General features: G+C 34.5%; 1 protein-coding gene across 1 annotated transcript; it reads right to left on the bottom strand.

Moving 5' to 3' along the window:
• Nucleotides 1-12,425: 12,425 nt before the first annotated feature.
• LOC129257258 (glutamate receptor-interacting protein 2-like) lies at nt 12,426-58,056 on the bottom strand. Its single transcript, XM_064095972.1, has 18 exons — nt 57,963-58,056; nt 49,708-49,782; nt 48,640-48,711; nt 39,463-39,672; nt 38,636-38,798; nt 37,726-37,871; nt 27,825-27,972; nt 26,790-26,974; nt 26,023-26,175; nt 25,121-25,307; nt 24,388-24,527; nt 23,937-24,014; nt 23,482-23,551; nt 22,544-22,689; nt 21,824-21,968; nt 21,025-21,181; nt 19,382-20,329; nt 12,426-13,350 (listed from the first exon to the last, which is right to left on the bottom strand). Exons 1-18 carry the CDS (start codon nt 58,054-58,056, stop codon nt 13,153-13,155), a joined length of 3,315 nt encoding a protein of 1,104 aa, XP_063952042.1. The 3' UTR covers nt 12,426-13,152.
• Between the last annotated feature and the right edge of the window lie 5,065 nt (nt 58,057-63,121).

The following is a 63,121-nucleotide window of genomic DNA, read 5'->3' as shown; positions in this document are numbered from 1 at the left end:
TACTTCCTTAATGACTGTTATATGCTAAAAATGACCATATTGTTATTAATATTGTTGTTTGAGCCTATGCTAGAGGCCCATTTGACAGAATTGCATTGCAATACATGTTACAATCTTCGGATATCTATTTTAAGCATTTTAGATATATTGTGAAATTATAGGATCCATACAAGTCCTTGTAAAAAAAAATACTGAGAGTACTGCAGTATTTCTGCAGTAAATCTGTTTGATTGACTACAGTTTTACTGCAGTATATTTTGTTAAAATTCTGTAAGAGATTATTAACATTTTACTCACTTAAAGTTTAAAGTTGCTCACTTCAAGGTTGCTCTGTTCCTCCTCAATCATTTCTTGAAATAGTAAAAATGTATTTTAGGAATTCTAGAAATTAAGACAAAGCTGTTTGGAATACTGAGAATGTCAAAATTGCAAAAAAAGGAGAGAGAATTCACTCCGTATATCCATATTTGGAATGGTTCAATGTTATAAACATTATCCATTGACAGGATAATGCTGTCCACACTTGCCACCAGGAATAGCTTGAATTCATCATAACATGTTGAGATGCAACATAATGACTTTCATGTGTCTAACAAACTCTCATGAGAGGTCCCATTGCCAGTTCCTGAATCAGTGGACAAAAAAAAGAGACAAAACCCCCATCCACATATAGAGGGCAGACTGATTTATTGTGGGATTCATCTCTGGCGTCATTCCTCACATAATTCTCCATGTTGGTTTACATCTATCACAATTCCTTGATTCAAGGGAGAGGATCGGTGTTGACATGCAATGTATTTCAGGAATCCTTTCCCATTTCCTCCAAGCAATCTGAAATTGGCTGATATTGCTTTAAGGGAATGATCAAGTTCATGAAAATCTTGAAATCTTAAATTCAACCATTCATTTGTTATCAGGATTTCCACTGTAAGATTTGGGTGTAATGGAGGAAAATTTTGATGGTCTTGATTATTTTGTCTTGTGGTATCTTTGTACAATGGTCACTCCCCCTTCTTTTCCCACTTGGTGCTCTACAATTTTGCTTACCATTGTTTTCTTTTTGCTTTTTTTTGTCCAAAAATTTCTATTTTTAAATTGAGAAATGTGAGAGTAACACTATCCCCAAATACATTGTACATGTAGGAGGTAATTTCTAAATCACAAGAAAATGAGAAAGGTCATAATTTCATGTTCTGAAAAAGGGTTTCGCTAGATTATAAGCATGAGTAAGCATGAATGGTTAACTCTTTATCCATCATGTTTGATATTTTGCATATCTTGACAAAAAAAAAATATGTGACTCATTTTGAGTAACCATATAGGAGAGGTCAGAGCAAAGAATTGATATGGTCAAATTACATTTGCCAAAATGTACGGGGGAGGTAAGCTTGAAAGTACTCTGTCATAATCCTACCGCAATCCAATCACTTATTCTACAAGATTGAATTTTCTAATACGTGTCCATCTTGAATGGATGAGAGTTTGTGAGTCTTTGAAGGGTTAATTAAAGGAGGGGAAGGGTGGTATGTTGTCTATTTGGGGCATGCACCTGTCTTGCACATGACAACAGCTATGTTTTGACCAACTTGTCACCAGGCAACCAAATTTAATATCACCGTCTTGAAATGCATACATGCCTCCCGTCCATGTTCTTGGTTTCAATTGTCACTCTCCTATTCCCATGCCTACAGTCCATCTTGTGATTTGATCTCAATGACATGCAGTGAACTCTGATGACATTCCGTTCAAACCTCATTCATATGTGTAGAAGAGTGACAAAAATGTGATAAATGTCCAAAGAGTTGATCATCTTGTGTTTCACAATTACATGATAATTGACACTAATTGATTCATGCAATCTTACAATGGATATGCAATATGTTATGACCTTCATGTAACCTTTGTGTTCCTTTACAATATAAGAGACAAAGCAGAAGAATTCTCTTTAAATGTATTTCAGTAATATCTTGGTCACATTTGCTTTACGGCGACCGTACAGCGAGTCAAAAACAGCCGTTTTATTAATTTCAATTCAAACCACCTACATGAAGTTGGTACAAAATATGTTAAAACGGCTGTTTTCGACTCGCCATACGGCCGCCGTAGAGCAAATGTGACCAAGGTATAAATCTATAACTTTTGACTGATGATTATATTTGTTTTTAATCTTTCCTGTTGTGATAGGCTAAAAATGCAATTCTTTCCCAGTCTCCCAAATTGACCTTTAATTCACTTAATATGTAAATCTTTTGGCAATTCTTGAGTATTTCTTGTTTTTAAATCATTCTATGGGTGATTTCAAGCTGTGAATTTCCCACTCAGGTTTTCTGACTTTCATAACTCAAGGTTTCTTGTAAGCAACAGTTTTTAAAGTCACTGATTCTCAAGGCATGTGCACTCTACTATGAGCTGATTCTCCAATTATAGGGTGAATTATGAGGAGCAAGAATGCGTGGTATCACCATGGTCCTGTGTGTAAAAGCAATCATTCATCATCGATGATGCATATGATAGGTGTCCTAAGATATGTATACCTGTTGGCCTTCTGACTGTCAAGAAATGGCAAACATCTAAGATCTAAAAGATCAGATCTCCTTCACCCAATGGTTTCCAGTCACTCACTAAATGGCAAGGGCCAATCTAGATCCATTGTTGATTGTACATTTTAGTCAAAATACTGACCAGGATCAAATCAGAATTGTTCTTTTTTTGTAATCTATTACAAACTTTTGTGTTTGGGACCAAGAAGATGCTTTTATTGCGTTCATGGACATATGCAGTAGAACTGCTGTATGCAAAAACTATGAATTACAGAAATTAGTTTAGATTTGCAAAGTGAATTCAAAGTCGTATCAGTGCAAGTGGTGATGTGGAGATCAATATAGATCAGAATGTTGAGGACCTTGATAAACATTCCCCAGGGAGTGAAGAATGTGTGTATATATATATTGTATACAGGCAACACAAAATTCAGCTTGTGACTGAAAAGAAACAGCGTAGAGACATGTGTGATGTACTAAGCAGTAATGAAAATGGATACAATGATTGATATTATTAATCTGTGTTCGCATATTAAGCAAACCATGACAGTTTTAGTTTTGTGCTCCTTTCCAGGTCAGATGAGGTATCCTGTATGAAATAGTCCACTCCTAGCTGATGCTTGCTTGCATTTCACAGGTCACAAGTATCATTCTACTTGACCTCAAGCAAAAAAAGAAATTCTTAGCAGTAGAAAGAGTAAACCCAGCTGCATCACCATGAGTCACTGTGAGTTTCATCAGAACATGTTGGCCAGAGAATATTCAATCTCCATAAAAAAAGACTACTTTTGATATCATTTCAAAGTTTGAAGTATGGCATTCTTTGGAGAATTGATTGTATAGCTTTGTCAAAAAATATTTTTAAAGACTTTTGGGGATGTGAAGGGTCCCATTAATGATGAGAGCTAGATTTAAGTCACTTGTATATTTTACACATACCTGGGGAGAATTGTATCAACATGTTTGTCCGACAAGTTGACAGATCTGATTGCTTTTCTTGATTTTGATTGGCTGAGAAGCATGGTTACTATGGAAATTGTCAGATAAAATGGGACTTGTCAGATAAAACGTCTGACAAGTCCTTTCATAAACCGCTCCCCTGCATCTTTAAAGTTTAGTGAATTCTTTCAGATTCATATATAAAGTTGTGAGACAGTCCATGCAAAGTCACTGATATGCCTATTTGTAATTTTAAAAGATGGTTACACTAAAATAAGGAGAATGAACTTTAACTTTATTCCCATGAAACTTTGTAATTTCACTCTATTCTGTGATTCTAACAACTATTTTGATAGCCCTTTGCTAAGCACAATTATTTTAAATTGTGTTGAATGTTTTCATTTTGTAGAGTTATATGACTTTGACTTTATTTCAGTATTATTCAGATTAAAAAGAGAAGGTGATTGGTTGCCATTTATTCCATTGATTGATGCAGAATGTAGCACAATTTCAATCATAATTCAAAGACATGGCTAACAAGAGGTTGAAAGTACCTGAGGAAAACCTAATCCTCCATATAGCCATTCTTAACAAACTCACTTCAACAGAGCAACACAAAATCTAGGATTACAGGGAAACGTGATTGAACCCTCGAAACCAGGGGTGGAATGGGGAGTGTGTCGGACAAAGAAGTCTTGTGGATTTAGTAGTGACCTACATGCAAGAGTCAAAACATTGCCCAAAGCTCGTCCAGAATGGCAGGGAATATATCCTGCCTGCTTTATTTTCTTGAATTGCTGCTTGTAATAAAAGCCAAACATGTCGCAATTGTAAGGAATTTCTTCTTTTATTTCCCTGCTGCCAACAAAACTTAGCCTGTGTGGAGTTTATTGACTCCAGAGTTCATGTACTTCTATTGACCCTTTAGCATCTTTGTTCATCCTTTCAGATTCATTTCTTTTCTACCTACCAGTACCTGATTTTAATAAACTTTATAGTATGCAAGTAGATTAATTGAGGCAGTTTGAGAGTTTGGGTTATTTCATCCTGAAAGTATTAATGTTCTTTTAAAAGATGATAAATCATATGGCAGGCTTCTGTATGCAAAGGGAATATTATTTAGTAACTTTACTGCTTTTACAACCAGTGTTGTACGTATTATAACGATACTTAATTACGACCTACCTCATACTATTTAAAAGAAGTATGAAATTATTTTAAGTATAACTCGTTTGCCTCATTTTACATTAATAATATCTGAACAGGATGCTTGTTCTTGCTTGGCCTTTTTAAACAATGTTCTTTAGTTTGGTTAGGCATATTGCTCTCATTCCAGAGTCTTATGCATTGAATTAATCCCTGTTTATATTCTTTTTTCAAAGAAACTACAAATTATTGCAATCGCCTTGCTGGAAATTGCTTGAGAGTACCGTGTTTACCTTATTGAATTGAACTAGGATTAGACATGAATTAATATGTATTTGAGGGTACTAGAAGCCCCTATTCATACAGGTGCTATATTTCTAAGGGGCCAAATTCAAACTGAAGTGAATTCTTAGTTATATTGTTGCAGTATTTAGATTATGAATTCCACAACATATACCAGTATAGAGAATAGATATCATGAATAAATGGTGTTGTTACAGTATTAAAGTAGTGGAGCAGTGCAATATCCCTTTGATAACTCAACTATTTATAGCTACATGAAATGATGTAATGTATATACATGTTATGTACTGTGGATTTCGCTCCAATGAAAGCCACAGGGCAATGTTGAATGTACTTAATGTCCATTAGAATTCAAACAAATGTTCATTTTTCATCAATTTTTGTGTTATGTAGGTGTAGAAGAAAATACAATATATTGTATGGTGAATTCACGATGTTGTAAATGTTTATTCTGATTTCTATTTTATTATTGTATTTTGTATCACATCAATATACCCCTTGCCCTTTCTCTGGACTCACAAATTATGTGATTTCAGGTATTCTACTTTGTTATGATTTATTTTTTAGAAAATTATTGAAAATTTGTATTTTATGCTTGTAATAACTAAGATCTTTCTAAAATTTAAATAAAGATGTTCTTTCTTGATTTGCATTTCATCATGCTCATATTTCAGTATTTCAGAATATAAAATCTAATTGATTGAATATATTTATTGATTTTTGAAGTATATTGTAAATTATAACAATTTTGTGCCACAAGTTCAGAACATAATATTTGTACAGGTGAAATTTTGTAAGTTCAATATTTAAGAACCACAGAAATCTGGTCAACTTAAAGAAGGTCTACTTTTGCTAGATCCTGAATTAATTTTTACTAAAATATGTTTCCCAAAGTGGCTAGAGGAGTATGCATTTGTTGCTTCTGTACAAATTTGATAATTGATGTCAAATATGAGCAAAACAGGGAATAAATTGAAGGAGTCATATTTGGAAAGGAAAGTTGCAAGTAGGGGACTGTATGTCATGCACATTTTCTGGTTCTTGTCATTTGTGTAATGTATCGATATATCTTGCAAACTTTCAGAACACTGCCTTTTTCATATTTGTATATGACAAACATACATCTATGTTAGCTCTGTTCATATTTTGAGATTTTGTTAAGTAGTAATTATAAAGTATTGTAACAAATTTTGTTGTATGCTTTCATTTTTTAAATGATTATATCACCTCTTTAGTGAAGTGTGTATAGATATGTGATTTGTAAATGAGTTGGTAATTGTGTACAGTGGTGATATCATTTTCATGGTAGATACTGAATAATGTTGAAAATATTAGCATTTTTATATGTGTCTGAAGAGATTATAGTTTTGATCATAATGATGGTATTTTTAAAGAAACGTGATAAAATTCAATGATTATTGTTGATCTTGAAAATTTGTTGTTTGATAGAAACATTGATTGCTATGTTGACTATTAGGTAGTAATCAAATAGAGGGTCATTGTTTGAAAGTAACATTGTTTTTATCATTTCTTGTAAGATTCCTTTGTGGTGAAATATTGTGATTTAGAGAATAAAACAAGATTTTGTATAAATGATAAAGGTGGCAGTGTTGTATGTAAAGGATTTTGATTTGTCAACATCATTTCTTCTCCACCCAAAATAGACATCCATTTGACAATGACTTCTGAATGAAAACAAGACTAACTCACGTGCGTCCACACTGGACAGATTGTGCAACCATTTCAGAGAAAATTCAGGAAAATAGCTGTTTAGAACTTATTACCCATAACACAAAATCTAATGGAATGGTACCTGAAGGTTTATCCCATTGAGCAATGCATTCTTGCGATTGTATTCACAATATTTGTACCTCTGAGAAACTTATGTTTGTGATCATAAAAACAAATATTTGTGACTTTTGAATTTGTTTTGTGAACTGTTTTGAAATCTTTTATGAACCCTTACCAACCTGGATGAGACTCAAACTCAAAGTATGCTGTTTGCAATGCTCAGAGATAATTCGTTTTAATACCAAGTACTACTATAACCTTAACTTCGACACTATCACACAGGAACTGTGATATGGCAATAGAGTACCGAAGTGTGACGTCACAATGTCATGACAACGAACCGGCTGGTTCTAAACAGTCGCAGCCGACAATCGTCTATACACATTTGTATTTGCAAAAATGGTGATGTGCAATAGAAACGCGCTACAGAGCGATATGAGCGAGTTGCAATACTTCCGGATGGGTGTTTTGTAAAGCTGCTCATAAGTTAGGAACGACTGGTGATCTTTTCTTGTGCTAAATGGTATAACAAATTGGCGATGATATAGCACATAAGAAAGGATCACCAGTCGAAAAAAGTTGCTCCCAACTTCCGAACAGCTTTATGAAACTGCCCCCGGATTCATTTGTTTAGAACCAGGCCGCCATGACACCATGGAAACTGACATCATATTGCTCCGATACTCTATTACAAAAAGTCAGATCCACATCTTTACATAAAGAACCTTGCAAGTTACTTACAAAACTAATTCATTACAACATTCATTACAGACAAAACAATAGGCAATGTGGAAAGCCACCCTGAATGATATATCGATCATTTTCACTGGATTTAATGGTGCTTTTTGTCTTATGGAGCAGTTTTCCTCCTTTCCCCATCGTTTTTGTCTATCATAAATAAAAGAATCCCTAAATGAAAGATGAGCATTTGGTAAAGTGCCTATTAGAAAAGTTTAGATGAGAGTAATGGTTACTGGAGCAGGGATTTACACACCTTTACACATTTACACATCTGAGAGTATACTGAGTGTGTTTTAAAGGAACTGTTTCTTTTATCACATTAAGAATTTATAACACACTTTTCTGTGTTTCGTGTACTTCTTTGTGATGTCAAACTGTACCCTTCTTCTCTTAAGCCCATCTCACACTGCAATTCGTTGCAATCCGAATTTCATATTGTGATAACCTTTGATATTTACATTCCAACTAATAAAATATTATGGATCAGAGCTCAGAATATTGGTAGGACTACTGAAATCGAAATTTAGTCCATTTAGGGCCTCCCTGAATGAATAAAAACAAATTTAATTCCAAATCATAATGACATCATTATCGACTCCGACTTGAAGCCGATTTAGACTTTTCTCTGACCATAGGGCTTGCCGCAAAGTAAAGATATGATTTTAGTTTTCCTAACAATATGCCAAACTTTAAATGAAATAATTTTACTTCTTGGAACTTTCATATTTAATGCAAAATGCGATTTCTTGAAAAAATGTGTCGCACCAGATCGCATAGTGTGAGACGGGCTTTACTCTCTAGTCCCCGCCGCTCCTGAATAACACACGCATCCCATACACTCGCTCCTCCATCCCTCTCTTTCCCCTTCTATCCCTCCTCACACTCTCTCCCCCCTTCCCTCTCATTCATCACCTTCTCCCTGTAGATCTCAATACAACTTAAATGAGAAACAGGTAACAAACCATGTTAATGAATTCTATACTCTTTATTTACTTTTTCATTCACTTTTGGACTAAACCATCAAATAATATAATATTTACAAAAATAACCAAACAATAATGTTTATAAACATGACTTTACATTTCAGCACCAATAAGAAATAATGCATACAAAAGAGTGCATACCAGATTAATTAATACAAAATGTTTCATTTACATGGTACAAAAAAAAACAATACAAATTGTGTACAGATCATTTAAACATGTTCATAAATATGAAAATACAATCATATCATATCATATAATGTATTTCTGTTTAATAAGAAAATAACAAAATCATTATTTACATTACATGTGATCAATGAGTTGTTGCAAGATTAAATTCCTTGTATCATAATAACTGCGATCAGAAACTATTATAATTCTTACAATTATATGAAGATGAATTTTCCCAAATTCTGTAATTATATACAGGTATATTTCAATATCTATTCAAAAATATTCCCAATTGATGTGTATGATGTGATATTTCCCCTAAACTTCAATTGAATGTAAATTTTTTACACAGCCTCATCTTGACAACTGCTTGGTATTCATAAAAGTCATGATTTAATTTAATATCAACTTTATATTTATTTTGATACCTTTATATTTAATTTGATGATACACATGGTTGGTATTCAAGAAGACAGATATATTAAGATTACTACATATATCAAACTTTTGTCATATTGCATATATTTTTAATAAACACAGCCTCATTCTACAATTGAATAATACTCTAGACAATGGTTTGAGCCACTGAATATACACATTATGTGGATGACATTGGGAAATTATGGTTAGAATGATGAAACAATTGATAAGATGCAAAATCTGGTGTATTTAGTAACCAGAAGAAATAGCAAAAACCACATGTGAAGCTTGGCCTTTACAGAAAATATAATGAGCATCATGTAATGCATGCAATTCATTTGAATGAATTGTAAAAGAGTTGATAGTTTCATGCCTGTCAAAAAGCTTTCACAATGTCAATAGAATCTTACAATATCCCAATGTCATGCAGGCTAATAAAATGAGATCAGAACAATTATTCTCTACTGGCAATCAGTTCAGAAAGGGAAATTTGATTAATTGCTTGTCAATTGCATTTAGAATTTAGATAATATTCTCAAATTCATATTCGTTCAACATTTACATTAGGATATGCATTTATTACTACTTTTTGTTTTGATTGCATATCTAATTATGATATCAACCAACAAGATCAATTATACTAATCCAGAACTAATTCAAACTTTTGTTTAACAAGGCACCCTTTTTTCAGTTTTCCTCCATGAAAATCACATTCATTCACCTCCATGAAAGACTTGTTAAAATATCTTGTTAAAATGAATATTCATGAGGTTTGACAATATTTATTGCATAAAAATGTCAAAGACATTTTTTTTTCTCAAAATAATGTATATAACAATCAAGACAAAAGGCAAATTTCTGCAAATCTAATCAACAGATTCTTTGGTTTTCACTTAAACTTATAATCAGTTATGATAACATGATAATCAACTGCATATTTCAATGAATTTCCCCTAAAATAGACATAAAAATTATTCCTACATGATTTGTAAAACAAAGAAAAGAAAATGGTTAGATCTTTAAACCTTGCCTTACCTTAAAAAAAAAAATCTGAAATTCAATTTTTCATTTGATCACAAAATTTTGTTTAAAAAACCCACTAAGATGTTCAAAATGTTAAACAGCAACTCTTGGCATGTGACCAAGTAAAACTAAATTTCAGTCGGATCTTTCTGTCTGGATTATAGTACAAAATATTATGATTCCTTATGACGTTGAAAAATGAAAAGTATTATAGAATGATATTTTTAACAGAATAATTTGACAGGGATTTTCCCCACACCTGGTGGCTAACTGATGTTTGTAAATATGATAAATTTGTCAAGTTGTACATGGTATATTATAAGGTGTGGGGGGGCAATATATTTGTGAGTTTTTATAAACAATCTGTTATCCTTTGAATATCTAGTCTTAATACAATCTACGATACTGATAGTTCTAGTTTCAATTTTTAAACATGAAGACATATAAAAAGAGGAGGCTGTATTAACAAGAAAAAAAGTAAAATGAACAAAATTGTAATCAATTCTGGACAAAATTTTTGAATGCTTCAATAATAGTAATATTAATGTTGACAAGATAATTTAGTTAGCACCATGTTGTTTATTGAACATTTCATTACATTAACACAAACACAATTTTTAGCGACTAGCAATTGATAATGCTCTGTAACAAGGCTAATATTATGACTAATTAATTTTATCTGAACTTATTCCCCTTTCTATTAGGACATTGTATATTATTTTTTTTTTAAACCCTATACATGTGTCACACAAACAAATTACAAGGTGTGACAGAAATGCTTATTTCTTCAAATAGTTTGGGCAAAAAAGCCCGGGGACCACTTCCATTGACGAGTGGATACCAGGCGCGACCAAAGAAAAGCGTAAAAAGGATCTCTTATTCAAGATAAGGGTGTCAAAAACACAAATACTGAAAAAAGGGTATATATATCTAAAGGAAAGCTACATGTTTATGGTCACATTTGCGAGGGTATAAAAAAGTATGTACTTATTACCCCATCACTACGTGTTTAGAGTCCTATTTGAACAAGGTGTGGGAGGTGGGGCGATACTAAACCCAATTAATGTACGTAAAGGTAAACCCGATGTTTGTGATCACATCCGTGACTTAAAATCAAAATATCGCTGTACTTGTTTAGGGGGTCAATTCGGGAAACACTTGCCAAGGGTATTGTTTTGTTTCCAATACTTGTTACGGGTAGGATTTCACACGCCAATACTTTTTAAGGGGTGCATTTTCAGAATACAGAAAATACTTGTTTAGGATCCTTTTCGAAACCCCATGGTCGCGCATGGCATCCACTCGTCAATGGAAGTGCCCTCTCCTCCATCCCCCCCCCCCCCTGGCAAAAAAGTAAAAAACTGGGGTTGATCAAGGACTTAATGCCACTTTGATTACAACTTGGAAAGATATAAGAATGTCTCTCTACCCTAAGGGCAAAGGAATTAGGTCAAATACAGTATCAAACTAGCCTTTAGGAGTTGAAGACCTTATTCAATTTGGATTTCAATCTTGGACAAAGAGAGGGAGAGAGAGAGAGTAATTATAATTTCCTTGTCTAAACTTAATCAAACTATGTATCTTTAATATCAACCACAAAATTTGGCAGTTATGGTGTAGCAGAAATAAAAATCAGTTCACTCAAACTTATGCTTGATTAGACTTCCCAATATTTTGCATCTCCACAAAATATACAATGCATTTTAGGTAAACAGTTTATACATCAATATACAGATCCAGACGTAGCTGACGAGAAAATCATAAATAATTATATACATATACTGAGATATAAAATGTAATGCACGCATAACTGGTTTCCTGCACTATATAATCACCTGCAGCAATCGTCAGATATAGATATTAAAGTAGAGATAACTTCAATACAATTCATAATTATCATAGCAAAAATATTCCTTTTAATAGGATGAGATTAAGTGAGGCAAGATGCATTTATACACCAAATCCTTTTTTATTCAATATGACGATTTGACATATATTTCAATATATTCTGTTATACTTCCCCTGTTGAATGATTAATATATCAAAGTATGGAGCATTAATCAAAATATATCTGAGATGAATATTATAAAATACATAAAAACATATATATCATTGAACATTTAATACCAGAATATTGATTATGATCAAATCTTTTTAATACAAACCCACTTCATCTATCTAGACTCTTCATTGAAAACAATCTGATGCAAATTCTTCCCGTCAGATTCATTATTGTATAGAAAAAATTCAAATCAGTGTGTCTGGTCACGCAAAGTTTGGCAATTAATCATATAGTTGATGTGCATGACTGACTGCACATAACGATAACTGCAATCATTCGTAAAAATCCACCTTGTGATCATTTAAAAAAAAGTTTTTCTAGAGTGACCAGGTGTCAAATGTAAAGTGATTCACATATAAAAGGAAACACATTGCAATTTCAGCAGAATGTCATGTCATGTGAAACAACTATTTAGGCAGATATGACACGCAAACCATTTGAGTAACCAGTTACGATAAGTCATTTTAAAAGCAAGTCTCCAGTAATTCTGTCATGATTGCCTATTTTGGAAAATGTTATCTTACCTCAAAATCCAGTTTGTTTTTGGTTGGCCTATATTCAGCCATGATACAAATATTTTTATTCAATCCAATGTGTTCTTTAAAAAAAAAAAATCATACAAGGATTTTGTATTACTAATAAAAATAGCAATAATCCCTGTTTTTATATATAATGTCAATGAATATATGGATGAAAAACAATTTTTTAGAAATTTGATGCAAGTAATCACTTAAGCACATTTTTTCAAATTTTCCAATGACGTTTTTTCCTTGATCGCAAGCTTAACTATAAAAACTAGTATGAACCACCAATTTTTATTTGGTAAAGTATAACACTTTTTTAAAAACACAGATAACAACATGCTTGGTTAGGTTAGATTAGTCAATTATCAGGCCTGCTAACCAATGTTTGGTCCCAATTCCACCTGAAATGATTTCTTTATATCCTTAACTTTTTCTTGATACCCTTAATAGTGTAGTTTCTACAGCAAGTCAGTGATGCATGGTTTAGAAATGTGACTACCCCGGGTAGTTTAGAATTGTGCAGCAGCAGCAGGTTGCATCTGAACAAAATGACCATTCTCTACACCAGACCATGACCCTTCATCTTCACCATTCTGTTGCTTGGCCAGCGGATTACGACTAACAACCAACTCTAGTTTGTTACCGGAGTCTGTGATGAGTGGTACGACCATGCAACAATCAAAGTCATGGGTTCTTGTCTGGTTGATCTGGAGCAATAGAAAAGAAAACATTTACAAATTTACTAATCATTTTAACAAGAATCCTACAGGATTGCATGAAATTCAACCACATTTTTTTAGATAAAAAGTAGAGAGGTATTCTAATAATATTCATAATAAACAATGCTTTAAATTCTGCCTTTATTATTACATGTACTTGCTATGTATACAAAACCTCTGGATAGCTTAAAAGTTGTCAAGAACAACCTTGGTTTAAAATCTAAGTCTGAAAATGAGACAATATTACAAATAATAGTCACATAACCTCATTTTGCATTCTGTTTATGGCACACCATGTACTATGGACAACACGTCAAGCAATTTCAAGCCCGATTACAGCCTCCAGGGAATACCTTGCCATTCATACCGTCCAATTTCTAGCCACTTTCAATGTTGACATTCCCTATTGATTGGTGTGAGTGGGGTGTGAGTGTGTGTCATGATTGGACAATCTCTCTTTCTACACCCATTCTATACCATCTCATGATAGTAGAGTCAAATGTGTCTAAAGCATTATTATGTTGCATTCTGCATAGTCACAGAGATCCAACCTTTCATAACATGAAGTATATTTGATATTTTTCATTGAGAATTTGTATCAAAATTTGATACCGTAAATATTATAGAATTCATTGCTAGGTCAAAGAAAGAATCCTAAAATTATTATTACTTATTATTTATACTGCTATTCCCATTAAGCCGAATGCGCTTAAAATCAATAAATTGAAATAATAAATAATTATAAATTAATAGAGCTCATTTGTGTGAGAGATGCAAAATTTTATATTCATTGGTAAAATTCACAAAAGAAATGTCTAAAGTTTTATTATTTATGATTATTAGCAAAAGAAAATATGACAAAGTATAAATCAAATGTCAAGGACTATGGTACTCCCAAACATTATGTTTTGTTTCAGAGGAATCAAGGTGATAATTTATCTTACTTTGACTATTGATGGTTTTTACGAATTTAACGAAATTGTTGTATTCCATTGTTTTTACTGGACACTCTGTATGCTACGCATCCCACACACACACACACGGTACATGTCATGGGGGAACACCCATACTTGAATTCAGGGTAATGCACAACCACTAGCTCTCTGTTGATGCTTTCAATCAAGAAACGGGGCAAGAGCGTGAGAGGCTTCAAGCAATTTACTCACTGAATTCATTCACCTCCTATCCATCTCCTCTATCGCTTTCTCCGCTTTTCTTCCTTCTTTCTTTTCTCCCCACCCTTCCTTACAATCTCTCACTCTCTCACTATCTCCCAGTCTATATATCATCTCTTTTTTTCTCTCCCAATCTTCCACTTTCTTTTCTTTTTACTTTACGCAACATCTTGCATTAACCATCTCTCACTCTTAGGGCTGGCCAATCACTTGTTTTTCTCTTTCCTCTTTCAGTCTCTCAGTCTATATACTAGTACTATCGCCATCCCCCTCCCCCCCCCCCCCTCTCTCTCAAACTCTCTCCATTCCTCTATTTTCACATCTTTCCTCTCCTATACCATTTTCATTTCCTCCTCATTCTTCCTCACTGTCTCTCCCTCTTGTTGCCTACCAGTTGTTCATCCTTTTCTCATCTTTCCTCTATCACTGCCTCCAAGGCTCTCTACCCCCCCCCCTCTCTCTCTCTCTCAAGGTGTCTCTACACCCCCTCACTCTCTATCTTCTTCTCTCCTCATCTTTCTTCTACCTCTATCACTGCCTCTAGTGCGTTTCAAGATGTGTATGTAAAAGCATGAGCACCGCTTTGTCTATCTGTTGCTCTGTTCCCTTGCACTCTTCCTCTATCAACCCCCCCCCCTGTATATTTGCTAATGGTCAACAACCTTTCCAGCTCTCCCTCTACATCCAGTGTCCATTAGTATCTATCCCATCAATTTTCATATTTCTTTCTCAACCTCCTGTCCCACTGCTCCAATACAAAATTTACTTACAAACCTACCTACAAACTATGAAGACAAACGTACATTCCCAAATGTATTTCATTTCCTCTAATCAAATTGTAAATAAATCAACAATTGGAATATGGAGCATACATACATGCATCATTTGACTGTTGGTAGATTTGAAAATTCTATTGCAAAAAAAAAAAAATGATTACAAACTTTCCATTTGCTGTACATTATTGCCTGTGGGCATCAGTGACTTGCATTCATAATTTACTCATGATTTTCAGAGGACCAAGATTTAATTATATTTTACAAACTGATTCTTGTTGCTCTGAAATATCTTACATGTATATTCCACATCTTACTGTTTTCTTTATTCACATAATTTGATCATTAATCCTGATTTTGTGTAACTTGGGGTTTGTTTGTACTCCCATCCTAATACATTAAAAAGTGTACATGCCTCCTCACACCTTTCCTTTTCCCCATTATTCACATTTTCTACACCCACTTTCCTCTATTGATCTGTCTGTCTTCATTCATCATTCCATCTTGCTTCTTAACGTCTTTGCGGTTTATGAAATTTTGCACAAATCTCCCAGCAGCGATTGTTAACAAACAAGAGCTGCACAGATCTAACTGACAGTTTTTAAGCTGCTGTGTGAATGTCGAAGTTCGATGAGACTCATGTTTGGCCATACCTGGCTTAGTAAATGTCAATCATTATGTCATGAGAGGATTTAATATACAAACAATTTTGACAACTTGATCAAAATCTGATTGCATTATTATGCTATCAACCTATCATATCCATAACAAAGCCACAAGACAAGTTTTACTCACACTCTTCATTCACTTTGTCTCACTGTAGCCTATAATATATATCTCTTACAACTAAATCACTTTGCATTATGTATCTCTATCCTGTACTTACTGAACTTCATTATCTTCTTCAAATTTTTTTACGAGGGCATAACATCCAGACAATATATTAAGCAACTCACCTGTGGCAAAGGTGCTATCACTAACGAGGTGAGCCGGATGTAGCTATCCAGAAGTAAAGCTGATATCAGCTCACCAAGGTAGTGATTGTTTGTCTCATTTTCACCTAACATCAAGAGGTGATTAATTGCTTTATATTCCACATCTGAAACCATTAACTATATATATATATATATATATATATATATATATATATGCCTACATCCTACGGAAGGGCGAAGTCTATGAATGGGTTTATTCTGTCATAATACACATATAGACGTAAAGGCGAAGGTAGAGGGCGTTAAGGCGCATTACGAACATTGAAAGACCAAAAAAATTAGCAGGCTCGACATTAGCGGTAGCCCGGGGCCACCAGAAATTCACCTCGGGCAACCATTATTGAAAAAATATTAAGTTTTGGTGGCCCGAATATCGAATCGGGCAACCAATAATTTTCAGAATAGCGCAATTTTTCTCCCCATTTTGCACGCATTTATCAACTTTTACAGTTCAAATTGCAAGCCAGTTCGTCATGCGCCCTTTTTGTTGATCTACACACAAACACACACACAAAATTGGCCTACCGCTATAGCATTAAGTAGCTTTTATCCAGCCGGCCGCGCCGGCCGGCTGGCGTGAGCTTTGCATGCTTCAAGCAGCTGTGAGTCAGCAGCCTATATATTCAGACTCAGGGAGCTGCAATACGAAATGTTGCAGCTAAGAAATCTTCCACAGAACTGTGAAAATCCAAGTCAAAGTCACATTTTACACCAATGAAAAGCCCTTCTACAGACCTTTTTGCCAAAATCTGGTGTATCCTGATTATTTTCAAGCATTTAAAAGAGGAATCATGACCTCTCTTTTGACTCAAAAAGACCGATTTCCAAATGAAAATAATGCACATAAAAACACATAGGTGAGTACATCACAGTCCCACGTGTGCATTTGTATGTATGTTGTTACTTGGTTTCTTTCGAAGCTGTGTCTTTTCCGGTCTTTTCTAGCCAAAAACAAACAGACAGTTACTTTTCTTTCTTGTTTATAAATGACTTCTTAAACAACTCTTGAGAAAGTACATACTTTGGGAAGGCATTTCATTAATATGAAATGTGAATTTTTCCAACATTTTGGCAAATATAGGGAAGGAATTTTCTCACACTTTTTTTTGCCGTTTTATTATTTTCTTTCATTTTTTTGACAGTGGTTAAAAAACCATTTATACCCATTTAATAATTTTCAATGTTTTTCTTTATATTTTTCGGGCCACCAAAAAAAATTATTTGAAGGTTTTGGTGGCCCGAACGGGCCACCACCAAAAAAAGTTAATGTGGAGCCTTGCTTAAACACAGATGTAGAGAAATATATATATACATATATATATATAATTCTCTACAAGAAAGGATTTTTATATCAAATACATGTAGTTGAGACAACACTTGGTTTAACTGATGGAAGGTGCACAAATCAAGTTCTTGGAAGATTATTGTGTTTTTTCACAATGAAATTTAATATCCATGCATGTCATGAAACAAAATGGATAAAAAAATAAGGGGCAGTTCCCTTTTATTTGTCAAATGCTTAAATTCATATAACGAATTATAATTACATGTGGTTAGCTTTGACCAATCTTATAGCAAGATTCCCAGTACGTAGAACATAGAATAAGATAGTCTTCATTGATGCATGTAGTTCCCATTCTTTCCCATAATCCAACTTTATAACACTGGATCAGTTACACTTTTCCTACACTAATCAAATGAAGAATTATTTTGTATTTGAAACCACTGAAGGAGAAGTAATAACAAGGGTTTACTCTCACAGTACATGTAAGCAACGCAGTCCCAATGGGTTACTTTACATGGAGTCTACGAGGCTGTTCTCACTACGTTCCTAAAACTAGTTTACTGGAAACTAGTTTAGTGGAAACTAGTTTAACGCGTAGTGAGAACGGTCAAAGCGGTCTTGGAAGCGATCTTCCAAACCAGTTTGGAAAACCAACTCGCGATGTAGATTTCAAGATCGCTTTGCCTCGTTAAAGTGGTTTTAGCGTAAGTGAGGACACAACCGTTCTTCGGGAAGCGATCTTCGCACATTTTGAGCGCGCTACTCCACACGACAGGTGTAGAATGCTTATGCTGCGGTTTCGAATTTCGCGCGAAACGTGTCACCCCACTGAGAGCGTTTCCATAGCAACAAGAGCGCTTTACGTGAAGTGATTTTGAAAACCACTTTCGTGTGATCAAGTGAGAACGCTAGCAAAGCGATCTTCCAAAGTGGTTTCCTGAATCGGTTTCCAGTAAACTAGTTTTAGAAAGCGTAATGAGAACGGCCTCTACAACTAAAGTGATGTGGTTGCTAAGAGCAATGGTTGTCATGGAGATGAGTGATGAAATGCTGATAACCGACCATTCATAATTTGTTTACAACAAAGGAAGGTCATTCATATATGTGTGAGGATGAATTGCTACAAATGTCAACAGAGCAGCATAACCTGTATGCATTTTTGTGTGTAAAGCTCAAATATGAGCAACCCTGTCATTATCGCTATCAATTTCAACTGAGCACAATCCACTTTAAAAGCATATGCGAATCTAGAATCATTACAAAAAACATTCCGGCTTTTATTTTAATCAATGTCATTTATTATATTTTTGCAGCGATAACAATATTACTAGGTCATGGCCTAAGTAATCAAATCAATCATCATCTAATATGATCCTCATCTTTTTTTCAACACCATCTTCTACATTGCCACCACCACCATCATCATATCATATCATCCCATCATCATCATCATCATCATCATCATCATCATCACCATCATCATCATCATTACCATCACAATCATCATCATCAGTACAATCACAATCATCATTATCATCATCATCATCGTCATCGTCGTTGTCACAATCCTCATCATCCTCCTCCTCACCATCATCATTACTGGCATCAAGTCATCTATATCATCATCATTGCCAACCATCTTCATTATCATCACTGTCATCATCTACACAGTCCAAGATTTCCTGCAATAAATAAATGAAGAATGAAAAAAAAGCTCAAGGAAATAAAGAAAAGCGTTCCTTTTTTAATTTAAATCATCCACAACAATGATAAAAAGAAATATGAACTCACCTGCAGTATCCTATCAAAGGGTTTGACATTGCCACTACGTGAAGCAGGTCCACCTGGTCTTACAGTATTCACAAACACACCCTTGTCTGAAATACCATCAGATACACTGAATCCAAAGTCCTCTACATCACTGTCCTTCATCAGAGATACCTTGTGAAGCTCTACTGGTGCAGCATTCGGTGGATCAGATACCGTTGACTCATCCCCCAAGTGTGAGGCATCGTTCTGATTTAATGCATTCTGGTGCGTTGTGTTCACACTCTCACTCTTGGAACTAAAACTCTCAAACTGGTTGTACCCACCCCCACTGGTAGGGGCATGGGGTGGAAGGGTGTAGCTATGGGAAGAATCACTGTACATCTGAAGTGAGCTGGTGCTTGGTTTACGTCCTCCTATGGTGCTTGGTTGGTTGGGGTAGTAGCCATGACCAACGCTACCAGCACGTCGCATCTCACTCGATGTGAACTGATCGGTGTTGAGGAAACTAGCTTCAAGCTGACGAAGGAACTCTCTGTGTTTGGCGATCTGCGCTTCATGTGGATGGTAGCTGTGCTGGGAGTGGGCATAACTGTCATCTTGATCCGAGCTTAGGATATCGACTGGATACGAACCATTGCCGCCATTTACGAAAGCCCTCCGCCGCTCATCAAGCTCATCCTCACTTGCATCATTGGGGGATGTGGAGTGTGATGAATTGTGCACCCTCCTCGGGCGATTGCTTCTTCTTGACGGTGACATGCTGCTACGTCGGGAACGGCTAGTCTTTGGTGAGTGAGAGCGAGAGTGATGTGTGTGGTTACTATGGTAACCAGTGTCCATACCTGATCCTTCCCATGAGTCTCCATTGGTCTGTATCATGACAGGTGTAGCGATGTGGTCTGCATCATAGTGCGTAGTTCCTCTACCAAACCTACTAGGACTCTGGCTTCTTGATGATGGTTTGTTTCCCTGAAGGTAAATTAAAAGATTCAAGCACCATAAAGTACAATATGATAGAATTGAAATTAAAACATTGGTATGACAAACATTAACAAAAATCTGAATATAGAAATAATTGAATACATCTTTTAATATACCAATACAAAATAAAGCATTTCCCTGTAAAAATATAACAACTACAACTAACTCTAACTTTACCAAGCCTAGCAATTTCACTGAAGCTGATTATGATCCCTGCCTATGGGAGGTACTAGTAGTTCAAGCCACAGCCATATGCTGATTTCTATAAACCCCTTTTTGGTGTGGAAACGATAAGAAGTGCAATGGTCTTTTACTACACTCTTCAACATTTTTCACAATGTAAATCATCATTCATTCTATTCTTGATATCTTCATATGAAAGCTTTAACCTTCTTACACAAAAAAACATATGTCTCTTATACCGTATATGTTACATTTCCATGATCTTTTATTTCATGTTTGTTTTCTTCAAGAGCTGTTCATCATCAATTTACTTTTTTTTTCATAAGTAAAAAGTATACAGAAGAAAAATTTTGACAATACTTGACAATTTTGTTTTTTAATCCCTAAAACTAGTTTATGTAGTATTCTTCTTACTTTCAGCTACATACAAGTAGATGTAGATGTAGATGTATTTTACATGCATACAGATAAAACCTGAGTAATCAATGAGATTCTCTTACCTGATCATGGCCACGATGCTTTTCCTTCTTACTGATCTTGAGGACCACTGTATCCCCTGCAGACTGTAGAAGACGTATTGCTTCAGACAGAGTCTTACCCTTCAATGATACACCATTGATGGCTAGCAAACGGTCACCCAAATGAATAGCACCAGTCCTGAAAACATAATAAATTATGTCAATCAGACATGTTTAAAAGCGTACTTCCTGCCCGTTGAAATCTTGCTTCTTTTTCTTACTTTTCACATGAAAAATTGAATCAAAATATAACCACACTATTACAAAAAAAACATATCAATGTACAATTTTGTTACAATTTTTGGTTTGCTTCTAATTATTAAACTTCTTTGTTTAAACTGAGATGATATTTCTGTAACCTCAATAAGTGATTATAGAAATATAAAAATGTTGTATACAAATGGATACTTGTTTCAAACTGACTATATGATTCAGCGGGAATATGACAACTAAATTTATTGACCAAACCTATAGTATCCAAGCAGTCACTGCAAGTAGTATGAATATTCCATTAAGTATTAGTTCAAACTATGGTGAAGCAATAGCAATAACAACATCCCAACCCAGCATCAATAATCTTTCAGAAGCATCTATATTTTGTTGAATTCCAGGTTTATCTTGATTCTAGGAAAATTATCAAAATAAACACAAAACTTTACAACTCTCAGCTTAAAAATGCTATGTGAGCAAAGAGATTCAAACAGGATAAGACGATTCTTCAGTTTCTGAGATTACAATACCAAGTGGACCACCGTATCTTACAAGCTCCTCTACAACTTACCTTTCAGCAAGACCATTCTCTGTGAGCCCTGAGATAATGACAGGATCAAAAGGTTCTTCTGTTCCTGAGATTGTAATACCCAACGGACCACCGTGTCTAACAAGCTCCACTGAGTAAGATATTGCACCACTTACATCAGGCTCATCTGGAAAAAACAATCAATTAAAACCTAGAACCATATACATTTGCTTTTATGTTCAGAGGTCTCATTTTATGTAGAATCAAACACAGTTGGAGTACTAAACATCCAACCAAACCAAGACTGCCAAAAGTACATGTAACTTATTGTAGATCTTTATTATAGGGGACTCAGATTAACATTCAGGCAATAACAGAGACATAAGCTCTCAATTTATCTTTCAGGATACTGAAAAGGAAGACCTCAATAGAAATTTCTTACTTTCACATTGAGATAAACCTAATACTCATCTAGTAATAGAGCCAGCTGACCAATCAACGATGATAGATTTTATCAGTATCTGATATGATTTACAGGCTTTATAACTTTTGATATTAAGACTCCTAGAAATCAATCTCTAGAAAATATAATGTAACATACTCAGACAAAATTTCTTCATTTCCACACAGAAAATTTGAAATTTTGCAATGAAGAAATTACTTTTTAAAAATAAAATCAATGCAAAAGATTTCAGCCGTAGTATGAATCAGAAATCAGATACTATCTAATGTTTTGAGAAGATATTATGCACGGTAACTAACCTGAATAAGCCTCATTCTTCTTGACTTTGAGTTTGACGATTTCATCTGCTTGAGCCAATAGATGCATGGCTTCTTCTACTGTAATACTGTCTAAATGGATATCATCTATGGCAAGGACTTGATCTCCAGGTTCTAATGTACCACTCCTAGATAGCCAAAAGAGATTTAAAAAAAATATATTTACTTCATGTTCATATAATTATTCACTGCATAGCAGAGATGCATTAAGACCACAAATCACTCATTCTAAAGCTAAAATCAGTAATTTGATTTCAAAATCAGTAATTTTATGATGATAATAACAAATATAACAAGAATCTCCCACGTGCAAGCGCAGTAGCAAAGTATCTCAACATAAAGCTTCTTACTTCATTACTATGCCATGAAGGCGCTCTCCTCATGCTAATTCTAATGAAAGTATTCTTGTCTATACTTGGACAAATGATTGTATTCAAATATTTACAAAGGAAATGTTATTCTAAGGCCAAAGTTTTGTTTAATCACTGATGAACCCTTGGAAACAAGGAAAAGGAATAGATTAATAAATATCTAGTTTGTCAATAAGTACCTTTAAAAACAGCAAAATTTGTCTTATTCCTGCAAATCATAATTTTCAAACTAGTTTCTGTGTCTCTGGTATTTCCACTCAATTTTGACTTACAGAAGCCAAAAGATGACCTAAATTTCAGCTAAGAAGCTAGAGCAGCCAGAAATGTCATCACATTAAAGGGTAAGTAGTTATGGTGGAGATGTCTGCAGTTCATGACCGCATTAATTTTAAAAGACCTCAGTCAAACCATATGCAGTGAGTCAGCAGTCAAGTTGAGCACAGTGTACGTGTATGAGAGTGCCATCTAGTGCTGATGATTAACAAAGGGGGTGAAAAGAGCTCAAAACAGGAGTAAATTTAGTGAGAGAGAGAAGTTGAATAACATTACCTGTTGGCTACACTGCCCTTCTTTACTGTTGATATAAGAAGCCCATCACCTAACTTTCTGTGTTTAAGACCTGAAATAAATAAAATAAACAAGACATTCAATACTTGGTAATATACACATGCAAAACTCAATTTTTCCTTTTAAACTACCAAAATTGTTTCACATGTATCTTGGTTCATTATTGATCATCAATGAAACAGAATATTCTGAAAAGTTCTACACTGGTGACAGAGGAAGTGATATATTATCGATTTCCATTTGACATAGTGCTACATGTTTTGCAAGTTGAGCATGCCTGTGAAGTTGTCTATGTATCCCACTTGCATACGGATATGTACAGTGCTGCTAATAAAAAACAAAATGCTCATACTTTCTCCAATATTCTATTTCAATTTCATTGTTGCAACATAATAAAAATGATCAGATCTACCAAACAAAGTGAAGGAGTGACTTACTTGTAAGTGTTATACCAAGACCCATTTCGCTAACAGGCAACTTGACATTAAAGACACCACTGCTAGGAACGACAGACTCTGAAAAAATACAAAAGGAAAGTAATTAAGTCATAAATTATAAGTGATGTTTATACAGCTTCAAATTAATGTGATTATATATTGAAAAATTTACAGCCAGACTAAAAAATCATGAGAATAATTTTTTAAAACTCAGGAAAAAACTGCAAAAAGCTTGCCCCACCAACAAGTAATCCAAGAAGAAACTAGATAAAGTCTGTAAAGTTTATTCAATAAGCTTGTCATTAGATTTCAAAGAAACATCAATTAATATTAATCTACAGTGTATATAAGCTGGTCAAGACAACAATGTTATTGCTTCATAATCTACAGGGGAAAATCCCATTGAACTTGGACAGAAGTGAGCTTTACTGAAGCCAGATTTAGCTCTTACCTGCAATATCAAACTCTATTTCTAAGGTGACCTGTGGTGCACTTTCCCTCAGGATATGGTTAGCTTCATCTGCTGTCATATCTTCAGTATAACTACCATTGATTGCAATCAAACGATCACCGGCCTGCATGACACCACTCCTAAAAGTCACAAAAGGGAAGAGATGTACTACTTTGTCAAATGAATCTAACTTTGTCATACCCCATAATTGCTAATATATCACAGCGAATAATGTATGTATAATTCACACTGAGATTGTTTACATTTGCATCACCAAAATTATTGGTATAGTGCATGAGTGTGTACTATAGCATTGTGGCTAAGCTATGCATTTATGATGGAGCAAAAATTGTAAATGTAATTGAGAAAGAAAGACTTTTTAAATTACACATCAGCACCCCATGTCATAAAGAGTTACTACTATGGTAACTTTGTCAGTATTGCAACTTCCATTATAACAGTGCAAAGAAGCCATTTACAATCAAGGTTTCCATCATAGTTACAAAGTAAACATAGTTGTAACTCTTTTTGAAATGGACCCACATCTGATATCATGAGTCTAATGATGTATTAATACTGGACCATATACAGGGTTTACAGCCTCCCTCACCCAGTTAAACTTCCCATTAATGAAGGAATCTTCCTTTCTCAGACAAATGTGATATGAGCCAATCGGATGGCACCTGCCATTGATACCAAGCCTCATGAAATGAGCCCCAACAAATGTACTTACTTTTCAGCCTTTCCACCTGGTTCTACAAAGCCAACGACAGCAGGAGAGCCTAGGATCTCTGTAGCAAAGACACCACTCTGTAGCTGAATTCCATAGTCACCTGTCCTAGAGTATAAGGTTACTTCTACAGTGTCTGTATGGCATACTTGAGGTGATGAAAGGCCGTTGATGGTTGATGCTAGAGATACTGTGGACAGGAAAGGAAAAAAAAATTAGGATGAATGTGGAATTAATGAAAAATTCATGGAAAAAACAGTTTTCAGACCCCCAAAACATGAAAATCAAAGCAAATCCAATCCAATAGAACAAGACAACATTAGTGTAAATTTAATGGAATACAACATTTTTCAGACCTAAAATTTGAAATATGAAAAATAGAGTGAAAAATTGTGAAAATCAAAGCAAACAAAACTGCAACAGTGAAAAAATGTCCATCAAACCGGTTTATTGTGTTTAACATATGTTTGTCAAGCTTTATCTGTATTGTCCATGTTTATAAAATTTTCACTCATAACAATTGCTTTATCATGTGCTTGTACATATCAACAAAGAACAAGGAATTGGCATTCTATGAAATGAAAAAGTGGGGTCTTTAGTTTATGTAATAGGCTCTCGTTTTGAGAGACCCATGTACATTGTGTATTTTTTCTTGTCAATTTGTTCAATTTCTGTGTATTTACTTAATTTTATTTTCTGTATTATATAAGTAGTTTGTGCGCCTTGAGAGTCATCCACAGATATGTGCACTATACAAATCTTTAATTATTATTACATTTAACTTTTACTCTCATATTGACATTTGCGCTCTATTAATTAAATAAAACCTAATGGAATTTACCCAGATTGCTAATGGTGTATTTATTTTGATTATTTTCTTAACAACCCTACCATGAATAACTTACACATTGATCCTGTCTTATGTCCTTTTGATCTGAGTTTCCGTGCCAGCGTACTGCTCTGCTGCCTTGTGTTTTGTGAGTTCATTGTTCCTATCCTTGATAGGCTACTGTGGCTATAACCTGGCATCAATGGGGTTGTAGATCGGGATGCTTGACCTAAGATTATAAGAAAAGGTTGAATTTACTTGTACTGTTGAAAGACATAATTGATCCAAAAATGCTCAACCACTTCAATTAATGTATGTTGCTTCAATAGTAGAAAAAAGGAATGACTCCCTAGTGTCTTTTAGAAGAGATCTATAAAGAATCCCACTGAAAGTGTATTTTCCTGTGTTCCCATGTTAGCTCACTTGGGGAAATAAGGTTTTAAATATATATTATTCTTTATTGTGAAATCAATCATATTATAACTACTACCAATGGCTCATTGGTAGAGCAGTATACTTGTCATCAGGTGACTAAGATTCAAATTTTCACAAAAAATACCTTTCTCCTTATTCGTTCTATTCACAATAAAATGTAAACAGGCATCCACATCACCATCCTCCTCCTCCTCATCGCCATCGTCGTCGTCATCGTCATCATCATCATCATCAACAATAACAATCTCCTGCTTACTGCATTCCCCTATGTCTGTTTCATGAAATTACCATAAGTCTGAATTATTGGACGAACGATAGTGTCCTGTTTCATGCAATCAAAATGTGCTTCTGTAGAATTTCTATGAACTTGGACTTCTAACAGTATCATGACAGTCTGAAGTAACATACCTCCCATTTTCTGCATATCTCGATGATAGGTCAATCTAGGGGTCATTTGGCTGACCGGTAGTATCTCAAGCTTGACCTGCTCTGTGCCAGATGCTAATAGCTTCATAGCTTCAGCTACACCCATATGAGTAGTGGTCAATCCATCTATGGTCAAGATCTCATCACCAACATGAAGAGCACCACATCTGATAATCAAACATATTGAGATACAATTATGAACTTGTATATTCTATTAGATTCATTTTTAATGAGGTGCTATTAAAATCTAACTTGGTCCTTTTTTTTAAGTATTGCTGATAACAAATATATAGTGAAGTGTAAAAAAATACTAATATTCATACCTTGAATCATGGATCTATTTATAGATGGACATATAGATGCGATTCTTCTTTGATCAGATGAGATTAACAAGCAAGAGATTAACCAGATAATTTTGGTTTGTGAAACATTTTATTACAGATACAGAGCTTAGCAAGCCCCATGAATTCTAAATCTAGCAAAAATACTGATAAAGAACCAACACATGGGCCTGTATTCTGAATTAGGGTTTAATTCAAACTATGGTTTAAAGTTGTGGTTTAACTATGGATAGCCAGTAGTGGCATAAATTTTTAACTGTAGAATTTTAATTCATCAGCTCATTTTTCTCTCAAATCATTCTTAACTGCTTCAGAAAGATAAATAAGATAGCTTTCTTCACCGTTCACAAGTTTGGAAAGAGCACAGTAAACATAAGAAACATAAAACATTAGGAAAACTTTTGACATTTTTGGCTTTCCATAATTTTAGCACAGAGTTAGACCATGGTCTAAATAAACCTGACTTCAAAATATGTGCCATGGTGTCTACAGACATTTACAATTGGCCTTTGGTATACTTTTGCTAACCTTAACCTTTGACATACTTGCCTACCTGTCCGCAATACTGGCCAGCCAAGGTTGAAAATTGATAAACTTTTTGTTGTTCCTTCAAACATAACCAAGTCCTACATCAAGACATATATTGATAGAATTTTTTCCACTCTCTCTCTCTTACCTATCTGCTATACTAGCAGGTTTGAGGTTATCTATGATTATTACAGACTTTCCATTTCTTGGAATGGAGCTCAGTCCCACACCTAGATGTGCACCAGGAGTTTTGGAGACTTCAACCAGAAGTGGACCTGTAGCATTCTTTACTGCCTCTGTAAGTATGAATAAACAGACAAAATGAATTACAACGTAAAGAGAGATGATACTGTACATGTAGCTTCAGTAAAATTTCAAAAAGGAGATAGAGAAGTGATGGATGTTTTGCAGCTGTCTTCTAGTAATAAAGAGGTCTAAGTTTTGAGACTAAGTCCATGTGCTAGTCCCCTGTAGTGAGGCATTCACTTCTTATCATGTCTCTCAGAGAGGAGTTAGAGCCATAAGTCCTAGTTGAAAATTAAGTCAGAATGGCCCGAATTCACAAAGGTGGTTTTGAAAACCCACGGTTGAGTCCATGGTTTATTCAGATTTCCTGTATAAATTACGCTTGATTTAGCGTGTATCGGGCGCGTATATAAAAAATGTCCAATGCTGATGCGCGCTTTTGTCACAGTGCGCCAAATTGACGCCTGTTGCCGTGGTTATCCACGCTATTTTATTCATGAGTCCACTCTTCAAACAGTGGACTCATGAATAAAATAGCGTATCTAACCATGGTAACACTAACAGGTGTCAATTTGGCGCAATGTGACAAAAGCGTGCATCAGCATTGGTCATTTTTTATACACGCGCCCGATACGCGCTAAATTAAGCGTAATTTATACAGGAAATCTGCATAAACCATGGATTCAACCGTGGGTTTTCAAAACCACCTTTGTGAATTCGGGCCAATATGTTTCATTACCAGCTAAAGAACAAAAGCAGATACAGCATACACTGTATGACCAATATTAAAAGATGGAGCTTAAAAGAAAAACAATGTAGATGATAGCATATGTAGAGATGCAGCTATTACCGAAGTAATGGAGAAGAAGAATTGATTTTAAAGCTAATATACAAAATTTATATAAAAGCTACAGATGAACTTCACCACAAAAAAAAAGCAATCCCAACAGAATCCCTTATAAAGCACTTAAGGACGTTCCACAGTTAAAGTGAAATCCATGTCATTTTCACCACACTTTGCACATAGATACTTTAGAACCTTAATATTCGAAATATACAAAAATTAACATAGGTCCATGTGCTTGATTTTTTGCTATAGAACTTCAAAGTTCACCCAAATTGATGTTCTTAAGAATTGCGCATTCAAAAGAATTTGACATTTTTAGACCGCCCAAGATTACTACAATGAGTTTAGACCTCTATTACTCTGTCAAAATACATGAAAAAGTCATCAAATTTCGCAAGAGAGTTAATAATTGTATCGTTAGAATGGAGAATATGTTTATAGTGCTATTCGTTTGCAATTTTAAGTTTAACAGCACTGTCAGTTCTTAAAAATGGCGTAAAAGATAACAAAATCCCAATCTAAAAAATGTGAAATTTCAGTAACAAACTACAAAAGTACAATAAATGCTGCACTTTATTCAAAATCCATGTCATTTTCACCAAAATTTGTAGAGTTGTAGAGGAAGGTAAACCTAAGAGGAACAAACATTAAAAATTAGGGGTTCATGTGCTTGTTTTTAAACTATCAGTATTTTTATTAGAGCAAATGTGCTTTTTAAAACACCAAAAATGCGCCGAATGCTTTGTATCTATGTGAAGAAAAAATCAAAACCACTCTACCATTTATTCAAACTCGGGGTAATATTCGTGATTCTTGGCAGCACTGCAGAGTAAAGTATTTTTAAATTGGAGAGAATCTTTTTTTGAATGGTCCATGGAATAATTCAATTTTTAGCTTCATGAAATAACGCATCGAATCTGCAGTTAAAGAGCAGAAGATGAGAAAAATCAGCACATACCCGCAGCTAATTAATCACCTGTTCATCCATTGTGACGTCAGCGCGCAGTGTAAACTATGCGCAGATCATAATGCGCACAAACATAACTGTGGAACGTCCTTAATTAAACAACAAGATATAAGAGACTTTCATTAAAAATATTTTCTGAAAAATGACAATACAATGCACAAAAATAAAAGAATGTTCAAATCATTTCAGCACAAAACTCAAAACAAAATAACATTAATGAAGAGACAATTCACAAAGAAAAAATATGAAAATATGAAAATACACAGATATTAAAGTAAATATTTTATTCTCTTTGAAAACATAATAAAATAAGCAGAAACATAATATAAATAAGGGAAAATGACCCACATAACCTGACAAGGAACAATGGACTAACCTTGACTATCAGTTATCTTACAAGAGAAGGATAATTTCAGCAAAGTGATTTTATAATCACTTTAGTCTTGACCTGCTGTCGGTTACTGCTACTTGAATAACTTAATACTATCATTAATCCCTGAATTAATCCTTTATTATGAAGTATTTCCCTTGCTTCAATCACTATTATCCCTATCCTGTGACCATTACTAATTTCTCACAAATATAGTTATCTAGAAAATATGATAGTATGATACTTAAAGAGAAATTCCAGTATTTGCAGTAAACACTGATTTCATGAGAAAGTCTGTTAAACAAGGCTTAATTGTCAGTATATCATCGAGGATCTAGATCTGGTACAGTTACATAAACTGAACTTTGTGAAATCTTGAAATCTACGCTGAAAAATGTTCACACTGAAGATCACCAACACAGATAGGCACACGTGGGACACTGTATTATTATTGCTAAAATAAAGACCCGACGGAAGTGACCGAATCCGCGCTTATTTTGCTTATTTCTCAGCAATTACACAATTTCTTCCAGAATCCTTTGGCACATATTTTTTATTCATACAAACAGACATTTAGGTGGTCATTATATTAGATTCTGTAAAAAGTCATTTTTAGATCGTTACCAAAACTGGAATTTATCTTTAATTGACGATTGTATAATATTAGCATGAGATAATAGTGATTGGTGATATGACAATCAGATCTATATCAATAGTTAAATTGCAGTACATGCAAGTACATGATCAATACAAGCACTAGAATGCTGATTTTCTCAATACAACTGATATTAGAATACAGATCTACTGTATGCTTTTAAATGCAATTTACCTTCAGGTGAAAGTTTTAACAACAGTAAATCCATGTTTACAAACATGTCCTTTAGAGTACATGTTTGCTTTTCAAAGAAAAGAAAGCATATTTAATTAATTTTAAAAAAGAGACCTTTACCAAAAACAACACTGACACATGCTTCATATAAAACTCATTTTACTATTAATAATATTTGAAATAAACAATTTTAAAACTTTTTAATTTCAAACTAATGTACAGCGTACCGAATCATAACAATATGAAATGCAAATACATTTTCCTCTACATATGGAAGTAAATGTAATCTTAAAGTGAGGTGACCAAAGTGAGTATTGATTACTCAAGGCCAATTCCAAATTCATATAGAGGCTGTTCCTCTCTATGTCACAAGGGTTTATTGAGTAACAAGCCACAAGCCACAGAGAGATCAGTTAAGAAGTTCATATCCACAAATCTTTCTTCCTTTGCCATTAGCCAGGTATTATATTATAGTCTTTAATCAAGATGAAGTCCCCTGAATGATCTTTATCACAGACCAGAAATAGTACATAGTTTCTACAATGTTAGGATTAAAGATTTCTAGACAAGCTGCTGATAAACTATCACTAAAAAAATGGAAGTCACAATTTCCTCTAATCAATTTTCAGTGACCCTGACTCATCAATAGTTTACGCTAAATTCAATTTAGTTTCAATTAGGACTCTGTTCAAGATATTAGTGTACATATTCAGTCTTTTAAGAAGCCATGTGTAATAAATTTCTTTTCATTTGAAATCAAATCATAAAATTAACCCTTTTTTTCAAGGTCGGAAGTAGTCCTGAATTATTGCACATAATTAGAGACATCATATTGCAAATCGTGCAGAAGTGAAGATTTATTTGTCTCATACTTAATATAACTTAAGTAGGTTTCAAAAGTTCTGTCTGATCTGGAGCTACCATTTTATCATAAATCTCACTAAATAAAGATTTTAAGAGAAGTTTTTTTTTTTTACTTTTTAAAACATCTTTCATTACTGCTAAATTAATAGCTTGCACTTGAATATTTTCAATTTTTCCAATTTCAAAAAAGGGAAGACGATTGGGATACAGAAACATGATACACTGATGATCTTGTTCTAGACTGGATGAAAGTATGATGAATGATTGGTCAATTTATACCTATTTCCACTAATTATAATGACGAGGAAGAGCCAGAAGTTTGACAGATGTCTAAATTTGGAAGTGACCAATATATGACATAATGCTAACAAATCTAATTTATATTACAGAGAGACTGAGTCAATTATGAAGCTGAGTTTCTATTATCTTTAAATATTGCTCAAATTATGGAGAGATAGCGGGAAAGAGAGAGAGAGCAGAAGATAAAAATTTGATAATAAACACATTTCAAAGGGAAAATAGCAGAAAACAGGGGAAAGTAACAAATGTAACTATCATTTAATCCATGAAGGATCTATTCATGAGTGCCTTTATATTCTTTTACTAGGGATATCTAAATTTTATTTTCTATTATTAGCTACAAGCTGTGAATCACAACAAATTACTGGTTGACTGCCAAGTGTTCATTCACAGACAGAACAGGGTTTGCTCTAATTAGTTCTTACCAGCACGCAACCATTCACATCTAGGATGCTTTCAATTGACACTTTTTTACCAAACAGGAATCAGCTTTCTTTCAAAGACATTAGTTCAAACCATGGTTGCATTCAAGCAAATATATTTGGTCATAAAAACATACACGTCTGTGCATTTTGAAAGGTAATTTCACTAAATCAGTTATTACAAATTGATTAAACGCAATGGATTTCTTAATTATGATTCTGCTACAGGAATATGTGCCTTCTTCTGGTTTAGATTGCTTTATACCCCAAGACAAGTTGATCTGTACTTCCAAGGTCAAACTCAATGTGATGCGCAGTAATATTAATAATAATAACATGTCCATTTATATAGCGCAGTTACTATGTGCATATACTCAACTGCGCTTTGATACTTGGTATCATAATAATACCCCGGCTGTAGCTGAGCCGCCATATTAATAGGCGCTAAAGCGTTCAAGGAATAAATCCTACCGGGTACCCATTCACCTCACTTGGGTCGAGTGCGGCACAATGTGGATAAATTTCTTGCCGAAGGAAATTACGCCATGGCTGGGATTCAAACCCACGACCCTCTGTTTCAAAGTCCGAAGACTAATCCACTGGGCCACAACGCTCCAGTAGGTGAAGGGGTGTCAATGAAAAACTTAATGAACGCTAACCAACATTTTTGCACTTAGATTTGTGATTCATTAGCGTCAGAAAGCATTTTAACGCATCCCTATAGCTTAGGGTCCAGTGACCTATTGGCTTACAACCTCACAAAATCCCATCACATCCAAACAAGGGGGTGTGGTCAGAACTCTAAAATAGCCACATCATATTGTAAGCTTGGATAGCGTGTAAAGCCCCAACCTTGGAACATCAGTTCTCTATAATCATCAAAAACTTCCCACTTGTCATTTGGGAAGGATTATAGAGACTTACTCAACCATGATTCACAAGCGTTCTGTCTCAATTCCATACTTTACTTTGAAAATAGTATAAAGAAATGGGGCATTACAGACCAGTCAAAACAGTTATGTCAAAAGTCAAAAAATGGAACAGGCTCTACAGGAAAGAGATTGTATCAACGGAAGTGTCATTAATTAGAAGAAGACGATTATGAGTTTAATCAATATAAAGACTTCAATATTAATTCTGTAAAAATTGAAAAAAAAAGATTAATTGATTCTTGTCTGACCAGTACTCCCTGAACAATCTATGTATCATCCCAGATGCAGGGGAATTCTTTATATGTCAATAGGCTCCTGTGATTGTCCATTAGTCTCGACATATACCTTTTGAGAAAATAAATGTGAATTTGTATATTATAATCATGATGGGCTCTTGATCTACTAAACAGAAAATGTTTGGAAGCACACCCTCATCCCAATGTTCCTTTAGAAGCAACTCATATGTGTTATGAAACTTTTGAATGTTATTAAGAGTTAAAATAAATTTGTTATATTTCTATACTATAAGACTTCACGATCATAATGCAGTGCTTTGGGTACAGAATGTGGGACAATCTGAGGAGCTCAAGGCCAGAGCTACGCTATTCAGATGTTGCTTCCAAAAAACCTCCTCCTCAAACTTGAAATTTTCCTACAAAAGAGTATCATTACCTGTTCAGCAAGAATGAGCCTTGGGGAGACAGGCTACAATGTTGGCCAGGGAGTTAAGATTCCAGGGTTGGAAAAAGAGGGATAAAGAAAAATAACTTCCCTCAAACCTCCGTAAGGACTGTTTAAAAGTTTAGTCAACCCAGTGAATCATGCAAAATGAACCATCTACTTCCTGTCTTATCCTTTGATTCTTTATTTGACTCAAGATTTTCTCCGGACCTGGAACCAAACAGGAACATTTGGTACTAATTTACACATTTTTTTCCATTACTTACAATCAACCGGACATGATGGAAGACTGTTAATATCACTCTTGTAAAATAATGAATTTCCTGTATAGTTTTGTATATTTTCCTTTAATACGAAGTTCATAGAGGTAGTATCAAATATTGACCTGGGAACTGTTTCATAAGACTTATGATCATTTTACCATTACAGTTAACTATCATGGAACCTTGATCTTGACATGCCCTGTCACCATAGTAGTTGCCATGATAGCAATTTAGCAAAATTGCAATATTGGTAAGTCCATTCTGGAAGCTGATCCCTGGAAACCTTTGTTTAGTTATAATGAGCCATGTATTACAAATATGTTCCTCAATATATTCCTGGAACAAAGAATATTGCAGGAGTTTTCTTTCCTTTTATGCACATAAGCTTTATGGTTTTTAAGAATTATTTTTAAAGCAGAGGTAATAATAGTTGAATTTAGTATCCTTGGCAAAAAGTGCTCTACAAACCACACCATTGTTATGATTTTAATATCATGCAGGGAATAAGCAACACACTACAGCCTACATTTACCAATCTAGTACCAATATTCATCATCATGAGAGGCTTGTCGGTTGGTGACTCTATGCCAAAACATACAAGATAGTGCAAGGGATAATTGGAAAGTCAAACAAATATTTAACTAAATAACGATAAGTGAGGCCCCAGGAAAACTAGTGTTTAAAAGAAATTTGCAATCAAGTTGAAAGAGAAACACTAATTGATTGATGTTGAGTACACTTTGGTTGACTAATCTCTCAGGATTAACGTGTATGGGTGACATCACAATAAGGGTGCAACTTGTGCGCATGTATTATGAAACACACAAATTATTTACAATTACCACTCAGGAGGAAGTCATTAGACTCACATGGGGATTTTATTAACAACAATCTATTCCCATGGAGTAGTCTGGGTTATTGGATATTTGCACAGAATCAGCTAAAGTTTACTTGTCTTCATAAGTCTATACATGCAAGATGAGATTCTTGGATTTAGTTTAGTGCATATTGTGGAAGTTTGAAATCTATCCACGTTTGAAAGACTCCCTCTTTTTAGATCTAGGCAGTCCTGTTTCCTTTCTTAGGTAAAAATAAGAAAATCAGAACAAAGATCATGAAATCTGTTTCATTTAAAGGATGCAACTAGATCTTGATTGAAGGGTAACAATCTTTGACCTTTTCATCATACCACCTGACAGAACTAGCCAAGAAACTTGAGCTCCATTACCCATCTCCATTATCTAAGCCTGTATCACAAGACATCCAGTACCGGTAATCACTTTAACCAATATCCACACCATTTCCTATACAAATTACCACAACAGATTCTTGACGCAGGCAACTCTTTTTATACACCATCATTTACTAGATTCGTGCTTTGTCATCTTATCATTCTATCTGCAAACCTATGATCAACTTTACTCTTCCTTTTTAGTTTCCCTTTGGTGTTGATGATGGATGGATGAGAGTTTATAAATCTATTCATGTATCAGTGGCCATTTTAATCTGATTTGCCTTGTTAGGAATAATGTTCTTTACTCACACACGCGAGCAGTAATGGCATTAGGGGAGAGTGATAATGAACGCAAATTATTCTTGGACATTGCATGGAACTTTAAATATAAAAATGGAATAAAAATGAAGCGAGACTTCCCTTTTCATTCTCGAAAAGTCTAATATCATTAGAGGAAGTGATGAAGACTCACGGGTTTGGAAATGAATTGAATTTCATTCCATTTCATAGTAATTCTTGGTTGCTGTACAAGTATCACTTGGCAAGAGTGATCTCATGATTTGACTCTTGTTGCAAGGCTGACACACATAACAAGCCTTTCAGTCATACTTTTCTTGTACCAGAAGAATATAGGAATGATTCCCAAATGATACAAATGAAAAAAAATCAAGAATATCATTTTATAATATATATACAAAAAAGTTTTTGTTCTTTGATGTCATGTGACTTATCTAGCCAGTCAGAGACATGTACCCTGCAAGGCACCGTGCATACATGGTGCAACCCACTACACTCTTCTTTTTTGCCATGGAAACCAATCAGAAGTTACAAAAAAAGTTTGTCTTAATCAGATGCACCCTTCCATTAAACAATTAATGACTCCTATCCTCATCAAGTGAATATTAAGGCATACAAAATAAGAACTATGGATCACATTAATGTTATTGAATGGACCTCCATAAAATTCCTCAAGAGAGCTATTAAATTATATATGCGCTATAAACTAATAAATCACCAATTCAAATTATGAACAAAAAATCAAACACATATGAACGAAGTAATAAGACAAGGTCTCTGAAAAACAACTTCTATAAGCCCTTAGGCAATAGAATATAGCAGACAACCGAATCGCATTAGTTTCATTTTAGAATATGTAAATAAATATAAGAAGTTGGAAAAACACATGCAAATATGAAAAAGAAAAGCAACTTGTGCTTGTATACAAAGCCATTAAGCAAAAAGTAAAAGAGATTCTAACATTGTCTTTGTTTTATTTTACAATACATGAAGCAGGAAAACATATATATGAAAATAATGGAAAAAAGTGGTAAAATGCAATAAAGACAGCAGAAAATGAAAACAAATGAAATAAGAAACAAACAAAAATGAGCAGTATGCTGTTATTACCTTATACTTAGTCACTGTGCACAGGATGGAAAGAAAAGGAACATAGAGGATTTGAAAAGATGAGTGTTAGTGACTTACATATGGGTGGATACATTGTGTTAATCAGATGGAAATGATTTGTGAAGATGCAAATGCATTTTAATTGCAGGATTTTTTGTACTACATTAATTACGTGTTTAAAACATGTAAGTAAGGAGGCCTGTATGGAGATACGGCTTGGATAGTGTTATTTACATTTTTGGAGGGATGGAGTTATCATTTGATACAAGAGGAAAAAAAATGTAAATTTGAATAGAAGATTTCCTTTCACATTTGCACACAATTACATATTATGATAACATCTGGCACAAAAATGTCAAAATAAAGACTAAAATCAATTGCAAACATGACTGATTATAGAAGAATGATAAAATGTTTTCATATCACTGAAAAGATCTATCTTTGTGAGGTTTTTATTACTGTACTTCACATTATCAAATTTGTTTGAATTATTTAACAAAGGCCTTCGAAAATGACAGGTCTTATTTTTTTCAAAGATGTTTTTCATTACTTTGATATAATTGACACCTAATTCTCATTGATTATTGTAGATAAAAGATTCAAATGTGCGATGTATTAGGTATTGAATCCTGAACCTTACATGATAAGGAGCTCATAAGAGTCAAACCACTGAACCATCATACTTACCCATGATGGAGACATCATATTCAAATCTAAGCACAGCGGTATTTCCTCCTTGCCTAATGATGTTGAGTGCTTCCATGTGAGATGCTTGACTTAGGTTCGTTGTCTCCACGGCAACCAATCTATCACCAACCTTCAATGACCCCTCCCTGTACATGTCAAAAGTCAGAGTAGATCAATATGACGGAATGGTATCATCTTCCAATTTATGAAAGACATTACTTATCAACTACAGATAGTGAGTCTATTCAGTAAGTATCTCTTTATTGGTCTCTTTCATGACTTACATCACGCAATCAATCATCACAAGTCTAATCAACATGGTAGTGGAAATACCTGATAAATGAATATAACAGCAAACATTAACTCTATTTCAGGCTGAATTATTAATTCTATTACCTTTAGTCATAAATGCTCCAGTGTTCTACTTTGCGATTTTGCACTAAATGTTTTTAGGACTTTGTAGGTATGACATAAATACTTACTCTAGCATTTCTTAGAATTCTTTTTTTTATAACTTTTTAAAGTGATTTTGTCAGTACACTTTTAAATTCTGGAATTATATAAATTGCACCTAGGTCACTAAAAACATCAATGTTGGCATCCCATTCCCATTCAAGGCTTCCAAAACCAACAACCACAATACATTATTTTCCAACAAGGAAACAAACATTTTGCTCCAGTCTTCTTTGACAATCCTTTAAGGTGATGACAGAACAAGAGAAGCTGGTTCTGTGAAACCAGTTGGATCAACTTTAAGGTCCTGTTTTTTTAAGTTGCATTAGCATTAGTATTTATAATAAGAATCCATTAATCAATTAGTAAACAGGATTTTCCGGTTGAAAATCAGTGCTACTAATTCTGTAGCCCCGACAGATGCTAACCACTGCATGCCACATAGAAATTCATTTACCTATCACTTGGTCCACCTGGTCTGATGTGAGTCACAACGAGTGGGCGTGTCTTGGAATTGGTAGCATTGACTCCGCCCCTGATGGTGAATCCATAGCTACCATCCTCTCTGGTCAATCTAACATCTAAAGTCTTAGAATAGCCCGTTGATGGGCTCATGGGAGCTGAAGGAAAAAGGAAGCAATATAAGCGAGTTACCTGTAGTCTGAAATCTATTCAAGGACTGCACCATATATATAGCTGTCTTTGTACCAATCGATTAAAGTTCCTATTTCTCAATAAAATGTTGATTTATTTCATAAATATAAACTCCTGTCAGATTTTACACACCTAAAATGCTTCCTTCTCTTAATTGATAATTCCTGATTGTCCTTAACTATTAATTTTATTTCTTGCTGTGACTTTTACTTTCTTTCCCAAGACAACAGAAAGCTACCAGCTTTGCTGATCCCTGTAGCAAGTTTTCCATTATACTAAACTATGCAAATCAACATGTCAGTTTTCCCAAACTTAGATATGATCAACAATCCTTCCAAAGATCAGAACAAGTACAGAACTACTACTTTTACACACAAAAAAGAAAAATTAGTACTTTAACAGGCATAATTATGATATTGATTTTTATCTCCAATCATACCACAACCACAAATATATAGCGGAAAAACCAAGAATATCCCATTTCTTTTTATTTTCTTTGAAAATAATTTTCTTCTCCTGCACAAGATATTCTCTCCTTCAATATAGCATAAATAAATTCTTTTGGATTATTATTCCAAGGGCATGAGCCAGTTGTAGTAACAAAAATAAAATGATTTAGTATATTTTTACCATATCCAGGGAGCTCATATTCAATCTCAAGAGAGACCTTGTTTCCAGCATTCTTTAAGAGTGTGATGACCTCGTCATGTCTAAGAGTAACAGTCTTCACATTGTTGACTGCTGTGATAAAATCTCCGCCCTGAAGTACATCACTGCGATGTGCTACGCCTCCTGGACGCATGTTGGTAACTCTGGGGCGGCCATCTTTGTCTATGCCACCTATAAAGACAAAAGGAGATATTTAATATACATTAATTTTGATCTTCATCATAATCTTAATGCAAAGTTGATAATTTGATTAAATGGTAAATAACTGTCAAATGATTGGGATTGAACTGATCAAGTAGCAAACAATCATGAGATTTAGAAACTATCATATATGCCATGGTATCTTTCTCCAAGAACACAAAGAAAAGTACCAGAAATTCTTCAACTTCATATAAGTCAATTGTAAAATAAAGACAATGTAAAAATGAAGTTACATCTTTGAATTCAATTTAACTCCAGTTAGTTTCACATTATTTTTTTCATACAGGTGCAAGGCTTCCCCTTAGTTCTTGCATTCAATTTTCAACCTCTATCTTGGTATTTTGTTCCTGCATTTAATATAATACCCTTAATACTCTCAATGTGCAAGACATTTCCTCCCTTAATCCTTTCCCCCCTCATTTTGGAGTAACATGATGCACATTTGTTGATCATGTTACTACATTTTTGCATCATGCTTTAATTGGATTTCCTCTTGCTAATCTCCTAAAAAATAAGATTACTGATTTTTCTTCCATAAATTACATGACTTTGCGTGTGCCTCGGATCTCTTAAAACTTGGTGCGTCTGTAATTGTCAATTTGCTTCACTATGAGAAATGCACTGAATATACTACAACAATGTTGACAAGACACATCCAACATCCCTTATTTATAATGGAGAAAATTTCAGGAAATTATGGGTAATAAGCATTAAAAAATTCTCTGCAAAAATGGCATAGTAAAACAAAATTTCAATTCAAGGATAGCCATGTTTTGTTCTAACACTCTTTAATATCAAACTTTGTTTCATCATTTCTTTTTCTCCTTTTTTTTTGGGGGGGGGGCAGCGACTGCCCTCACTATCCCCTGGTGCTAAAATGATCGCAATTGTCTATAAGTTTCATATTCATTTAAAGTAATTTTCCTGTGTGTTTCATTCAGTGCCCTATTTCTCCTTTGATATTTCTTTTTACTAGTAACAAAATGTATAGGCTGACTTTTTTTTAAAATTGAATTATTGACTCCAAAGTCACATAAAGCAATTGATAAAACCATAGACAGATGTTGAAAAGTGTATAACTGACCAGGGGCTTGTCAAAGTGCATGACACCTTACAATCTTGCAAATCTCTTCTTAGATCTTGATATAAACCTATATAATCTAAGTTGATCAGAAAGACAGCTCAGAATCAGTATTCATCAATATGTTCTGTCTTATGATGTTTCCACACCCTCTCTTGATCTCATACTAGATCTTACTATCTTGGCCAAGGATCAAGTCATATGTCACGCTTCCAAGATTTAAGAATCCAAAATGGATGCCTCATGCATGGTGACAGTCAAAACCTTTGACGAGTCCATGCATGGTGACAAAAAATTCAGAGGGTAATCCTATTCTCAAAGACAGGCTTTATCTACTATCTACTGAAGATGAAAAATGAAAAATTAAATCTTCAATATCTGAATTCCTTTAATATTTCATCAATGCCATAAAATCAGAAGGTAATTTTGAACAAATTTCATTCAGGAATGGAAGAATATAGTGCACTGTAAGTGGTATCATTATTATTATTTATTTATTCTCTTCTTATCATATTCCATACTTACTAGCCTCAAGGATAAAGAGGAACTGTCGATTCAAATTGACAATGTACCACCTGTGGGTTCACCAATTTGTTTTCAAGAAAGTGTTTTTTGAGGTTTGGGGCCATGGAACCCCCTCCCCCCCAAAAAAAATCAATACTCAGAAAAGGAGAAAGGGTGACATATGATATATTATTTTCTGAATATTATCTCAAATCTATCACAAATTTTTTTTTTTTGATTAAAAAGGTTAAAATTGTACAAGATCGCATTGACAAATTTTGCCTGATACACCATGTCTGACCCCCTTATTTTTTTTTACTTATTACACCATTGAAATGTAGAGCTATACATATGGATAAAAGAACTTGACTTTCTGTCAGGAGTATTAAAATATGGTAGAATCATCAGTGTAAAAGTGCTGAGATGGTGAGTTGTTAGAGACCTTGATCACAAAGGTAATATTTCCTGATGTGATCGCAATGAATTAAAGCTGCATCCTATTGCCTCAAAGCCCTATTACTAACTTATTCAGACACAAATATCTAAAAAAAAAAAAAAAGTATACACACATTGACAGCTTGAATATTATGCATTATAAATATACAAATTACTAAATGCACATTCTCTTCACAACCTAACCCCTGCTTCCTCCCTTATATGGTTGCCATACATTCAGAGACTATACAATAAAGCAAAGATCATGAATCCTACCTTACTTTGTTCTATACATTTAGGCCTGCCTTGTGCAAATTCATTATATAGATCCATGATATCTCACTGGATATGAATATAATTTCAGTATAACTATACAACAACATATGTAGTTATGCAGTGGTATGTTTGTGTGTCTGAACAGGATATGTACCTACATAGTGATTGATGTTTCAAGGTGGTAGTCTATTTACATTGGGTGAACATAATCCATGTAGCATTCATGCTCTTGATCATGCATTTCAGGGTTGGACTGACCCAAAACTGTTCATCTTACAATTACAATACAAGCACAAGTTTGCTACTGCGTGGGAGAGAAATAAGGGCATCTCTCTGTTTGGGTTTCAAAGGACAATTTTCAATATATGTATTTGTCTTCCATTGTGATTTTTCAAAATCTTGATTATCTTAGTAATTTTATTTTATAGTATCATTGCTTTATATTGCAATTAATGTTGTTTTATGTTTTTGTAATATCAAAATTTATGTCCATTTCAACCTGCCTTAAACCAGTGTAGGTTCATGGACCTGGTTTTGATTGTTAATATACTCTTTCACTGTTTGACTTTATCATTAGTAAACTGCTTTTCTTTTGAATAAAGAAATTATTACAATTTATTGACATGCTTTGAAAAGTAGGATTACAAAAGTACATACAGATCTATATATCCTTCAATATTTAAAGCAGAAATTACATAAACTGGTCACATTACATCCACTAACCAAAATAAATGTTTAACCAAACTTTATCATAAGTGCAACATTTTTCTTTCTTTTCTCCTGGTAGAGTCAATACATACTAATTCAAAGTCTTATTTCTTTTTTTTTTTCATTTGCAATATCCTCTGCCCACACACCAAGCAAATACAGTGAAAACTATCAAAACAAGACAAAATAACCAGAATGTCCCGGACATCATCAGGCCCGAAGCAAAAAATGATTTCATCTCTCTTCAACCTTGATAGAACAAGATCAAGTACCTGAAGACATCAACCCATGGTATGAGAAATCAAAATATAAAGTGTCATATAAACTGGCTTCCTGCGATGTAGTTGCATACACAATGGCAGATTGCCAGATCTTGGGTTCTCTCATATTGGCCTATCCTTCCCCTTGTCTTCCTGTCTCAACAAAATTCAAATGTCTAATCTTCTTCATTGACAATTTATTCCTCATATTCTCTTAGAATTACAGGAACATGCAAACTATTTGCTTCCATTCATAAAAGAATCTCTAAATCTATGTCTAAAAACAATCTTTCAAGGTTTTTTTTTTAAACATTAATCTCCTTGTTTTGTGTATCTATTATTTCATTACTTCTTCATTTTTTATGGAATTGTTTCATTGAATCATTCATCTCTTTAATGATGTAGATGTATTGTTGCATATTTTTCATTCATTAGTATTCATATATTTTCATTCATTTATTGATTGATTTATCTATTCATTTCTTGAATCATTTATTTATAAATCTACTGCATCTCCATTTAAACTCTGTCTACAACTTTGGTATTTAAAGCTAGGGTTACATCAGAACTGAATCAGCTTCAAATTCAACCGAATACACGTATTTGGGTGGTGTCGGGAGTATTCTCTTCTCTCTCAGCGAATGCAAGAAAATTCGAGAGGGATTCAGGAACATTCGAATCCACCGAAACCATCCGAATCAGGCCGTATTCGGGCAGAATCAGTCTGAATTTATTCAAGAGAATTTAGTTTTGGTGTAACCCTAGCTTAAGGGATCAGAAAAGTGACTTTAGATTGGACTACCATCTTACATTCCGATTTTACAAAAATGAAGTGAACGCTTTACTTTTACCCAATGATTCATTGAAAAAAGTTGGATTTGAATTGTTTTAGCTCTCAGTATTTTTTTTTTCATTTCTTTTCAAAAAGTCCCTTTGAACATTTATCTAATCAATTCAGTGACTGCATATCAGAAGTTATATACTGAACTTTTCAGACCATTTTATGCTTGAGAAGTGTTTTTATACCAAAAAGAAATAATGCAAAATAGTTTTTGCTTTTAATTTTTATTTTTTTAAATCTCAACTTTTAAGTGTGTTAAATATAAGATAGAAAGTCAAAAAGGGGCCTAAGCTGCTAGGATCGAAAGCTTAGGCCCCTTTTTGACTTTCTAATTTACTCCATTGGCTCTCTTTTATTAGATAAGCAGTTTTCAGCAGCTTCTTTTTGCCATTAAATATAAGATTTTAGATCAAATCTTTCATACAACATGCATTTTATGATACACTCCTTCATTTGTCTTAAAATGAATCAACCTTTGAAAATGAATGAACTTTGGATTTACCAAAAGGTCTAAAATGTAATAAGTCTTTAAGTCAAATACAGTAGATCTTGCAACATTCAACCGCGTAGCCAGGATTTAATTTTGGAGGTGGCGGTAAGTGCACGAGAAGCGTGCCAACGCTTAAAGAGTGCGCGAAGTGCGCTCCCTAGGGGAGAGGGTGCAGGGCGGAGCGCGAAGTTTTTGATATCTCATCAAATTTAAATCAAAAGAAGGTGTCTCTTGCGTGTCTAGAACCCTCAACTCGAATATTGACTTGCTGTGATTTACAAAATAGTTTTCTAAAGAAATTATGAGCACCCAAAAAATGGGAAAAGATTGAAGAATTTGAAATAATTTATCTTACCGCGCGAAGTGCGGGAGCTTAAAACGTTTTATAAAAATAGAGAACAGAAATGATAGGCCTACAATTGTGCCTACCTTGGTCACATCAGATTTGATTGTAAAAAGTTTATCCACATTAAATTTCGTTAACTCAAGTCTCAAAACAGAGTAGAAGACGGGTATATAAAGGAAGGTAGGCCCTATTCCTTCCCGCGAATGGCATTGAACATGTTGAAGCTCTGAATTTGAGAAATTTCTCGGAAACTTTAAGCTGTTCTAATTTTGATATTTCTTAGATTATATATAACTCGATTAAGAAGAAAACAAGCTAAAAATGTGAAAGGGATGGTGCAAGCTAGAAGACTTTTCCTTTTCCATGCTCACGAAGTATGGAAACCACTGTGATTTATTTTTGAAGAAAAAAAAAAATGTGTCATTTCGCTCATATTAAGCGCTTCCTTTTGTTTAAGAAACTTCAGTGATAATCAAAATGTCAAATCAATGGCGCAAAAATAAGACAGGAGATGGATGTGCAGCGATATAGAATAAAGTTTAGTATTAGGGTTAGGGTTAGGGCACGAATTCAGAGCCTCCCCCTTTGAGCAGATGTTTTGCAAAAAATTACTTGCTGAAAAGCAGAAGAAAAATAGCATTTCGGGATTCGGGGAGTGATGGTAATGTTTGCCTGCTCCGAACAGAAGAGCCAAAATTTTGTGTCAATGCAATATAAAAAAAATAAAAAATTTCATACTCTTTGCACCTATGTATACTTTGTAACTTCTGGCAAGAATATACGATTCCCACAGCCGGAAAGGGTAACAAGTGGAATGCCTCTGGCCGTCTCACCTGCATCACGCGATTCAATATAGCAGCAGTGCTGATTTTGAAAACTACTATAACTCGCACAAGATGTTCAGTGATACTTGGTTACTCTTATTTCCACGTTTTATGAACTAGACCAATACACTTACAGAGATATGATGGCAATTCAACAAATACCCCCAACGTGGCCAAAGTTCTTTGACCTTACATGACCTTTGACCTTGATCATGTGACCTGAATCTCGCACAGGATGTTCAGTGATACTTGATTACTATTATGTCCAAGTTTTATGAACTAGACCAACACACTTTCAAATTTATGGCTGTAATTCAACAAATACCCCAATTTGGCCAAAGTTCATTGACCCTAAATGACCTTTGACCTTGATCATGTGACCTGAAACTTGCACAGGATGTTCAGTAATACTTGATTATTATTATGTCCAAGTTTCATGAATCAGATCCATAAACTTTCAAAGTTATGATGGTAATTCAACAGATACCCCCAATTCGGCCAAAGTTCATTGACCCTAAATGACCTTTGACCTTGGTCATGTGATGTGAAACTCAAGCAGGATGTTCAGTGATACTTGATTAACCTTATGTATAAGTTTCATGAACTAGGTCCATATATTTTCTAAGTTATGATGACATTTCAAAAACTTAACCTTAGGTTAAGATTTTGATGTTGATTCCCCCAACATGGTCTAAGTTCATTGACCCTAAATGACCTTTGACCTTGGTCATGTGACATGAAACTCAGGCAGGATGTTCAGTAATACTTGATTAACCTTATGGCCAAGTTTCATGAACTAGGTCCATATACTTTCTAAGTTATGCTGTCATTTCAAAAACTTAACCTCAGGTTAAGATTTGGTGTTGACGCCGCCGCCGCCGTCGCCGTCGGAAAAGCGGCGCCTATAGTCTCACTCTGCTATGCAGGTGAGACAAAAACGGAGTAGAAAAAGTGTGGGAAACAAAAGGGAATGGCAATTTTATAGTTTTCCCGCACAGAGCGCGGAAGCAAAATTTTGTATGAAGAGAGAAGAACGTCTCGTTTAGGTTTTTATTCTTTTGACCCAAAAAGAAGGAAAAAAACAACAACAAAGCTATACCTTTCCTCCCTTTCCTACTTTTTCTTTTTCTCCTTTTCCCCTTCTTTTTTTTCTTTTTGGGGCATTTTGGGAGGGGGGGTGACCGCCCCCCCCCCACTGGCTACGCGCCTGGCAACATTGGCATCCTCACCGGTGTAGTTTTCTCCACACCCCTTAAAATAATATCTTGATAACTTGGCTTACAGAAATATTCACATTTTGTATAACAATTACAGATACTGATGTTCTTTTAGTCAGGGTCACGTGCAAGGTTTTACTGATAAAATACCTTAGAGGAAGTATGTTTCCTTTCATGTAAAGTGAAGCCCTATGAGTCAACACACAGATGTATATTCAGTGGGAAATTTAAAATCATTGTTCTAGCAAGAACATTGAAATTTAATCATATTCAAAATGACTACATTCAGAGAGGTAGAATAGGCAATAGCATCCAGTAAAACTTATATTGGGTTGAGGGCTATTTAGCCCCCAAAATAATAATAATTAAAAAAAAAAAATCTCTGAAGTTGCGAAACACCTCCTAATCCTATTTTACAATCAGGTGCACTAAATAGAAGAATTTGGAATAACCAGAAGTAGGAAAACTAGTCCCCATTAATGCTGTTATCGATAACCTCTTTATTGCTAGTCTTGTCGATAATCCCATGTTTTTTGCCACTTAGTGATATCGATAACCGTTCTCTTGTTGTCGATAATACCCACTATTATGTAGGGACATGACGCTTTGACAGTGATTTTCCGTAATTGCGGAAAACAGACAGAATTCACGGAAACGGCCTTTTGAACGTAGCTTTTACAAACGGAAAATCACAGAACAGCAACAGAAATCTCAACAAATACGAATACTTACTAGCAACAAAACACGGTCTAACTTCGCTGCAATCATGACAACCCAATCATCGTGACTGCACTCGATTCCATCACTCGATCATATTGAAAAGCGCAAGCTCAATTTAGCAACCAAAAACAACGACCAATCAAATACCAAAGGTAGATAAAGCTAGAAGGCAGCACACGGTACGGCCGTGTGTTGCTGCCCTCTACGTTCGAAGATGCAAAAGCACGATATCAAAATGGCAGGTAGGAAAAAATTGTTGACTGCTCAGAACGATGTCCAAAAAGCCACAAAATTTTCGATAAAATTTCATCCAACCCTAAAATAATGCTAATAACATGAAAGGTGAAGATTTATTTATGCTAAATGTTTGTTAAAGGATGTAATGTAATTTTTTTCAATCTGATGAACGCGGATTTTAAAGCATTGTTCATACATTGGCTGATACAACTTTTGACCAGCGCGAGTATTGTGACAACGCTATATGCATAAAACATGCACATTGATTGTTCTCTTGTCTATAGTTATCGATATCATTAAGATATTTTTAGCGATATTTTGACGGAGAATTTTCTTACCGATGCCAGCACTAGTCCCTATACAGAATATAATTCCCCTCATCATCAAACTTAAAGATAGATCTATATAACTTTTGAATGTGCAAGATGGGTGGGTAGATTTAACTCAATTAGCATGTAATGTAATCAAATCTATAACAACTGCACAGTGCAATGAACGGCAATGTTGATGGCAATGTGCACATCTATCACATTCATTATTGAGCTTGCAATATGGATCATCATAAGAACTTTCCAAGGAAATGAATGTAGTTTTTGTTATGTTGAGTGCTGGCAATGATCTTTGCCAAACTTCATAGTCAACTCTGAAAAAGGGACACCTTTCCAAAAGTTATAGTACAACAGAAGGGTAGCCAAATTTCCAAAACAAAACAAAGATTCAACCATCAAAACATATCTATTTACATTTTGAAGGTTAGCTGCCCTCTTACTCCTACATCAAACAATAATGTTATATAAGTTTGTATTCATCAGTGATCTGTCATCACTCCATCAATATATTCTTTTTCAAGAAATTCAACTCACACTTTACGAAATATTTTTCTACATGCAGAAACCTTTGACTTGGATTTCTCTGAGATATTTGATGGCAAGGCAGTACAGCCGTGGCAATTTCAATCCCAATCCCTTTTCAAAATAATATTCTCAAAAAGCACTTACCTGATATTGTGAGACCAAATCCCACTCCAGGTGATTTTTCCAACTCAACAATGGAATATGCCCGAACTTCCTCTGTGGAGGTTAATAGCAGGGGAAAAAGAAAGGGGTACGTGGGATAAAGAGTGAGACACACACACAGATAGTGAGAGATGGATGAAAGAAAATTAAAAAGAGAGAAAATTAGGAGAGAGCAAAAATGAGCGAGGGGGAGATATGGAGAGATAAGAAAAGGAATAAAATAGTGAAAATGATAGAATAGGAGACAGAGAATAGATTGGGAGCAGAGAGACAAACAGAAAAGGAGATGAGAAAAGGTAATAAAATTTATATTTGCAAGCAATCAATTAAAGCAAAATTACAAAGAGAACAAAAAATATCAACAAGAAGAAAGGAGGAAATGAAAGAAATCGAGGAGAGAGAGAGAGATAAAGATTCAAATTAAAGATTTTATTGAGTGTAAATGTGACTGGGTAGAATCAACTTATACAAATTGAAAAAATGTAACATTCGACAATGCACACTATTGAAAATGATAATCTTAATACCACCTTAAGGCAATGTCCCCCGAAGCACATTATTCCATCTATGATAAATGGGGTAGATCAATGAATAAAAAATGAATAACCTTTTGATAATGATCTATATTCATACTACACAACTTCAAAGCTTTCTTCCCATCTCTTTTCATCAGAACATGGAATTATCTTTTTTGCTGATACATGTGAGTACTGTACACATAAATACACTATCTGCTGATGGAGATATTGTTTTGCAAGACTGAATTGAACAGACAGAGGATATCACAGAGACATGGAAAAATAAGATTGTGATGATCATAAAAGCAGGAAAGGAAACACAACATTGAAAAAGTCTCCGTTATCCACCCACTTGCTTTGATTAATCCTTTTAAAATATTGTCAGCAATTCAAGGAGACTATTGCCAATGTTATTAAAAGAAAAGGCTTTATTACACGTACATGTAGGTCTGGCAAACAGCACTTGGACTTTCCAATATTTCTAATTAATGCTATTGATACAAAAATACTTTACAAAAAAGAGAAAGTGTACCTGGTATTGTAGAAACCTCATTCTGCAATGCAAGCTCCTGAGATGTCTTGGCTTTTCCCTTGCGACTGTCATCATCTGAAATGATAATATAACAGAATACATCATCAGAATTATACTTCAAAAAGCAGTAACATAATTAGTTGCATGCGTGTGTACAAGATGAGAGAAAAGTACAAGAAAATCCTTTCAAAAAGTATGGAAAGTCTTTTTTTTAATTCATATAAGACATAATATAAGGCCTTACACATAAAAACAGAGGACATATTAACAGCTAAAATGTGTTTGTCCAAAATCCAAATCAATGGCAAATTTGATTGATACCAGGCTATATAAACCTAACACACCATATAAATGCAAACCAAAGTAACACACACATTCTCAATGCATAGACGTTTCTTTTTACAGTTGTTAATGCAAGCATATAAATGTCAGCATAACTTGCTAATGATCTCAATTCAGTAACACAGCTTGAACTGTTATATTGGTGAGCTAAAGCAAAGTATATATGAGAATACCATTGGATATATATAAATTAGAAATGATCGGGATCTTGAAATATTTCATGTCATGACATCATTGAAATGTTTTTCATCATCTAGTAAAGTAATCACATGTAAGACCATACCTTATTTTAAACTAATGTGTATTTATCAAATCTAGAACAGAGAGGCACACACAGAGCAGAGAATTAGTCACCAAATTCAAAGTACCTCTATTCTAACAGATTTCACAAATAATTGAATTTAATTTCATTCAATTTCATTTAAAACTCTGAAAGCTGTATTGTACCAATATTTCAGGTGTATTAAAGAAAAATGATTGATGAATTCTTCTGATTGGGGGAAAAAATTATCCACAAACTACATTTCATAAAAAGCCAGGATAAAGGTTTTGATAAATAGTTGACCCATTCAAAAGAAGAAGGGCGTGTCTATCATCAAATGTGGAATATTTTATAAACTTTAATAGAATAATGTGCAGTCTTGGCCCAGTTGGGCAGCACATAAAAGAATGTACATTATGCTGCTACCTGAATCATTACAACCTTCTAGCTTGGCTCACACCTAAAGTTGCATTTTGGGCTTCCGTTCAGCTTCGGATTGCCTGAACGCAAACAAACGCAGTCAAATGTGTTGAAACGAGATAATACGAGGTCAATACACAGAGTAACGCAGAAGCCTTGCATTCCAGCTCAGTAGTTTGAAACAGAACGCAACCAAAATTTCATAGGAGCAAAGACGAGTGGCAATAAAAAAGGAAGCTAAAGAACAAGCAATGTGCAAGGAGCAACAGCTAGCGGCTTACGTAGGCATTAATGCAGCCTCAGTCCTTGATTCATCTCGAATTACCTTGTTTTTGGTTGCATCACATAGCTTTATTGCGTGCAACTCTGTACAAGCTCCAATGTGGTTGTACGTAAAAGTGTTATTGCAACCAAATATTTTGCAGCAATACACAGCTTAAAACACAAAGGTGTGAGCCGGGCTTATAATATTTGCTTTTATACACAACAAATCAAAGAAGATTTGAACCCTGATCAAATTTTAAGTCAAAGGTATGAAAGCAATGTTCCGGTATTCCTAATATCCCCAAAAGAAAATACCCACAGAATGTGGTTTCAAACTGCCTTGATCAAAAGGATCCCTGTTAAATTAAAAAAAACTTTTCAGGCTCAAAACTAACCAATTATTTTTTCGCATTCACATCACCCTGAATCGTATCCTTCGGGGAAAGTTCTCCTAGTTACTAGCATGCGCAGTTTGGACTGATATTGCAGGCAATGCGTGAGATTCAAAATAGCTAGCTCAGCAGCCACCCATGGTCCCCGTGCCCAACAACACGCTGGGCTGAGAAAGATCCCATAATTTGCTTTCACACTGCCAAAATACCTGTGACCTTGGAAAAAAATCCCTGCAAAAATTCTTGTAATTTTGACAAGCACCTAAAATAGTGCGTATTTTCTTTCAGGGATATTACACATGATTTGATTTCACATTGCAAAAATTACCTGTTATTTTCTGATCAGGGTAAATTTCCGATAAGAAAATACCTGGAACTTCCACTGATGAACTTTGTACTTTCAAAATTGTTTTTACAGTGAACTTTGCAGGGATTTTCTCAAAGGTCTCAAGGATATTTGCAGCATGGAAGCAAATTTCAAAAAATTTGTATGTGAGGGCAGGAGCAAACACATCCTTTTTTAGAAATGCAAGAAGCTTGTTGCCGGTTAATAATTACACAAACATAATATCACTATCAGGGGGGTGTGAATGTACAATATGCCTAATGTTCATGACCTGTGTTACATTGTAGTGCTTGGTTCACTGCATGCTCTATCAAATTGTGTAAATTCTGACTTCCTGCCTCCTGTTAAAAATACTGCATGATTAATCACAACTTTAAACCATTAATAAACTGTTGTACTAGTGCAATACATTGTATGTTTTTTTACAAACAAGATAATATAAATCTATCAATTCAGAAATATGGTAGTAACGAGTGAGATATGGAAAAACAATAAATGCTTACGGAAGAAATCTTAAACTAATACCCAAACAATGATGGGCAATTACAAATTAACTAGTACAGTGGGTCACCATGCGACTTATCTACATGTAGGCCTATCCCCACGTAGCATGATGCAAACAAATAAAAGCACCCACTTCTGTAAAATTTGAAGGGATTATACACAAACAGAGCTAGTACATTTTTACATAAGCTTGCAGCATTTAAGCACATTAAAAAAAAAAATTAAAAAAATAATGCCATATGACACTGCCATCTTTGCAAAATAAACTAGAAACCTTTGAATACTGATCGACTGGCGCTATTTTTGCTATGAGATTTAATAATAGTAACAATCTATGAGTGCCACTCCTATTTACAAAATAAATCTTCAATTGTACAGAATAACTCGTCCAACTAAAACAGGATTAACAGTCAAATGCCATAAAGCTACATGTGGTCCCCGAGTCCCGACCTACATGCATACAATACCTCTTTACTGAACTGTATAGGGGTTTACTCTCTTGAATTCCCAATAAATGAAAAATAACAGTTCTGTTTACAAAAACAAAACTTATTCTATCCTAATGTAATCAGCATGCTTCATTGATGAACCATTTTAAAAACAATTATCAAAAATCAAAGTTAAACAGTAGGCCCAATATTTTTTTAAGCCGATTACCTTCTGAATTATTTGATTAAACAGAGCGAAGAGTATCACTTCTTTTGATAGAGCATTTCTCAATCAGTCATACATCAGTTTGTAAATTAAAGTCAATGTGCTCAAGTTAAAAGTTAAACACACCTTTTATTAGTATGGTGGTGGGGGTTGTTCATTTTGTTATTCAAAAAAAGATGAGTATTATATTTGTAAGTGAACTCCCATCTAGTTCTCATAGAATAGCTTGAAGAATACCATCACAATTATTACATGCACACCAAATACCAACCTGTTCTGCGAGATTTAGGAAAGCAACTTGTCTTAGACATGACTTGTCCAGATCCTTGCTAGCTTATATGAACAAGGCAGATGCAAATCGGAAAAGGTATAATTCCGTCTAAGTTCACTTTTCCGACAATCAAAAGTTTGTGATCACAACCAAGATAGAGGCATTGTTTATCACTTAAATTAAGTTCTATAGCTTCATCGCTCTTTAAAATATATCAAAGCTGTAACTTGATCCTTTGGAATCCAATATAGTAGTAGTTAAGGAACTTTCTGTAGTTGCAATGAGATTAAACAAATCACCCAACCCACAATACGAAGTACATTAACTGAAGAGTAATATGTTGGCAATCGTTTCGGAGCCACTTCCTGTATCGGTACAATGTCACAAGGAAAAGACATCAACTGAGGCAGTCAGATGTAATGCCAGCATCTTTCCGCCCAAGTTGGATCAAGCTAGGTACTTCTAATCCAAAAGTTCACACTTCACAAGTTACAAAATAACCTTTGCAGAACATATAGGCCTATTCATAATTTTGGACCTGCCTGCAGCACCATGTAGCCCTTCAGAGCTTTGGGATAGAGAGTGACTACTGTTTAATCATTACAACCTGTCACAGAGAGAGAGAGACAGAGAGGAGGGGGAGAGAGAATTTAACTTTCAATCATCCCTAATAAGAGAATTGGACAATAATTGTGACAAGGTTAACGCAGACAGCGAGTCATAGTTGGGGAGGAAGTTCATGTCCTATACCAGTGAGATTTGGATTCAGAGGGAGGGGGGGGGGGCTTATATTCCCTTGATATGTAACTAAATATTTCTTACCCTTCAACAAACAGATATTTATGAACTATATCAATTTTTTTTTTTTGGGGGGGTGGCATTACCAGCAACTGTATCTTTTCTAAATACTGAGATATGGGATATCATTTGCTAATCATTATCTCGATAAAAATGTACCAGGTAGGCTTGATAATTTGACTTAAATGTAGGTGCACTGTAATGATAAATTTTGTAATAATTGGATTAAAACATGTCATAAATTGACTTACATGTAATTATCAATTTTTGCTTTTGAAATAAAACTTTTTTTTTCAATTTAACATAGAATTTAGACTAAAATTTTAACTAAAATTGTAAAAAAGAAAATATGTTTCTCCATGAATATACAAAAAAAAACTGATCTAAGATGTAATGTTATCACATGTTTGTATGAAAATGACAAAATAAACATATTTGGCATAGATTGACCTCAGAGATCAAGAAATGGCATTAACGGATTAGTCTTGTAAGAGATAAGCTTGAGATTAACACTTATCCAGGACGGCTTTTTTAATCTGTAACTTACTCATACACAGATCTAAGGTCTCAGTTTACATGTGATCATGATGCTAAATTTTGGTCTGGCATAAACTGTGGATTAGCATTTCAAAACTATGTTTATAAATATGCATCTTCTTAATTCGGGAAATTTCATGCTTTTTTAATGTAACAATGTTATCAAAATGATGAAAGTGCGCATAAACAGCAATGCTTTGTTTAAAAGGGGGATAATCTTTCAGCTTTATATATATATATATATATATATTAAAAAATACTATTAGGCCTACATTCTTTGTGGCAATAGGGCCTTAACATTGGAGTACATATTCCCATGATATAATAATATGTAGGCTTCATGTATGTCATTCAGCAAGAATCTTTATATCAATAGTCACTGAATACATCTCCTTTAGAAAAATAATATAACAATCTTTGATAAGCAATTACAAAATTTAAAAGGAGAAAACAGAAATTAATTAAATGCAAATAATTTGTGTACAGCAGCATATCATGTCAGACCCTCAAGACTTTACGATTTCAGGCAATTTATCGCAATTGGGTGTAATCTGCCAAATATAACGGGACAAAAATATTTCACCTACTTTTAATAATCATGAAGACCTATGTTTAAAACCATATAGGCCTTTACCACCTGGGCCTCAGAGAAAAAAAAATTCTTTTTGAGCATAAATAGAGCATTTTGCACTTTATAAAAAAAGTAAGACTCTCTCCCTATTGATACAGAGAACCTCTGCACTTGTCAAAGTGATCCAACTAAACACCCTCAGGGCCTTCTGACCCTAGTGACCTTAATCTTGAGGACACAGAGGTCAGGCATTGGCACAAGTGTTGACCTAAAATCCCAGGTCATACAATAAATACAAAGTTTGGGTAACAGTGGTAGTCTGCCTCATCAGACCTCAAATTGCATATCCTATATTGTTCAGAATAGAAATAAAACTCCCCCACAAAAATACAAATAAAGACCCACTGCCATAAAATAATATAAATATTGGTCATAAATTTACAATAATCCTTGAAGCATGTATGCTTTTTAAGTCAAGAAAACTTTTGCAAAGTTGGGTAAGAGCGAATTAGTATGCCTTCATGTATTTTTTCTAATAATTTGGAGGCATCGTGAGGGTTGCAAACTGATAAGTAACTTCTGTTCTAAACATTAGATATGAATTTCAATAACTATTCCATCTAAACCATTACATACAATAACATCAACACCAGTTTGTATGGGATTCTAGAAAAACTAAAATATAGTTTTGAAAGTTTTTGAAGCAATGTAAACAGGTCTGGTTCAGCAGTATGAAAATTTATGATTATTATTTCCACAGGAATGCAGAAAATGAAAAGAATTTGTCCATTGTAAATTGATGTGAAATTATAACAATTACAAGCAATTATTGCATGGTTCTCCAGAGCAGTTCATACAAAGCGGAGTGCAAAGTGTTTATTTCTATGGAACTCTTTTCAATTTCACCAGTACTATCAATATCTTTCTTTTCCCTTGATATACTGTAAATATGTAGGCCTGAACTACACTGTTCATATTTTGCCCATACATGGTCAGTCAAAACTGAATAGCATTTCTTTTGGTTTTCCTTTATTTCCTACAGGTTATACATGTATGTAATAAAAAGTAGGCCTGTGTGTTCTGTCAAATCAGATTAACCTGTTGCACAAATATTTGTTAACAAGTGAATTATCACACTTGGTCAATTTATCACCCATGAGTGTAAAACCTTCTACAAAGTACAGGGCTCTGAAAGAAGCATGTTCAGACCCACCTAATCGGGAAAAATATTCGTAATTTTCTAGAACAGGCCCCAAAGGGCTCACATTCCTACATTATACAAAGGACACGCATTCTTCATGCCTCAAATCTAACGTTTTCATTTGCTTTCACACTGCAAACAGATATTTTGGAGAATTTTTGAAAAAGCAGCTACAACATGTATGCTGGGTTAATTCTTTTAGGATATTACGAGTTCTTAAATTTGACTCTGGCAAAATACCTGGTAATTTCTAATCAAGGTAGAATTCCAAGTCAGGAAATACCAGGTATTTTCTGTGCTTGAGTGGGTATGGAAGCACATTAGAATGCTCAAGAAAAATGTTTATAAACAGAATCTTAAAAGCAAGACATAATGCAGTGAAAAGTTTTGATTTTCCCAATCCCTTGAAGCCAATTAGGGTGTGAACGGTTCTACAATTTATTCATTTATTCTCCATATAAACATGCAGCATTAGTTATGATTCTTAAACATGTACCGTACCTATGTTGGCCAGGTATTTGAAATCTAATGGTTTATTTAAAATCATAATGGGGGATATCCGCTATCTTTATATTCCATTTGCTTTTGATTTCAAATCTGTTGAACTACAAGCAAGGGGTCAAAAGATAACAAAACCATTCTTACCGCCATTTTCAGCTCAATAAGAAACAAATAATGAGATAAACTATTCTTGTGAATGCATTTATATTAAATACACATTTGGGGGGGGGGTGGGGGGGGGAAGAGAAAAACCAGAGCAACAATAATTTGCTACCTCCAAAAATGGTTTCATGTTGTTTGTTGAAAAATCAAGGTCTGCTACAGTAACTTACGAACTTTGACCACACCTATATCTTAGTTCTTTATGACTGATTTTGAACTTGAAGGTGACTTAACAGTTAACTACATGACATAAGGGCAAAGCTTATGCTCGAAATTTATAAACTAAAAATACAAAGCAAACATTTCTAGCAATCTAATATAAAAAAAAACACTATGGAAAAAATTTAGATACTTTTCAAGACATACAATCTGTAAACAACTATAAATGTTGTATGCTTCCTGGGGAAGTTCAACAAAATTTTGGCTTATTCGCACACAGCAAATAAGACTGCATGTATGATCTGAAAAATAATTCAGGCAACTCTTATACCAGCAGAATGTACACTATTGCTTACTGGGCAGCAATGCTCTAACATGCCTTTATTGGTCCATGGTATAGAAATGACACTGGTCTACAGATTGGGGGTGGGTGGGGGCTATTGCAGCACCAAAAAAAATGTTCCAGGGCAGAGGGAAAAAATGTAAAAGAAAGGAAAAAAGGTAAATATGATTTTTTTTCTGGATATTATGTTGAAATCTGTTTCATTTATTATATTTTTATTTCACAAAGGTCAAATTCATTTATTGCTCAATTTGCTCGCACAAAAACTATCTAAAACTTTTCCCCTTGTACACCATATCCTGCATCCTCAACATCTATTTCTCATTACGCTACTGAGTCTTGATGTCATGGAAAGACAAAAATGCCAATGCGTGGGCCTACTTTATAAATAGTGAAGACTGCCTTCGAATCTGTAGGCCTAATCTCAGGACTCTTATTTTGTCACACCAATGACTGTCACTTAAAGCAAAGTGACAAAGTAAAATTAACACCAGTCTTGAGAATGACCTCACTAAATATCAAACGTACCTCTGATTGTGGGTAGCCTCTGCTCCTTACCGAGTCTCAGCCGCGCCCTAAATCTCTGATGGCGACGCCTCATATACGGCACATACACATCCATCTCCTACTGACTATATCCTTCTCTCTTTTTTCCTTCAGAGCAATCTCTTGTTTTAATCATAAATTACAAATATATTCCAGAATCACAGCCCCCACGCTCAGGAAACTCCGATCCAATATGTCTCAAAGATCTTACATTTCACAGAGATTGTTAACTGAGTGATATGACTGTTACTAGCATAATCCCACTAAGCTGATAAATTTTATTTCAAAGCCAAGTTTAAAAAATGAGTAGAGTGTGAGAGGATAGTAAGCATGAGAGAGAGTCAAAAGGGAAGAATTAATGGACATTTGAAAAGGGTTCATTGATGGGAGAGGATGATATTGACTCTCCAGGTCTTAACGGCAAGATGCCATGATTTGATTATAGGAGGCCTTAAAGGAATAGTGATTAGGAATACACTAGAGCTATGACTTTGCATGAACTGATAAATGCCAACAATACTTCACATTGCATATATTTGATTCTTCTGGTAATCTAGATTACACCAACAGCTTCCATGTTCTCATAGACAATGCATGTGACAAGTTGATGCAGAATACCTACATGTCCACTGACCTTATACTAAACAAAATACATACAAGACTAATTTTCAAACACCATATAGTCAGAATTCATGCAGTCTTCCAACATAAAAAAAATTAAACACTTTTTTCAATGTTTTGATTTGCAGTGATTTTTTATCTGTAATCACCTGCAAGTCTATAAATAGAAGCATGTATCACTTAAATTTCCTTTGAAAATTGAAATATAGCTTTACTCAATCATTCTTTAAAACAAAGAATAGGTAACACTAGCTCCGTTGACAATTGCTAAGCTGTAAATTCAACACACTAATCGAATGACCAACTTCAACCCTGGGTTAACAATATACCCTATATCCTAAACCTAACCCTAAACCTAGCAGAAAACCCAATAGCAACCGTAACCATAACCCGACATCTTACACAAAATAAAGGCCGGAGAAATTGTTGCCTTAGCAAATGTTGTGTCACCACTAGATGTGCATACTAAAATTTTCACTGACATACTTTTACTAATATTAATACAAGTCTTCTTGGAAGGAACAACAATAAAATATACTCACTGAATAAAAATGTTTTAGTGTATTTTCTGGCAAGATATTTGATCCAATCTAACTTTTCAAAATCTCACCTTTAAAGTTTGATAAGTTGTCCAATTTCTCACTCAATAATTCCAGGTAACACTTTCCATACATTCAACCCCATTTAACATGAACTTGAACCAAACTGCACTTTTGATAGCCTTCTTACTTAAAACATGTGTTAAATACATCAAGCTGAGCAGAAAGCAGCATGTGGGACGAATACAAGACCCAATCAAGGAAATACATACATGAACTTGGTTTGAAGTTGAAAGTCACATTGCCTTCGAAATGGCTTTCTTTGTTTCTATATATTTTTTTTCAATCTGATCTGAATCCAATATATTTTGAAGATTGCAAGGGGAACTACAGGTGTCTTAAATTATTTGTCTGAAATGTGTTTTTATTCATTCTCAATCATAATAAAATGATAGATATGATTTCCCAATACAGGGAGATATACATGTAGGTTGAAATCTCAATGATCAAATTTGATGTGTCACATTCAGTTCTACCAGCTTCAAACTCTAAATCTGTATCCCCCACACCTCGCCATATATTCGAAAAATAAATATGCAAATGCAGGAGTAGTTCATGAGCATTCTACTTACCAAAAAAAAAATTATGATAGAGATGAAAAAATATATAATTTTTTATTTATGACAGTTTAAAACTCTTGTTTAGCTAGGAGGTTAAGGTTAAGAAATGTGCGTAAGACTAACTGACCCATCCAATTTGCTCATCCTATGTAGGACACTAAATGCTACTGTGAGAAGCCAATCTGAAGTGCATTTCTCTTGCATGATAGATACATGTAGATCAACTTATCTGTGGAAATGCACCATAAATATTCTTATCATTTAAACTCTATTTTACATTTTTAATACGAGTGGTATACTTGGTGATCAATACTCTAAAGCTTCCATGCCCAGACTGATTTATCATCCATAACCAACAACACTCAATGCCATTTTGATAAAAACATAGGCCGTACATATATTCCATTTGCCTGTATTCTAAACTCAGGTTTAAATTAAACCCTTGTCGAAAGTTATGCTTTACCTATGGATAGCCAATTGTGACATAAATCTATAATTAGGGACAGTGATTTTCCGTTTCAAAAATTGCCTTTTCCGTTTCAGATAATCTTAAATTCCATTTCTGCATGTCAGATAACGGAAATTCTGTTTCCCCATAGACTTTCCGCCCTTTCACACGGTAAAAAAAAAAATCGTAATTTGAATGATTCCTGTGAAAAATAATTATAATGACAAATTTTTAACATGTGTGAAACCAAACTAGAATCACGAATGCTAATCACAATCACGAAGGTGCATTCCAGTTAAGTTTCACTCAAATTACGGTACTAATTTTACGTGTGAAAGGCTTGACCTCTGAAACAACTTTTAGGGGGCGGAGCTTGCGTGTCCTTTCAAGCACTTCCGTAGATAATACAATTGTCATACACTCATCGTAGTTTGTATTTGCGATGCAGTGCTTTGATGGACAAGTCACAAAGGACACATACCACCTTCGCTCGGGAATTCGAATTCAAATTGCAGCTTTCGAGTGAGCGTGTGAAAGGTCCGATGATTCTAAAGATGAATTGCAATCATCGTTTCAATGATGATTCAAGATTCACGTGTGAAAAGACCCTTTATGTACATTACATGAAAAAGTGACAATTCTGTACACAGAAAATCAATTGAGTAGCGACGTAACAACACTCGCGCTGGTCACAATATGTATCTGCCACTGTACCAACAATGCATTAGAATCCATTTTAATCGGATCTACATTGACTTTGCATGTGAAAAGCGGTACGACGTTTTGACTGATCGCGCGCATTGAAATCACGGTCAATCAGAATGTCTTATCACTTTTTCGCTATGGCGTTTTTGTACCTGTAGGGAAAATCTAAGTCGCTCAAACCGAAATTGCAAGCATGTAACTCTTTTGCCATATTTTCTCGGGTCCTTACTTTTGTGTAAAAATAAAACACCAATGTCAAGCAATTTTCTTGGTCTTTTCAACCATGTGTTTTCAAGCAATGAATATGTTGTAAGGCTGGGGAACTAAGTGTGAAAATTATAGCAAACTTTGAAGTCGATTTTCTCTGAAATGGGTTTGCACCGTCATATGTGAGATACAATGGTTCGGATGACCGCCGAAGATATGTAACTGTCTTCTTGGTGCAAACCCAAGTATTATGAATGAATCATACTGTATTAAAGCTTAATTTAAATTGTTAATGAAGACAAAAAGAGTCATTCAAATAACTAAAAATCAAAATACCAAAATGGAGAACAATCCCACCTAGAGTTTATTGAGGTTTTTTATTCAAATGAAAGTAGCACTAGAACTGAGTAGGGAAGGTCACCAAAAGATTAAATATGGATCATGGAGTTGAGAAATCATACTGTCACCTACTGTATATATAGACTGTGGAGCATAAACAAATGATATCAAAAACCCTGTGTCCATGAATGTCTCAACCAATGAGATAGAGACTGAAATGTCATGCATGCCGAACATGCGTGCATGTGACACTAGGTGGTTTCAAACCGCCTCGATCACAAGAATCCCCGGTAAATTACGATAACTTTTTTAGGCTGAAAAATACCCATTAATTATTCCTGCATTCACACCGCCCTTCGGGATAAGTTCCTGAAGTTACGAGCATGCGCAGTATGGTCTGATAAGCAAGCAAGGCGCGAGATTCAAAATCACTAGCCCAGCAGCCACCCACGGCGCCGCACCCAACGACACGCTGGGCTAAAAGTTCCCGTAATTTGCTTTCACATCGCCAAAATACCTGCGACCTTGGAAAAATCCCCGCGAAAGTTCTCGTAATTTCGCCAAGTACCTACTATTTTATAGCGGGTATTTTCTTTCGGGGAAATTACGCGTAGTTTGCTTTCACATTACCAAAATACCTGGTATTTTCTGATCGGGGTAAATTTCCCGATCAGAGAATACCTGGAACTGACAAACTTCGAGGCGGTCTGAAACCACCTACTATGACCAAACTGTAATTCAGATACAATTTCCTTCTTGTGTATTTTGGAATCTTTTTTTTTTGTTCTCTGAAAACTAATTCAACAAGAATAATCAAATTTTGTTTCATTTGTTGATTTTTTTTTAAAATACCAATCTGTTTCAGATTGGTGTTGTAAAACACCAAGTTCCATATTCGTGATTTTCAGTACATAACCACAACTTCACACATTTTTTTTTAAGTTCTATTTTACTTAAAAATTTGTGTTTTTCCTACCATATTTTTTTCATGGTATTGGTATATGTTATTCATTTTTAACTGATGATGACATTTAAAAAAAAATGAGAATGAACCTATAAATTTATCCAAGGTTAATACTAGCTATGTATTTCAGAATCTGTACATCATCCATACTCCTATCAGACCCTAAATGACTTTTGACCTTGATCATGGGACCCAAAACTTAGGCAAGATGTTTAGTGATACACCATTACCCTTATGTCCAAGTTTCATGAACTAGATCCATAAAGTTATGACGAAATCTCAAAAACTCAACCTTGGTTAAGATTTCGATATTGATTCCCCCAACATGGTCTATAAAGTCCATGGACCTTAAATGACCTTTGACCTTGGAATGTGACCTGAAACTCAGGCAGGATGTTTAGTTAGCGGCCATTCTCATTACGCTTTCTAAAACTAGTTTACTGGAAACCAGTTTGGAAGATCGCTTTGCTAGCGTTCCCACTTGTTCACACGAAAGTGGTTCTCAAAATCACTTCACGTAAAGCCATCTTGTTGCTATGGAAACGCTCTCAATGGGGTGAAAAATTTCGCGTGAAATATGAAACCGCAGCATAGGCATTCTACACCTGTCATGTGGAGTAACGTGCTCAAAATGTGCGAAGATCGCTTCCCGAAGAATGATTGTGTCCTCACTTGCGCTAAAATCAGTTACCGAAGCA

The sequence above is a fragment of the Lytechinus pictus genome, chromosome 3 (assembly GCF_037042905.1).
Source record: "Lytechinus pictus isolate F3 Inbred chromosome 3, Lp3.0, whole genome shotgun sequence".
Lineage (NCBI taxonomy): Eukaryota > Metazoa > Echinodermata > Echinoidea > Temnopleuroida > Toxopneustidae > Lytechinus > Lytechinus pictus.
The sequence above is the reverse complement of the archived record's forward strand: the minus strand, read 5'-3'. Positions and strand labels throughout refer to the sequence as shown.

Coding starts and splice junctions, on each gene's coding strand:
- LOC129257258 (XM_064095972.1), bottom strand. CDS start 58,056: ATGGATGTGTATGTGCCGTATATGAGGCGTCGCCATCAGAGATTTAGG. Junction 49,783..57,962: donor GAGGCTACCCACAATCAGAG/GTACGTTTGATA, acceptor TTATCATTTCAG/ATGATGACAGTCGCAAGGGA. Junction 27,973..37,725: donor ATATGATGTCTCCATCATGG/GTAAGTATGATG, acceptor TCATACTTACAG/AGGCAGTAAAGAATGCTACA.